Source organism: Bubalus kerabau, chromosome 9 (assembly GCF_029407905.1).
Source record: "Bubalus kerabau isolate K-KA32 ecotype Philippines breed swamp buffalo chromosome 9, PCC_UOA_SB_1v2, whole genome shotgun sequence".
Lineage (NCBI taxonomy): Eukaryota > Metazoa > Chordata > Mammalia > Artiodactyla > Bovidae > Bubalus > Bubalus kerabau.
The window spans coordinates 13,891,312-13,963,400 of NC_073632.1; positions in this window are offsets into that span (position 1 = coordinate 13,891,312).

A 72,089-nucleotide genomic window follows, 5' to 3' on the forward strand; every position below is an offset into this window, starting at 1 on the left:
CATCCACAGTTAACCTTTAAAATATGTTGCCCCTTTCTTAGCTTACTAACATTCAATCTTTTATTAATTTCCACCTAGTTAGGTTACCAGGTGTAGCCCAAATTAACCAAGCAAAGGGAAAAAAACAGACTGCTCAATTAAATTTTAATTCCAGAAAAGGAAAACACACACACACACACTCCATGCAGTCTTCAAAACATACTTATACTAAAAAATGACTTGTTAATATGAATTCCAAATTTAACTAGATGCATATTTTACCTGTCATATATTTATCTAACATAAATTGGGGATATGGGATATAATCAAGGAAAAGTTGCTCTGACTCTAAATGTGGAAATGTCTCTGGTTTAATGTGGAAATTCTAATTTACTTATCCAGCACCCTTGGATCATGGTACCTGTTTGAACCTTTGTCTTGGTAAAAATGGAATCATGAGATGCTCCCCCAATCATGGAAATTGAAGGGAATAAAATATAGGAATATTTTAAGTAATATTAAAAATTCAAGTACTAGGCATATGACTGTTCTCATAATTTCATTTCATTTCATAAACCAAATTTTACTCTAACTGATACAAGGAAAACGTCATATTGTAGACAGTGATCTTTCGCCATATGACACTTACTTTATCCATGAGCATATGAATGGTTAATAATCTTTAAATAATGAGAGTTAAAGCAATGGCAGTTCTTATACTGCTTTACTCATGTGACCATCAGTAAATATCCTATAGTAATTGTTATTATTATATTTTTCGAGAAGCCTGATATAAATTATTTTTCCCCCTTCAGATTCATTCATGGAATAGGAAAGAATATCATAGTGCTTGCCTGAAAAATGTGGAGCTAGGTTCTGACACTTAAAAAGTATGACTGCACAATTAGTGAAGAAATCTATGTCAACAAAAGGTAATACTGATTGCTAAATTACTGTAAATTATAGTATACTTGATAAAGGGTGAATTTCTAAGTGTGAAACACCCATTTTTGCCATTGAAATGATTTCTGACTTTTACCCTGTTATTATAAATTCATGAAAATTACTTGTTCTGCCAGATATCCACATGGTGGCAAATGACAACCTCATGAGAAGGGATCTTTAAATGAAAAAAACAGTCAATATTTTCCAAGGTCATCTAAAAGTCTGGGGATTTCTTTCTACTGTAATAAAAAGAATTGCAAATCTTTAGGAATATTTGAATTGGTTAAAAGCAATTAATGAGAGAAATATAAACTAAATCTATACCATGATACTTAAAGTCACCACATTTTTATTAATTCTTATCTCAGTCATCTTTTGAAACATTCTATGCTCAGTTCAGTTAAGTCACTCAGTCATGTCCTACTCTTTGCGACCCCATGAATTGCAGCATGCCAGGCCTCCCTGTCTATCACCAACTCCTGGAGTTCACCCAAACCCATGTCCATTGAGTCGGTGATGCCATCCAACCATCTCATCCTCTGTTGTCCCCTTTTCCTCCTGCCTCCAATCCCTCCCAGTATCAGAGTCTTTTCCAATGAGTCAACTCTTCCCATGAGGTTGCCAAAGTACTGGAGTTTCAGCTTTAGCATCGTTCCTTCCAAAGAAATCCCAGGGCTGATCACCTTCCGAATGGACTGGTTGGATCTCCTTGCAGTCCAAAGGACTCTCAAGAGTCTTCTCCAACACCACAGTTCAAAGGCATCAATTCTTCGGTGCTCAGCTTTCTTCACAGTCCAACTCTCACATCCATACATGACTACTGGAAAAACCATAGCCTTGACTAGGTGGACCTTTGTTGCCAAAGTAATATCTCTGCTTTTGAATATGCTATCTAGGTTGGTCATAACTTTCCTTCAAAGGAGTAAGCGTCTTTTAATTTCTTGGCTATAGTCACCATCTGCAGTGAATTTGGAGCCCCCCAAAATAAAGTCTGGCACTGCTTCCACTGTTTCCCCTTTTATTTCCCATGAAGTGATGGGACCAGATGCCATGATCTTCTAACTTTGGCAATGCAACTTTTCTTTTACATTTTCCTCCATTCTTTCTGAATACTACATGACAAAAAAGAAGTCTTTTACTTTTTAAAAAAGTTGAAATTTAATATATTTCCTCAAAAGCACCTGCAAAGTTTAAAACTAAACTAACTTTCCATAATAACTTAATGGTTAGTATATATTAAGCAGTCTCCAATGTAGTGAACCCAGTTGTTAAAATTCTTAGAAATGTTCCATTATGTAAACATCAGTAAATCCTGCTGAGCTTTTGATTAACAATAAATAAATAAAGATATAAAAAGAACAGGTTGACCACATCTCATTCTTGTGGGTATGGCCTTGGAATATAATAAATATCCACTTACACACATGTAACCACAATCATCTGTAATATGTAGGATAGGAAAAAAGTAATTGAAGGGTAATTATGTTCTAAGAACAAAAAGCATAAGAGACAGACCTAGTTTATGATGGATAAGTATAAAAAACACAGTGTCTTCTAAAGGCAGAGGATAAAAATATCTAAATTTTTGTCCTTAATGTTACATACCGCTTTACTTATTTTTGCTGCTGCTGCTAAGTCGCTTCAGTCGTGTCCAACTCTGTGCGACCCCATAAGAGAAGGAAAAGTAAATTGCTTTTCTGGCCACACAATGAGACGAAAAGAAACCTATACGTCACTGAGTCACTGCATGAAAAGTAAGCAGTCCTGAAGAACTTTCCTATTTTCATCTGAAAAGAAACAACTCTGTGTTACCGTTTCATAAGAGTTTAAGGGTAAGTTACTTCAATACAGCCCTTTATTTAAAATAGAAGTCATTTTTTTTTTCCCTACAAATTTACCCGTAGTTCCAAAAAAGTAGAGGAAAAATATAATCAAGCACATTTTATTCTGGAATCATATGTTTTACTTTATTTTATTGAAATATATTTGATTTATAATTTGTTTAAATTTCTAGCATATAGCAAAATGATTCATATAAATATATACATATGGGAGTTTCCCTGGTGGCTCAGACAGTAAAGAATCTGCCAGGAATGCAGGAGACCCGTGTTCAATCCCTGGCTTGGAAAGATCCACTGGAGAAGGAAAAGGCAACCCACTCCAGTATTCTTGCCTAGAGAATTCCATGGACAGAGGAGCTGGGTGGGCAACAGTCCATGGGGTTTCAAAGAGTTGGACACGACTGAGCAACAAAACACGCACCAACACACACACACATACATATGAATTCATTTTCATATTCTTTTCAATTATGATTTATCACAAGATACTGAGTATAGTTCTCTGTGCTATCCAGAAGGAGCTTATTATTTATCCATTTGATATAAAATAATTAGCATCTGCTAATGCCAAACTTCCAATCCATCCCCACGACCTCTTGTCAACCACAAGTCTGTTTTCTATGACTGTGAGTCTGTTTCTGTTTTGTTAGGTTCAGTTCAGTTCAGTCACTCAGTTGTGTCTGACTCTTTGTGATCCCATGGACTGAAGCATACCAGGCTTTCCTGTCTATGAATAACTTCAGAAGCCTGCTAAACTTCATGTGCATTGAGTTGGTGAGGCCATCCAACTAATCTCGTCCTCTGTTGTCCCTGTCTCCTTCTGCCTTCAATCTTTCCCATCATCAGGGTATTTTTCAATGAATCAGTTCTTTGCATCAGATGGCCAGAGTGTTGGAGTTTCACTCCAGCATCAGTCCTTCCAATAGAATATTCAGGACTGATTTCCTTTAGGATGGACTGGTTTAATCTCTTTACAGTCCAAGGGACTCTCAAGAGTCTTTTACAATGCCACAGTTCTAAAGCATTAGTTCTTCAACTCTCAACTTTCTTTATGATCCACCTCTCACATCCATACTTAACTACTGGAAAAATTGTAGCTTTTATTAGATGGACTTTGTAAGCAAAGTAATGTCTCTTCTTAATTCTATTTAGGTTTGTCATAGTTTTTCTGCCAAGGAGCAAGTGTCTTTTAATTTCATGGTTGTAGTCACCATCTGCAGTGATTTTGGAGTCCAAGGAAATAAAGTCTGTCATGGTTTCCATTGTTTCACAATCCATTTGCCATGAAGTGAGGGGACAGAAAGCCATAATCTTCATTTTTTGAATGTTGAGTTTTAAGCCTGTTTTTTTTACTCACCTCTTTCACTTTCATGAAGAGGCTCTTCAGTTTCTCTTCATTTTCTGATATAAGGGTGGTGTCATCTACATATGTGAGTTTACTGATATTTCTCCCAGCAAGCTTAATTCCAGTTTGTGCTTCATCCAGCCTGGCATTTCACATGATGTATTCTGCATAGAAGTTAAACAAGCAGAGTGACAATATACAGCTTTGACATACTCCTTTCCCAATTTGGAATCAGTCTGTTGTTCCATGTCTGGTTCCAACTGTTGCTTCTTGATCCGCAGACAGATTTCTCAGGAGGCGGGAAAAGTGGTTTGATATTCCCATCTCTTGAAGAATTTATCACAGTTTGTTGTGATCTGCACAGTCAAAAGCTTTGGCATAGTCAATAAAGCAAAAGTAGATGTTTATCTGGAACTCTCTTGCTATTTCTATGATTCAACAGATGTTGCCAATTTGATCTCTGGTTCCTCTGCCTTTTTTAAATCCAGCTTGAACATCTTGAAATTCTTGGTTCACATACTGATGAAGCCTGACTTGGAGAATTTTGAGCATTACTTTGCTAGCCTGTGATTTGAGTGCAATTGTGTGGTGGTTTGAGCATTCTTTGGCATTGCCTTTCTTTGGGATTGGGATGAAAACTGACCTTTTCCAGTCCTGTGGCCACTGCTGAATTTCCAAATTTGCTGGCATATTCAGTGCAGAAATTTAACAGCATCATCTTTTAACTTGAAATGACTCAGCCAGAATTCATCACTTCCACTAGCTTTGTTTGAAGTGATGTTTTCTAAGGCTCACTTGACTTAGCTTTCCAGGATGTCTGGCTCTAGGTGAGTAATCACACCATCATGGTTATCTCATTTGTGAAGATCGTTTTTGTATAGCTCTTTTGTATATTCTTGCCACCTCTTGTTAATATCTTCTGCTTCTGTTAGGTTCATAACATTTCTGTCATTTATTGTGCCCATCTTTGCATGAAATGTTCCCTTGATATCTCTAATTTTCGTGAAGAGATCTCTAGTCTTTCCCATTCTATTGTTTCCCTCTATTTCTTTGCACTGATCTCTGAGGAAGGCTTTCTTAGCTCTCCTTGCTATTCCTTGGAACTCTGAATTCAGATGGATATATCTTTCCTTCTCTTCTTTGCCTTTAGGTTCTCTTCTTTTCTCAGCTATTTGTAAGGCCTCCTCAGAAAACCATTTTGCCCTTCTCTTTTGTAGATAAGTTCATTTCAGGCTTACCTGGTGGCTCAGTTGATAAAGAACCTGCCTGCAGTGTAGGAGACCCTGGTTCAATCCCTGGTTTGAGAAGATTCCCTGAAGAAGGAAATGGCAACCCACTCCAGGATTTTTACCTGCAGAATTCCATGGACAGAAGAGCCAGAGGGCTATGGTTTGGAGGGCTGTAACTGTCTGTCAGCACCCCATTCCAGTACACTTGCCTGGAAAATCCCATGGAGGGAGGAGCCTGGTAGGCTGCAGTCCATGAGGTCGCTAAGAGTCGGGCACGACTGAGGGACTTCACTTTCACTTTTCACTTTCATGAATTGGAAAAGGAAATGGCAACCCACTCCAGTATTCTTGCCTGGAGAAACCCAGGGACGGGGCAGCCTGGTGGGCTGCTGTCTATGGGGTCACACAGAGTCGGACACGACTGAAGCAACTTAGCAGCAGCAGCAGCAACTCTCTGTAATCCCTGGAGGGCTACAAATAATCAGATATAACTGAACACCTAACACACTCATTTGTTTCATATTTTAGATTCTACATTTTAGTTATATCATATATTATGTTTTTCTCTTACTGACTCACAGCACTTTTAAGAAAATCTCTAGGTCAATCCATGTAGTTGCAAATGCCATTGTTTCATTAGAATCATATTTTCAATTCTTTCCTCCCTACACTTGGGTTGTTTTTGCCCTTTCTTATACTTTCACATTTTATAAACCCCATATGGTTTATTTCAACCATTTTTGTTTTAGAGAGCTAATTATAATTGAGTGAATTAAAAAAAAAAAAGAAGATAAAGTCTGTTTTTCTTTTATTCCCAGTGTTCCCCGTGTCTTTGTGTAGATACAAATTATTTTCTTTATCACAGCACTTCTCTCTGAAGAAGCTGGTTTACAATTTGTGTGACACAAGAATCCTGGATATATATTCTCTTAAATTTATTGTTTGAAACTGCATTCATTTGGTCATTGTGTTTAAAATATACATTTTTCTGGATTGACACTTTTCCCCTGCTTTTGATACTTTAAATATATTGCACTATTATCTTGTCACATACTTTCTAAAGAGAAATCTGTTATGATTCTTGTCTTTATTTTTGTGTGTGTAGAATGTCTCTTCTCTTTATTTTTCTCTTGCCTTTAAAGTTTTTTTTTTTTTTTAACTTTGATTTTTAGCAGTTTGTAACATGTCATGTTATAATTTAAGGGAATATTCATCTTGCCTGTGTTAACAACACAGGCAAGATGAACCTTCAGTTTTTTGAATCTGTAGTTTGGTATCTTTTATTATTTTTGCAAAAGTTCCACCATTTTCTGTCCTAATATTAGGTCTACCATTCTCTTTCTCTTTTGTACACTGTTTCAAATTTTCCCTGCTGTTAGGTTATAGGATTTTGGTGTGCTCTGGCCAGGTATCACTATTTCAATAATTTGTTTGTTGCACTTTCACTCTTCTACCATGTATGTTTCAGTTTCCAGCAATTTCTATTGACCTATCTCCTAGCTTACCATTTTGTTAATTCCTTTACTGTTGGACTTACTGAGCAAATTTTAATTACTTCATATTTTATTTTTGCTTCTAGAATTTTCATGTGCTTCTTTATAGTTTCATCATTTCTAGTAAAATCCTCCAACTCTTCAGGCATATTTTTTACATTTAGCATTAAATTTCTAAATATATAATATTTTAAACAATAATTTTTAAATGTCCTTTCCACTTATAGTTATTACAAATAATTGAGTATATTCCTTGTAGTGTTTTACATTTTCTCTTTGTTAGCTCCAAATCTAAATATCTCGGAGTCTGATTTAAGGTAGTCTTTTGCATGGGCTTTTAAAAATTAAAAGTAGCATTGTAGGATGAACAGTAGACACTGAAATCAAGAAATTTATGTCTGGAAAAAACTAGGTTTCTTTTATCATTCAGGTTTGTGTCAGTAAGTAGTTGAGCTGGTTTTATTTACTTATTTATTGCTGATCTTTTTACCTTTAGGACACTACAGTCTTCAATTTCTTCTAGTAGTGGAAAACTGCTGCATTTTAATTAGGATGGTTTTGAGGCATCAGAGGATTTTTCTTAGCCTTTCTTAGACCTATATCCTTAGCTTTCAGTGATTCCTGCTTGCTGAATCATGGGGTGAGGGGAGTCTGCACAATCTTCTCATCCTCCAGTAGCAGGCTTGTGTTGCTTGAGTAGACCTGTGGTAGGAGGAGGAAATTTTTCCTCTATCCTCATCTAATGTTGATTGAGACATTTCAAGACCACCTTATTTAAAATTGCAAACCTACTCTAATTTTATTCCACCTGTGTATTTCTAGGTGTATTTTTCTCCCATGTTTTACAATGAACATAGCATATAGTTTGTTATATTGCTTTTCATTTTTCACTCCCACATTTGTGTCTCTTTATTTTTGTTGCCAAATCTCCAAGGGCTAAAACAACATCAGGTATGTATGAGGTATTCTGAAACCCTTGTTCAGTGAATTAGTGGAGGCTGGAGTCATTTGAAAACAATGGCTTTCTAGCTAGAAAGACTAAAATTGTTTGTATTCATGGTAGTAATAATATACACTGAAAGAATTAAGATTTAACTGTTAGGTTTCTGTTGTAATTTTAAGGAATCCTTGATATTTCTGTTAGCAATATGAGCATACTCTAGGCAAAAAGTCTAGTTATGGTGGTTTAACTTGCTAACAGCAACAAGAAAATGAAATCATCTTAATATCTAGCACCAAGTGTCCTCAGGAAGAATTATATTTCATGAAACTACATTTTGAAAGGAAGTTGTTTCAGAAGATACAATTTACTATCTCCTTTCTTTTCAGAATATGTATTAAAATGTACCAAATCTACAGAAGAATGTCAGGGGTTTGGGTAGCAGTTACAGGAGAGACAAGAGAAAGGAGACAGATACCAGTGGATGTAGACATGCATCAAATGTAAGAAAGTCCCAGGGTTCTCAGTCCTCTCTGCATACGGAGCTGAATTCATGCACATTCTGTGTGTGTCATACTGGATGAGGTTGAATTGGCCTGATGGAGTGGAAGGTGAGGGAAAGTTAAGGACACCAGGATGACCACTGAGAGCCAAGGACCTGGGTAACGAAAGCCTCAGAGACCATAAGACCTCTGAATATTAGCAAGCAACTTTGAAGGCTGTCAGAATTCTGCTGACTCTTGGATGTCTGTTTCACCAAGATCTCAGGTGGCTGTAGTTCCTTGACCAACATTTGGCTTATGATCATGCAGGAAATGGAAGCTGCATTAGCTGCAGCTAAACTGCAGCAGCAACTCTCGAAGAAAAGAAGTAGACTTATTGAGGGCAACCTAATCCTCCATAATCTAACAGTGCTTTTAAACATATAAACCCCTGGGATACATTCCCTGATTCCCTAACACAAAACACCTGAACTAGAACCTAGACATACAGCTTCGTAGTTGTTGTTGAGAAAAATCATTATATAATTGTGCTATAGAAATTAATCCTAACCTTTCATGGAGTATGTTAGGGTGATATTTAACTTACTTTAGGAAAAAAAAAAAATAAAGAGTAATGGCTTGTCTACCTTTTTGGATTTCCTTCTCAAGCTGTGATAGCTTCAGTGGTGATGAACTGGTAGAATGGTCTCAACACTAAAATTAAATTGCTCCTTTTGGTAAAAGCTAATGTAGATTAAAGCCCTGTAATGATAATCATACTGGGGCAATTCATATTGAAATAGTGTATTTCAGGTTTCTTATTTTCAAAATTAAGGTTCATAAACCATGTATATGGGGGCTTTCTAGGTGGCTCGGTAAAGAATTCACCTGCAATTCAAGAGACCCAGGTTTGATTCCTGGGTCAGGAAGATCCTCTGGAGAAGGAAATAGCAACCCACTCCAGTATTCTTACCTCAGAACCCCATGGACAGAGAATCCTCGTGAACTACAGTTTGTGGGGTAGCAAAGAGTTGGACATGACTGAAGTGACTGACCACTCATGCAAGCACCATGTAAGTGAATAGTGATAGAGCAGAAACTATTCTTAAATGGATGTGCTTCTTTTTTTACCCCTCAATTTGAATTACATTGCAAATATACACATAGTTTCATAATCAGACTCATTCCTTTTCTATGATTTTTTATAATGAATTTATAGGTGTAATTTCTCACCACTGTGGGTTTCAGAAGAGCATTAACTTCTCGCAGAGTGTTATTCAGTAATATCAGAGAGCCAAATCATTCTCAGTTAAATTTCCAGTAGAGGTAATCCTCTCTCATTTATCTGACTAGTAAATTGGAAAGAAAGAAAAAAAAAATCCTATAACTGAACAGCATGAAGATTAAGTATAATGAAAATTTCCCAGACATTTGTATAAAATGACAAATGTTAGTTTTCAGATGCTTGGTTCCCATTAACTTTAATATAAATTACTCAAGACAAATGGCAACATTTGGCATGTTTATCATTGCAAATCAAGGAGCTTGGTGTGTTCTTACTCTGGAATAGTTCATATACTTTGGTTGGATAAAAAGATTCTTTTTTGCTTGATAAATTTTCCACTTCTAAAAGCTGAATATCAGTTTTCCTTTTAATATTTGACTGTGTGGGATATTTATAAAACATTTTATTCTCAAGGCTGAGTTTAGGGAGTTAAAACTCTATTGTTTTAATTTTCATTTATCAAAAGGGTTAAATAAAACTTAGGTATAAGTTAACAACTAATTATGCTCAATTGTTCTGTCATATAAAATTTGAATTCTAATATTGCCATGTATGCTACAACAATTACATTTTCATATGCTGGAAAGTGTTCTTATGTTCAAGTATCAATTATCAGAACACGTCAGTAGAACCAGTCATATATTTTGGCCGACATATATTTGAAACCATAACTTATATTTATAATAAGAGTAATACAGATGGCCTTTTATGTAAATTTCTTAAATTAATTTTTATATTATAGTAACCAGATGCTTTTGTAAAGTAAATTACAGAACCAAACAAAGTCTTGTTTAAATAGTTATGTTTTAAAATTGTAATGATTTATATTTTCTGTTCTTTGGACAATTCAGTTTAAACATTTATGAAAAAAAGTTGTAATTAGCACTTTTGAATGATCAAAGAGGCTTTTAAAATGTATTATGTAGTAATGCTTTTTCAAGTATATAATGGAATATGGAGCATATGTTAACATCCAAGTGGATGCATTCTTTATGCTGATACAATCACTGTTCATTAATAAATTCAGTGATTCAAAATAATCTCTAAGCTGGACTTTTCTAAACCATCCAATTCCATCAGTCTGGTTATGCCATCTTCTCTGACTCTTGCCTGCATGCTGCTATGCTCCATACCCACAAACTGTCTATATTGGAATGATCATGTTCTTTGGTTAGGACTATTTTACCACTCAGAGAAACTTTGATTTCCTAACACACTTATTCATTATTTTACTTCAGAGAGTCCGTCCTTTATTTCTAAAACTGTGAGATATCTACTTTCCTAGAATTTTCTGCACAAATCTGTATATTTAGTCAATTACTGATAAAGTCCCATGGCTGAGCCTTTCCTTGCACATGGCTGTTTTGAGTAGTTTCAAGGTAAGTGTGAAAAGAGGTATAGCTTTGGGATTTCAGAAAATGAAGTTGAGATACTCATTAAAATAGTGTTCTTGATATCATGGGTCATTAATGGATGGTATTGCTTTCTCAACTTTTCAAAACATGCTATCTCTCAAGCAACTTGGAAGTTTTCATCCTAAGTAAAAAACAAAAAAGGCAAACAAACAAAAAACATGTACATGTGGATACATCTTAATGTGGGCTTGTATACTATTTATCTTATCACATTAGAAACTCATGAGAAATAACTGGTAAATATAATCCATAAGGACTCATTATAGACACAGCTATGTCATCAAAATTTATTTTAAATATGGTGAAATATGAAAAACAAGAAATCTTGAGTTCAATCAACTCTGGATATGGTAAAAGATATATCAACTCAAATATAACAGAATTGTGCACTCCAAAAATTGTGAGAAGAAAATTTAATTTTGTGTTTAAAATAAGCCATATTAAAGTTTAAAAAAAAATTAAAAAAAGCTTATACTTCACAGGCTATAGAAATCCCTGTTGCAGAAAGCCAATTTCAAAATAAAATTTCAGAGTTAAGAAAGTTCTAACAAAAATAATAAAAATGGAAAAAAAAGACAAAATATCTATATTTTAAACTCCAATTCATATAATGCTGCCTGCAGATTGTAATGCCCAGGTCAAGAGTTACAGGCATGGTCTTAATTGCCTCTTTCTAAAAGATGCCATTTCATTGTATTTGTTACAAATACGCCTCTGATTATATAATAGGATCCAGTGAGAACATATGATGTCCCTTATATCTAGCTTTTCTGGAAAGCCTGTACTTATTAAAGAAAGAGATTAAAAATTCAGACAGGATAAAAAGTGTACAGGTGTGCTGGCAGATAGTAGCAATAATCCTTAAAAATGTAAGTATCTACAAAAACAAAACAAAACTGCAGTTTGAAAGGCAGAGCTGGTGACACACCAACCATTTACCTGCTACTCACTCTCACATGTGAAGTAAGCGACATAGCAGTAGCACCAACAGATCCTCAAACATAAAAGATGCTCACAACAAATGTGAGAACAGAGTTGGTGATGTGGCGCCTTCTCAGGTCAGAAACCAGCGCCTTTTAGCTTTGCCCTATTTGAAGGGATTTTGGCATCTGTTCAGATTAAAGGTGCTGAGAGTTATCTTCATTTCTCCTCTCATTCATGGTTCTCCCACCAAACAAGCATAGCTGAAACCCAAAGGAGTCTGAGTCCTTCCATGAAGATGAACGTGTGCTCATCCAGAAAGTACAACTCAGGTGCAGATTTTGAAAGAGTCACCTGGGAGTTTTTAGATGTTGACACGGCAGCCCTGGAAGCATGTGCCTGAGACGAAGCATAGCTGGTGTTCAACTGTCTCACAAGTGACACTGAGCTCTGATTTGAATGAGGCCACTGTAGGCACGTCAAGCTTGCATCCATGAATCCACCACAATGACCCTCAGCAAAACAGCGAAGTTGGCCTTTTGATCGCTCAGTAGGGCTTTGCTAGGACACACTGTATTACATAAGATTATCCAAATGTCACTAGGAATGATGAACTCACTGGGAAGCCCCCACCCTCACTTCCATTTAAAAGGTATTGCTGAACCGTTTTGCTGTGTGTTCTCACAACCAAAACCCTTCGACAGTTGAGGATGTTTTCCCGAACAGAGCTCAGAAGGATGAGGGATATGACACCATTAAAGTATACTGAAAACATCTTTTTTTTGTAGTCTACAAGATTTTCAGATAAAAGACTAAGTGAAAGCTCTGTTGAGGCAGAGCCTGGGAACAACGGTTAGCTGAGAGAATCACTTAGATGTTGTGATTTGCAATAGTACAGCCGAGTTCAATCTGAGCAAAAGAAATGGGCTCTCTGCAGGGTGAACTAGCCACAAGCTGGGCTGAATTCTTCTAGCAGAGGCAATGGCTTCACTGAGGCACCGGCTTAATGTACAAAGTGGGTGTGTTGATCAGAGATGGAACAGTTTAGCCAGCTTGTTCCTCAGCAGACTAATACAGTCTGGAAGAAGCATCTCTTCAATTTGGAATGGGAGTGAAAGGATGAGTGTTTTCTACTCTCTCACACAGATGTCAAGTCTCTCTTTTTTTCCTTCCTCAATCCTGCTTCTTATGGCCTTCATTGGGAACAAATGAAACTTTAAAATTACACTTATGATATATTATGACTGTGGATTTTTTTTAGCATTTGTGATATGGTCAGTTTATTCTGGAGGTTTGCAAGCAAATAAATGAATAAATGAATGAATGAGTGAGGGAAAGAAAGGTTCCTAAACACTCTGATGCTGCTGGTCAGCTGCACTACACCTCAAAGACTTACCTGGAAGATGTGAGGTATACAGCCTCCCAGCACACTGTTGTTCTGCCCCAGTGGCATCCAGAGAAGGACATGCTCCTGTGACAAGTACTAAATCAATAAGTTGCAACTTATATTTACAATCCTCATTGTCCCATTTTATGCATGGCATTATCAGTCATGTCCTTAAATGAGACAAAACTATAGTTGATTTTTCCTCTGTGCTTCCACAAGAACAAACCACATGTCACTTCATACTCAATTAACCCTTTCCTCAATGAGCGACAACAACTATGTGTTTCTTCATTTTTCTTCTCACTACAAGTCATTCAGAGGTCAAACATTATTTACCTGTGTATTCCTAACAACTGGCATTCTGCCTGTGGCATAGAAGGCACCCAATAATGATGACTGAATGAAAGTGGAGAGACAAATCGAAGCACAAATGGATGGATGTTAGTTTTCTGTCTGGGGAACGGTGAGTTTCAGAGTATTTTATTTTACCTTTTTGCTCCTGGAGGAGAGGAGCAATGGGCAGCCTAATTAATTAATCAGTATAGATTTATCACTGTAAAAACTCCATGGAGACTTGTGACAGGCTGAGCCCCAGGTGCAGGGCGATGACTTGCAGATTTCCTCCTGCTCCTGTATTAGCTCACCATCCTTCTTATCCAAAAAGGGAGGCTAATAAATTATCATAGCAGTGACAGCCACGTCTGCTCACTGCTAACCATGTCATGAGTTGTTACATCTTTGGAGCATTAGAAGAGAACCCCACAGTTTTCAAATCCTATAAAATATGAATCAGCATACACTGTTTCTCCTTGATGTGCTATTTTCCACAAGCAGAGCTGTTTTTATTGCAGAAGGGAATGTGATGAGTAACACCGAAACAAAATCTAGTATCAAAATAATTCCCTCATTGACTCTGTCTAAAACTGCCACCTGATTATTCAACTTGGATTAGGGAAATGAAATTTAAGTACCAGTGATGTAGGAGAGAGCTAATTGTTTGAGACATTATCAGTGCCTACTATCTAAGCTTGAATTAGAAACAGAGACATGTGGGGTGAAGGGAAAAATAGATATGACAAAACTGCAGTACAGAGAAGATAGGGTTTTTTTGTTTGTTTGTTTGTTTGTTTTTTGTGTGTTTTTTTTTTCTTTTCAGTAATAAGATATTGAGGGAGAGACAAGGCTAAAACCCAAATGTATTGGTACCTACCACAAAAACTTTACCAATTCATACTAAACATGGGGTGGGCTAAGAAAATGTGCCTGGGATGATAATAATGATGTCCTAGCTTCCTGTTCTCTGTAGCTCATGACCTTTATGATTTTTCTAAGCCATTGTTTCCTAATCAATATCATGAAGGTGTTATCAGCTTCAAAATATTTTTAAAATATTCAGTTCAGTTCAGTTCAGTTGCTCAGTCATGTACAACTCTTTGTGACCCCATGAAGCACAGCACGCCAGGCCTCCCTGTCCATCACTCTCTCCCGGATTTCACTCAAACTCACGTCCATCGAGTTAGTGATGCCATCCAGCCATCTCGTCCTCTCTCGTCCCCTTTTCCTCCTGCCCCTAATCCCTCCCAGCATCAGAGTCTTTTCCAATGAGTCAACTCTTCGCATGAGGTGGCCAAAGTACTGGAGTTTCAGCTTTAGGATCATTCCTTCCAAAGAAATCCCAGGGCTGATCTCCTTCAGAATGGACTGGTTGGATCTCCTTGCAGTCCAAGGGATTCTCAAGAGTCTTCTCCGACATCACAGTTCAAAAACATCGATACTTCAGCGCTGAGCCTTCTTCACAGTCCAACTCTCACATACATACATGACTACTGGAAAAACCATAGCCTTGACTAGATGGAACTTTGTTGGCAAAGTAATGTCTCTGCTTTTGAATATGCTATCTAGGTTGATCATAACTTTCCTTCCAAGCAGTAAGCGTCTTTTAATTTCATGGCTGCAGTCACCATCTGCAGTGATTTTGGAGCCCAGAAAAATAAAGTCCGACACTGTTTCCACTGATTCCCCATCTATTTCCCATGAAGTAGTGGGACCGGATGCCATGATCTTCGTTTTCTGAATGTTGAGCTTTAAGCCAACTTTTTCACTCACCACTTTTACTTTCATCAAGAGGCCTTTGAGTTCCTCTTCACTTTCTGCCATAAAGGTGGTGTCATCTGCATATCTCAGGTTATTGATATTTCTCCCAGAAATCTTGATTCCAGCTTGTGTTTCTTCCAGTCCAGAGTTTCTCATGATGTATTCTGCATATAAGTTAAATAAACAGGGTGACAATATACAGCCTTGACGAACAACTTTTCCTATTTGGAACCAGTCTGTTGTTCCATGTCCAGTTCTAACTGTTGCTTCCTGACCTGCATACACATTTCTCAAGAGGCAGATCAGGTGGTCTGGTATTCCCATCTCTTCCAGATTTTTCCACAGTTTATTGTGATCCACACAGTCAAAGGTTTTGGCATAGTCAATAAAGCAGAAATCGATGTTTTTCTGGAACTCTCTTGCTTTTTCTATGATCTAGAGGATGTTGGCAATTTGATCTCTGGTTCCTCTGCCTTTTCTAAAACGAGCTTGAACATCAGGAAGTTCACAGTTCACATATTGCTGAAGCCTGGTTTGGAGAATTTTGAGCATTACTTTACTAGCGTATGAGATGAGTGCAATTCAGGTATGACCTAAATCAAATCCCTTATGATTATACAGTGGAAGTGAGAAATAGATTTAAGGGCCTAGATCTGATAGAGTGCCTGATGAACTATGGAATGAGGTTCATGACATAGTAGAGGAGACAGGAATCAAGACCATTCCCATAGAAAAGAAATGCAAAAAAGCAAAATGGCTGTCTGGGGAGGTCTTACAAATAGCTGTGAAAAGAAAAGAAGTGAAAAGCAAAGGAGAAAAGGAAAGATATAAACATCTGAATGCAGAGTTCCGAAGAACAGCAAGAAGAGATACGAAAGCCTTCTTCAGTGATCAATGCAAAGAAATAGAGGAAAACAACAGAATGGGAAAGACTAGGGATCTCTTCAAGAAAATCAGAGATACCAAAGGAACATTTCATGCAAAGATGAGCTCGATAAAGGACAGAAATGGTATGGACCTAACAGAAGCAGATATTAAGAAGAGATGGCAAGAATACACAGAAGAACTGTACAAAAAAGATCTTCACGACCCAGATAATCACAATGGTGTGATCACTGACCTAGCGCCAGACATCCTGAAATGTGAAGTCAAGTGGGCCTTAGAAATAATCACTAAGAACAAAGCTAGTGGAGGTGATGGAATTTCAGTTGAGCTATTCCAAATCCTGAAAGATGATACTGTGAAAGTGCTGCACTCAATATGCCAGCAAATTTGGAAAAGTCAGCAGTGGCCACAGGACTGGAAAAGGTCAGTTTTCATTCCAATCCCAAAGAAAGTCAATGTCAAGAATGCTCAAACTACTGCACAATTGCACTCATCTCACACGCTAGTAAAGTAATGCTCAAAATTCTCCAGGCCAGGCTTCAGCAATGTGTGAACCGTGAACTTCCTGATGTTCAAGCTGGTTTTAGAAAAGGCAGAGGAACCAGAGATCAAATTGCCAACATCCGCTGGGTCATAGAAAAAGCAAAAGAGTTCCAGAAAAACATCGATTTCTGCTTTATTGACTATGCCAAATCCTTTGACTGTGTGGATCACAATAAACTGTGGAAAATTTTGAAAGTGATGGGAATACCAGACTACCTGATCTGCCTCTTGAGAATTTTGTATGCAGATCAGGAAGCAACAGCTAGAACTGAACATGGAACAGCAGACTGGCTCCAAATAGGAAAAGGAGTTCATCAAGACTGTATATTGTCACCCTGTTTATTTAACTTATATGAAGAGTACATCATGAGAAACTCTGGACTGGAACAAACATTAACTGGAATCAAGATTGCCGGGAGAAATATCAATAACCTGAGATATGCAGATGACACCACCCTTATGGAAGAAAGTGAAGAGGAAATAAAAAGCCTCTTGATGAAAGTGAAAATGGAGAGTGAAAATGTTGCCTTAAAGCTCACCATTAAGAAAACGAAGATCATGGCATCTGGTCCCACCACTTCATGGGAAATAGATGGGGAAACAGTGGAAGGAGTGTCAGACTTTATTTTTCTGGGCTCCAAAATCACGACAGATAGTTACTATAGCCATGAAATTAAAACACGCTTACTCCTTGGAAGGAAAGTTATGACCAACCTAGATATCATATTCAAAAGCAGAGACATACTTTGCCAACAAAAGTTCGTCTATAGTGGCTGTACTAGTTTGCATTCCCACCAACAGTGTAAGAGGGTTCCCTTTTCTCCACACCCTCTCCAGCATTTATTACTTGTAGACTTTTGGATCGCAGCCATTCTGACTGGTGTGAAATGGTACCTCATAGTGGTTTTGATTTGCATTTCTCTGATAATGAGTGATGTTGAGCATCTTTTCATGTGTTTGTTAGCCATCTGTATGTCTTCTTTGGAGAAATGTCTATTTAGTTCTTTGGCCCATTTTTTGATTGGGTCATTTATTTTTCTGGAGTTGAGCTGTAGGCATTGAAACATGTAAAATATCATGTATGAAATGAGTTGCCAGTCCAGGTTCGATGCATGATACTGGATGCTTGGGGCTGGTGCACTGGGACGACCCAGAGGGATGGAATGGGGAGGGAGGAGGGAGGAGGGTTCAGGATGGGGAACACATGTATACCTGTGGCGGATTCATTTTGATATTTGGCAAAACTAATACAGTTATGTAAAGTTTAAAAATAAAATAAAATTTAAATTAAAAAAAAAAAAGTTCGTCTAGTCAAGGCTATGGTTTTTCCAGTGGTCATGTATGATGTGAGAGTTGGACTGTGAAGAAGGCTGAGCACCAAAGAATTGATGCTTTTGAACTGTGGTGTTGGAGAAGACTCTTGAGAGTCCCTTGGACTGCAAGGAGTTCCAACCAGTCCATTCTGAAGATCAGCCCTTGGATTTCTTTAGAAGGACTGATGCTAAAGCTGAAACTCCAGTACTTTGGCCACCTCATGCGAAGAGTTGACTCATTGGAAAAGACTATGATGGTGGGAGGGATTGGGGGCAGGAGAAGAAGGGGACGACAGAGGATGAAATGGCTGGATGGCATCGCTGACTCGATGGACATGAGTCTCAGTGAACTCCGGGAGTTAGTGATGGACAGGGAGGCCTGGCGTACTGTGATTCATGGGGTCGCAAAGAGTCGGACACGACTGAGTGACTGATCTGATCTGATCTGTGCAGTAGTTTGAGCATTATTTGTCATTGCCTTTCTTTTGGATTGGAATAAAAACTGACCTTTTCCAGTCCTGTGGCCACTGCTGACTTTTCCAAATTTGCTGGCATATTGAGTGCAGCACTTCCACAGCATCATCTTTCAGGATTTGGAATAGCTCAACTGAAATTCCATCACCTCCACTAGCTTTGTTCGTAGTGATGCTTTCTAAAGCCCCCTTGACTTCACATTCCAGGATGTCTGGCTCTAGGTCAGTGATCACACCATTGTGATTATCTTGGTCATGAAGATCTTTTTTGCACAGTTCTTCTGTGTATTCTTGCCATCTCTTCTTAATATCTTGTGCTTCTATTAGATCCATACCATTTCTGTCCTTTATCGAGCTCATCTTTGCATGAAATGTTCCTTTGGTATCTCTGATTTTCTTGAAGAGATCCCTGCTGCTGCTGCTGTTAAGTCGATTCAGTCGTGTCTGACTCTGTGCAACCCCATAGACGGCAGTCCACTAGGCTCCCCCATCCCTGGGATTCTCCAGGCAAGAACACTGGAGTAGGTTGCCATTTTCTTCTCCAAAGCATGAAAGTGAAAAGCAAAAATGAAGTCGCTCAGTCGTGTCCGACTCTTAGCGACCCCATGGACTGCAGCCTACCAGGCTCCTCCATCCATGGAATTTTCCAAGCAAGAGTACTGGAGTGGAGTGCCATTGCCTTCTCCAGAAGAGATCACTAGTCTTTCCCATTCTGTTGTTTTCCTCTATTTCTTTGCATTGATCGCTGAGGAAGGCTTTCTTATCTCTTCTTTCTATTCTTTGGAACTCTGCATTCAGATGTTTATATCTTTCATTTTCTCCTTTGCTTTTCACTTCTCTTCTTTTCACAGCTATTTGTAAGACCTCCCCAGACAGTCATTTTGCTTTTTTTGCATTTCTTTTCTATGGGAATGGTCTTGATCCCTGTCTCCTGTACAATGTCATGAACCTCAGTCTATAGTTCATCAGGCACTCTATCTATCAGATCTAGGCCCTTAAATCTATTTCTCACTTCCACTGTATAATCAAAAGGGATTTGATTTAGGTCATACCTGAATGGTATAGTGGTTTTCCCTACTTTCTTCAATTTAAGTCTGAATTTGGCAGTAAGGAGTTCATGGTCTGAGCAACATTCTCCATCTTTGGCTGCAAATACTATAATCAATCTGATTTCAGTGTTGACCATCTGGTAATGTCCATGTATAGAGTCTTCTCTTGTGTTGTTGGAAGAGGGTGTTTGTTATGACCAGTGCATTTTCTTGGCAAAACTCTATTAGTCTTTGCCCTGCCTCATTCTGTATTCCAAGGCCAAATTTGCCTGTTACTCCAGGTGTTTCTTGACTTCCTACTTTTGCATTCAGTCCCCTATAATGAAAAGGACATATTTTTGGGGTGTTAGTTCTAAAAGGTTTTGTAGGTCTTCATAGAACCGTTCAACTTCAGCTTCTTCAGCATTACTGATTGGGGCATAGACTTGGATTACTGTGATATTGAATGGTTTGCCTTGGAAATGAACAGAGATCATTCTGTCCTTTTAGAGATTGCATCCAAGTACTGCATTTTGGACTCTTTTGTTGACCATGATGGCCACTCCATTTCTTCTGAGGGATTCCTGCCGGCAGTAGTAGATATAATGATCATCTCAGTTAAATTCACCCATTCCAGTCCATTTCAATTCACTGATTTCTAGAATGTTGACCTTCACTCTCGCCATCTCTTGTTTGACCACTTCCAATTTGCCTTGATTCATGGACCTGACATTCCAGGTTCCTATGCAATATTGCTCTTTACAGCATCGGACCTTGCTTCTATCACCAGTCACATCCACAGCTGGGTATTGTTTTTGCTTTGGCTCCATCCCTTCATTCTTTCTGGAGTTATTTCTCCACTGATCTCCAGTAACATATTGGGTACCTACTGACCTGGGGAGTTTATCTTTCAGTATCCTATCATTTTGCCTTTTCATACTGTTCATGGGGTTCTCAAGGCAAGAATACTGAAGTGGTTTGTCATTCCCTTCTCCTGTGGACCACATTCTGTCAGATCTGTCCACCATGACCCACCCGTCTTGGGTTGCCCCACAGGCATGGCTTAGTTTCATTGAGTTAGACAAGACTGTGGTCCTAGTGTGATTAGATTGATTTGTTTCCTGTGAGTATGGTTTCAGTATGTCTGCCCTCTGATGCCCTCTTGCAACACCTATCGTCTTACTTGGGTTTCTCTTACCTTGGGCATAGGGTATCTCTTCACGGCTGCTGCAGCAAAGCGCAGCCATTGCTCCTTACCTTGGATGAGGGGTATCTCCTCACCGGCGCCCTTCCTGACCTTCAATGTGGGATAGCTCCTCTAGGCCCTCCTGTTCCCTCGCAGCCATGCCTCCGGGTAACTCTTCTCATCGCTGCCCCTGGCCTCGGGCGTGGGTTGCTCCTCCCGGCCGTCGCCCCTGGCCTCAGGCTTAGGGGCATGGGGTAGCTCCTCCCATCCTCTGCCCCTGGTCTCGGGCTTAGGGGCGTGGGGTAGCTCCTCCCGGTCGCCGCCCCTGACATCGGAAGCTGGGTATCTCCTCCCGGCAGCACCCCCGACCTCGGACGTGGGGTAGCTCCTCCCAGCTGTTCCTGCGCCGTCGCAGTCTGGTACTCTCGGCTGCTGCCCCTGACCTCGGACTTGGGGTAACTCCTCTTGGCCGAGCTATGGCGCGCCCGTCGCAGCCTCCTGCGCCATGGTGCGCCCGTCGCAGGCACCCGCGCTATGGCCAGAAACTGTAAAACTTGTAGAGGAAAATATAGGCAGAACACTCAATGACATAAAGCAAAGCAAGATCCTCTATGACCCACCTCCTAGAGTAATGGAAATAAAAACAAATGTAAACAAGTAGGACCTGGTTAAACTTAAAAGCTTTTGCATAGTGAAGGAAACTATAAGGAAGGTGAAAAGACAACCCTCAGAATAGGAGAAAAGAATAGCAAATGAAACAACTGACAAAGGATTAATTTCCAAAAGATACAAGCATCTCTTACAACTCAATAGCAGAAAAACAAGCAACCCAATCAAAAAGGGGGGGAACTGTGTTGTCAGATTATGATTGCAAAAATTTTGTTAAGGATTTTTCCATCTATGTTCATCAGTGATATTGGCCTGTAGTTTTCTTTTTTTGTGGCATCTTTGTCAGGTTTTGGTATTAGGGTGATGGTGGCCTCATAGAAAGAGTTTGGAAGTTTACCTTTCTCTGCAATTTTCTGGAAGAGTTTGAGTAGGATAGGTGTTAGCTCTTCTCTAAATTTTTGAAAAACACCAATACAGTATACTAACGCATATATATGGAATTTAGAAAGATGGTAACAATAACCCTGTATACAAGGCAGCAAAAGAGACACAGATGTATAGAACAGTCTTTTGGACTCTGTGGGAGAGGGAGAGGGTGGGATGATTTGGGAGAATGACATTGAAACATGTATAATATCATATATGAAACGAGCCGCCAGTCCAGGTTCGATGCATAATACTGGATGCTTGGGGCTGGTGCACTGGGACGACCCGGAAGGATGGTATGGGGAGGGAGGAGGGAGGAGGGTTCAAGATGGGGAACACATGTATACCTGTGGTGGATTCATTTTGATATATGGCAAAACCAATACAATATTGTAAAGTTAAAAAATAAAAAAAAATAAAAAAAGAAACATTAAAAAAAAAAAAAAAAAGGAGGGGGGGTGGAGACCTAAACAGACATTTCTCCAAAGAAGACATATAGATGGCTAACAAACACATGAAAAGATTTTCAACATTGCTCATTATTAGAAAAATGCAAATCAAAACTACAATGAGATATCACCTCACACCAGTCAGAATGGCCCTCAGCAAAACGTTTACAAGCAATAAATTCTGGTGAGAGTGTGGAGAAAAGGGAACACTTTTGCACTGTTGGTGGAAATGTAAATTGGTACAGTCACTATGGGAGATGATATGAAGATTCCTTTAAAAAAACTAGGAATAAACCCACCGTATGACCCAGCAATCCCACTCCTAGGCATATAGGAAACCAAAATTGAAAAAGACACATTTATCCCATTATTCATTGCAGCACTATTTATACTAGCTAAAACATGGAAACAACCTAGATGTCAATTGACAGATGAATGGATAAGCAAGTGGTGGTACATATACACAATGGAATATTACTAAGCCATAAAAATGTATGCATTTGAGTCAGTTCTAATGAGGTGGATGAACCTAGAGCCTATTATACAGAGTGAAGTAAGTCAGAAATAGAAAAATAAATATCATATACTAACACATATATATGGAATCTAGAAAGAAGATACTGAAGAATTTATTTAGAGTGCAGCAGTGGAGAAACAAACAGAGAGAACAGAGTTATGAACATGGAGAGAGGGGAGGAGAGGGTGAGATGTATAGAAAGAGTAACATGGAAGCTTACATTACCATATGTAAAATATATAGCCAATGGGAATTTGCTCTATGGCTCAGGAAACTCAAACACGGGCTCTGTATCAATCTAGAGGGGTGGGATGGGGAGGGAGCTGGGAGGGAGCTTTAAGAGGGAAGGGATACGTGTATCCCTATGACTGATCCATGCTGAGGTTTTTCAGAAAACAACAAAATTCTGTAAATCAATTTTCATTCAATCAAAAATAAACAAATTAAAATAAGATAATAGGAGATGATTAAGGAGCAGAAATAATTTTCTCATTTTCATTATATTGCTACACAGGAATTGGGCAAATTAAATCAATAGAAGTTGGGAGGAAAGTTTTCAAAGAAGTTGAAATAGGTGGGTTTAAAAAAATCTGTTTATATTTACAATGTATATTGATCTACATAAGATATTTGTGAGAGAATTTTGATTTAAAAAATAAAATTATATGTTGACACAAAAATGATTTATTTTATTGAAATATGAATTTTTCACTCTATTGAAATTTCCACCAAATTCCCTACCCTTTAATTTTTGGTGCCTGATGTTTCCATGACTTAATAGAAAAAGGCAAGAACCTCAAGCATGAATTCCCTTTTATTCTGTCCTTCTATTTCCTGTTGTATTTCCTTATGTCTGACTTCAGGGAGAAGCTACCCTTTCTCATGAAGAAGCCCAATCTTTTGCATTATTGGGACTTTACTTGATATTTCTCTGCAAATTACATCCTTTATTATATTTGTGCCCCCAACAGTTAACAACGTGCACAACTTGAAGGGAGCTATCAATGAGTTACTATTGAACCAAGCTTATTTGGTTTCTAAAAATAGAAAGTTACACCAGCAAAGATGATGGCAGATTACAAGCTAGAGTTTAAAAATTGAAAAGGATAAATCAGCAAAATACTAGCTTTAGAAGAAAGAATATTAAAGGATATCTCTCCTAGAAACTGATAAACTATTGTAGAATAAAGTCATTAAATATCCTGAAGCTGCATGAAATACAATTGTTGTGTCCAAGGAAGTCTGTTGCACAAAATATCATTCTATCATTTGGAACTCATCACAGACTCACATAATATGATTCTCGTAAATAGAAGAAACAAATCACAGATAAAATAATAGCAAATATATTAACATAACATTTATATACAGGGCCGAAGAGAATATTTTTTGGTTTAATGGTGGGAATTGAACAATAGTTGTTAACACAGGTCAACATTGTCTCATTTAAAGTTGCATCCAATGTGTCCATATTGCAGGTAGATATGTGTACACTCCCATCATTGACTTATTTGCTGGTGTTTTTTTAACAAATATTTGCATTTGGGCACATGAATCCTGGGCCCCAGACTCTTGTTACTCCTGGCTGTCAGTGTTTAGGGATATGGGTGGGCAGAGTGGCTCCTGGGACAAACAAATCACACCAAGAAATGTGGATGCAGACTTCATTCACACCCAACTGGGGGACTTCAGCCATCACTTCCTCTGAAATGCTGTTCTACTACACATTATCCACAACATGACATGTATTGTTTATTTGTGCAGGTCTTCAAAGCCTTTCATGTCATTGAGGATAATGTATTTTTTGAAAACTAGTGGTGGCACAGTTTCTGACATACCAATGCAGTTATCAATAATCATCTAACCGTGGTGAGAGGCAGCACCAGAATTCCTGCAGTGTTATTTTGTAGGCTTTGGTGGTGATGGTCATCTCACTATTGAAAATGGCAATTTTCTTTTAGGTTTTAAGACAAGAGAACAAGGAATTATAATTATTTTAAATTACTTTGCTGCCAGTTATGTGACTATGACAACTCCTGAAATAGCAGTTTTAAATAAACCTTTCTCATTACTTATTCTAAACACTCAGTGGAAAGTGCTTTGGTTCAGTGCAGAAAAATGGCTGTGGAATACTTTCAAATGTGTAATTTCACATCAGTTTTGGAGAAATATTTACCTTGACCTGCTGTATTTACTGTATAAAACTTATGCCAATTTATTTGAATGTTATGCTGCATCCTATGTAGGAAGACGATGCTTGTGTGCTCAGTCATGTCCGACTCTTTATAACCCCAAGGACTGTGGTCCACCAGGCTACTCAGTCCATGGAATTTTCTTAGCATGAATACTGGAGTAGGTTGCCATTTCCTACTCCAGAGGATCTTCCTGACCTAGGGATTAGTCTGTGTCTCCTACATCTCCAGGATTGGCAGGCAGATTGTTTACCATTGTGCCACCTGGGAAGCCCCAGGAAGATGATACTGTAAGAGAATTAATGCGTACTAGACACCTACAGTGTAATAAAATTGTTTACAATGTCATTATATCTGTTCAATTAATCATAATTTTTGTATTTCTAAATTATTTATCAAAGTATTAATAGTTCCTTTTACTTAAAAAAAAATACTGTTTTATACACTTTCCACCAATATAACAGTAGTAATTTATTTACTTATCTATTTTTATAACAGAACAGATATGAGAGTCTAATTGGCATTTATGTATATATATTACTGAAATATAGTCTATTCACAATACCACATTAGTTTCAGGTGTACAGCATGGTGATTCAGATATATATATGTATGTGTATATACACATATATATATATGTGTGTGTGTGTGTATATATATATACATATACACACAAATATATATTCAGATTCTTTTCTCTTATAGGTTATTAGAAAACATTGAATATTCTCCCTGTAATATGCAGTATGTCTTTCTTGATTATCTATTTTATATATAGTAAAGTGTATATGTAGTCTTTAAGATACCACATTTATTTCTAGCTATATGATATTTGTTTTAGGTTTGGTAGGTAATCCCTGCATATGAAGAGTTCATTACTCATTACTATAGTCTAGAAATTTGTATTAATCTAAATTAATACAAATATAATTATTGTATATGATAATATAGTCTATTAATGTAATATATTATAATTTATATTAAATTACTAATATAAATTCCCCCAATTAAATGAAAATATTTGAATATATTTTGACAATTCAATAACATTTTCCATGAGTGTTTTTTAAAATGTAAAATGCATCTCAAATAAATGTCTATCGCATTATTTTATGCTGGCAAATTTTTCATTATATAAGTATCTGTTGTATTAATCCCTTCTTGGACTTCCTTACTAATTTTTGATATATGTATATATAAAACTTAATTTTTCATATAAATTATATATAGTGTTTTGCCAAAAATGTAAATTATTTATAAGTAATGTATTTTATTAGAAAAGGCAAAAAAATGACTTTTTTCTATTCACAAAGTTCAATTTAAATATAAGAGTAAATTCTGAGTAGAGGGAACAGTAGGCAGATTCTGGGTCATTTTTCAGATTTAATGATACTGACTTGATTTATCAATTTCTATTTACAGGAGTGCTTATTTTTTATTTAAATTACATATTTGTCTGCTTTCTCATTTTTATCATACATTTTAAAAGCTATCATTTTCCACCCTACGTATTGCATCCTCCTCTTGTAGATTAAAAACATCTACAAATGCATTAAAAACTGAGAAATCCTAAAGGTGTTTCGGTTAAATGATAATTTTTCAACATTATTTTTCTCATACAGAATATTCTTCAAAATTTTGCAAAATATTCTATTAAAATATTACAATATTAGCAAATATGCTGTGAATAATTGAGTTTGCACTTGCTGTTTCTCTATAGCAACTTTTAAGATCATAGGACTCAAAACCGTGGGTCTGGTGAATAAAACCCAAAAACTCAAGTCTATTCAGTCTTCAAAAAGAAATAGAATTAGGGTGTAATTAGAACAAAACATGTTGGAATACACACTTTAATCCATCCCTAAATGATACATTCATCAGATAAGCATCAAATCAGAACATAAAATTTATTGAATTCATTTGATTAATTATATGACAGGAAATATGCTAGACCCTAGTTTTGTGATTCAAAACACAATCACTCTAGGTTGTGTGATTTTCTGTAGTCATTCCTAACAATGGCAAATGTCCTGCCAATGGTTCCAAAACACACTTAATTAGTTTAAGTAACTTAAATTTAATCTAATTTAAATAAATATTAGTGGACATCTCAGATACTTGCCTTCAGTTCAGTTCAGTTGCTCAGTCGTGTCCGACTCTTCGCGACCCCATGAATCGCAGCACGCCAGGCCTCCCTGTCCATCACCAACTCCCAGAGTTCACTCAGACTCATGCCCATCGAGTCAGTGATGGCATCCAGCTATCTCATGCTCTGTTGTCCCCTTCTCCTCCTGCCCCCAATCCCTCCCAGCATCAGAGTCTTTTCCAATGAGTCAACTCTTCACATGAGGTGGCCAAAGTACTGGACTTTCAGCTTTAGCATCATTCCTTCCAAAGAAATCCCAGGGCTGATCACCTTCAGACTGGACTGGTTGGATCTCTTTGCAGTCCAAGGAACTCTCAAGAGTCTTATCCAATACCACAGCTCAAAAGCATCAATTTTTTTAGCACTCAGCTTTCTTCACAGTCCAACTCTCACATCCATACATGACCACTGAAAAAACCATAGCCTTGACTAGACGGACCTTGTTGGCAAAGTAATGCAGAGTACATCATGAGAAATGCTGGGCTGGAAGAAGCAGAAGCTAGAATCAAGATCGCTGGGAAAAATATCAATAACCTCAGATATGCAGATGACACCACCCTTATGGTAGAAAGTGAAGAGGAACTAAAAAGCCTCTTGATGAAAGTGAAAGTGGAGAGTGAAAAAGTTGGCTTTAAAGCTCAACATTCAGAAAATGGAGATCATGGCATCTGTCCCATCACTTCATGGGAAATAGATGGGGAAACAGTGGAAACAGCGTCAGACTTTATTTTGGGGGGCTCCAAAATTATTGCAGATGGTGACTGCAGCCATGAAATTAAAAGACGCTTACTCCTTGGAAGGAAAGTTATGACTAACGTAGACAGCATATTGAAAATACTTGCCTTACATAGTCTCAATTTTGTATTTTCCTAAAAATGCCTAACCCCTTTTGGTGTTGGCATAGTTCATGTTTTTACTTTGGGTGTATAATATGTTCAGTCAAACTCTGTTCTGTCATCTTATCTCTGTAAACTTAATCTTAGATTGTTCTTTTGACCTGTCAAATATTAAGCCCATGGGCACAATGTTACAGACTATTTGATTTCCTTATCCTAAGATAAGTGAAATATCACACTGTGACCTCTTTGCCAACATTTTCATTGTTGCCAAAATGTAAAAAACTGAAGGCTTTCAAAAGGAAAAAAAAAAATAATGACGCATCATTTTTGCCTAAAAAAGCTTATATTTTAAAAAGAATAGATAATATATAGATGGATTAGAAATTATTTTGGCTAAGCTAGGAATGCAGATGCATGAATAACAAGATGATTATCTTAGAATGCACAAAATTTATGTAAATTCAGCTTCTGCTGCTGCTGCTGCTAAGTCACTTCAGTCGTGTCCAACTCTGCATGACCCCATAGATGGCAGCCCACCAGGATCCCCCATTCCTGGGATTCTCCAGGCAATAATACGGGAGTGAGTTGTCATTTCCTTCTCCAGTGCATGAAAGTGAAAAGTGAAAGTGAAGTCCCTCAGTCGTGTCTGACTCCTAGAGACCCCTACATGTATGCTATAAATGTATTTCAGATAGAGGAAAGCTAAAGTGTGTTTAGTATGTATATACATAAATAGGGTATTAAAATTTTCCTATTTAATTTCCATTTATTACTTCTAAGATGTTTTTCCTAATATGGATCATTTTTTTAAGTCTTTATTTGTTACAATATTTCTTCTGTTTTATATTTTGGTTTTTTGGCCACAAGACACGTGAGGTCTTATTTCCCTAACCAGGGATCAAACCAACACCACCTGCATTGGAAGGTGAAGTCTTAACCACTGGACTGCTAGGGAAGTCTCTCCATTTATTGTGGAAAAACTTCTTGTAAGATATGAAATTCCAAAGGCCTACTATGTTGGCATTCCAAATTTTGTAGTCTTATTTGAAATACAAATTATGTAATTCTTGTCTAATATGATAACAGAAAGTATATCCTTTCCCTTTTAGAGAACAATTCCATTTCACTCTTCCTATGTAAAATATACTCACCTCAGCAAGAGTTTGATATAAAAGTTGAGCACAGCTGATCACCCATCTCCCTCAACGTCAATTATTTCTAAATTTTCAATTTAGGCTTAAACCTAGTCATCGCACCAATGGGATTTTCAGTAGGATATGTAATGACTTGTTCTTGTGTTGAGACTTCTCAGGTAACTTTGATTCTGTGTGATCTATTGTTGTGTTTGATTTTTATAGACCACCGAGGACTGCAAAACCACTTCTCCCACCATGTGCGACTTTTGAATTCTAATCTAACTTTCCTTTGCCCAGCAATGATGCTGGACACACAATTTAGATGAATATTTTTTTCCTCTTAGGGTTATGAATATCAATCCTCTTTCACATGGAGAATGTAAGCTACCTTATATAAATAAATATATTTAGAATGAGTTGGGTTAGTATTCTTTAGAGGATAGAATTTCTGTTCCTTTCCTTTAGCCTCCTTGCCAGGTGTTGGATTGCTGCCTATATGTGCTTGGTTGGTAAATAAATTGCTGGGTTTTTTCATAATAAAATTCTAAAGGTTATATTAGATCACACCTGTATGATACCCTTTAATGCAAAGCATCTGTTGTATAATTTTCTCTCAAACATCAAAGGTATAAAGAATCTTGTTAAGTTTCTGTTTCTTTCTGACTCATTAACTTATTGAGGAGAGTGATTTTGTATCATTGTAAGGAATGCCTTACAGTGAGAAATATAGTTCTGAAGGCAGTTCAAGTAATAAAAAGAACTAGCAAAGAAACATCTTTGTGTATTGTTCAGTATCTTCTCTCTTGGCTCACTGTTAAATACCTGCAGCTCTGAATTGGCTTTATCTACTCTTCTGTGTTCTCCATGGAATAATAGAGCCATTTATCACTCCTTGAAAGATAATGTCTTTGGTAGGATAAACAAACTATAGAGATCTTAGGAAAAGATATTTTTTCCACATTTTCACACTTTAATCCATCCTTATTGGCACTTCCTAGGATTTTTCCATGGCTTTCTACACCTAGAAATTCTCCTGGGTCACTGTAAAGTCATATCTCCAAACATGGCTTATGGAGTCCACTGTGACCTGGTTCCTGCCTACCTCTTTAAATACACCTTTTGTTACCTCATTGTTCACTATATGTTCCAGCAAAACCAAACTAATTATAGTTCTAAGAATATACTGTGTCATTACCCAGTATATTCATGCTCTTTCTTGAACTTTACCATTAACACTTAGATTAAATTACAGAACTTTCAAATGAGTTCTGTATTTTCAGTGCATATGGTACTTACCCATTGCAATCAAAAGCATGTTGGGCTCTCATCCTCTACACTGAGAGCTCTTAAAAGCAATGCTGTCCTTTTGGTATCTACAGTTCTAATTCCTGGTTTCTAACAGTACGCTAAATAAACAGTTATGTTCTCTTTTGTGGTTAAAACTTGCAATTGGGATTTCTTTCAAGCAAAATAAAATGATTGAAAATAAATGTCAAATAAATTACATTTAAATTTTTTAAAAATATATGTAAATGTGTGACATTCATCCACTCATTTATTCATTAACTGATTTTAAATGACATTTAAGGTGTGAATGGAAAAAAAAAAAAAAAAGACAAGATTTTTTGGAGCTTGAGATCATACTCAGAAGTGTATTACCTCACTTGCCCACACAGAACCCTGATCACCTCTACTTTTATTTTGCATTTCTTTGTTTCTTGTCTTTTCAAGGACATGACTTCTAAAATAATACCTTCTTTCTTCAGAAACATTTATTTCATCTCAATTGAATATTACCATAAGTAAGTATCTTCTAATAATTCACATTATTTTTTTTTAATCCCTTGATTTCACATATCCACTTATTGACTCATTTCTCTGTTCCTCATCACTGGAAACTTATGCATATTTTCCCCATTTCCACTAATATCAATCACTCAAGCCAACACTATCACTTGGCAAGAATCCTGCAATTACTTCATAATTTATATCTATGCATATTCTTACTGATCCCATTTTCCACTTATGATTCACTGTGAACTTTTAAAAATGTAAACCAGATCATTTTCTCTCCCTTAACACTTTTCCAAGGGTTTCTATTGCTCTTATAATAAGACCTAAATTATTTACTCTGAATTAAATCTGTCCATGTTGTTGGCCTTTCCAATTTCCTCCTGAATCTACCCTACCAAAATCAAAGCTCCATGTCCCACCCAGATCCGTTTTCCCCAGCTTATGTAAATGTTGACTGCTATGGATTTACATGTCTACCTTCCTTCCTACAACTGCCTTCAGGTGACAGGAGCCACCCGGGCAGGAAAGTGAGGCCCTTCTGATGGATGGGTCCCCCAACCAGTGACTAATTGAAACTAGACATAATTGACCAGCCCACTGCTTCGAGGAAATGTGAACGTGCACCTCCTCTTCATGCTCCAGAGTGCACAACCTTGTTCAGGTTTTTCCCTTCCCTGTCCTACTTCACCCTCCCCTTGACAGGTTATTTTTAACTTGTACTTCTTCAAAAAAGCATGCCAAAAATTGCATTCAGGAACCCAAACTAAGACTTCACTTTCACTGTACTTAATCACATGCCTTCTTTTTCCTGGATACAAGTGGATCATCCTCCTGCCTAATAATATCTGGACTAGCTGCTCTTTCGCTCACCACATTCCATATCACAGTATGTAAGTCACAGTTTTGATTGCTACCTTTCATTTTGAGGTGTTCTTCATGGAAGTATTCTTTAAAATGTTCTTACAGTGCTCCTTCCTTGGAGAAGGAAATGGCAACCCACTCCAGTGTTCTTGCCTGGAGAATCCCAGGGACCAGGGAGCCTGGTGGGCTGCCGTCTATGGGGTCGTACAGAGACGGACACGACTAAAGTGACTTAGCAGTTCCTTCCTGAAACATAAGCTGAATAAGACAAGAAATTTTATTTTTTCCTTTTGAAAGTTTATCCACGAGACTGACAGGAGTGCCTGTGTCACACACAATACATGTGTAGTCAATGTCTTGTATGAATGGATGTATGTGAAACAGCAGGGGACCATAGACTCAGCACAGACTTGGTTGCCCTAATACTTGAAACCTTCTCTTTTGGCCTGGTGCTCTCAGCTTCTCATGGTTTCACTCTAACTCTTTGACTACTGTTTTTAGACAAATTTACATAGCCAAATAAATCTAGGGTCAGGTGAAGGATTATTCCCTATACTGCCTTTACTATTTTTCTCACAAGTAACTTTCCTACTTTCTCACCATATTTCAGTTTGAAAATCTTTTGAGAGAGAGAGAGTCAATATGGGCCATAACTAATGTATATGATGGATGAGGCCTGTCGGTCACTTTTTCTCTTTAAAGATTTTAATAGAGGTAAACATTCTCTCCCAGAAGACAATGACACCCCACTCCAGTACTCTTGCCTGGAAAATCCCATGGACGGAGGAGCCTGGTAGGCTGCAGTCAATGGGGTCGCTAAGAGATGGACACGACTGAGCAATTTCACTTTCACTTTTCACTTTCATGCATTGGAGAAGGAAATGGAAACCCACTCCAGTGTTCTTGCCGGGAGAATCCCAGGGACAGGGGAACCTGGTGGGCTGTCATCTATGGGGTCGCACAGAGTTGGAAACGACTGAAGTGACTTAGCAGCAGCAGCAGCAAACATTCTCTAATACTTCATTTTGGCAAAAGGGAATCTGTTTATATATTGCCATTGCATAGTGCATTAGTTGTATAAACAGAAGCAACAATTCTTATCTATCTATCTGTAGAGATTTATTATAAGGAATTGACTTCTAAGATTATGGAGGTTGAGAATTCCCAAAATCAGAAGTTGACAGACTGGAGATCAGGAGAGATAATGGTATAGTTCCAGGCTGAAAGCCAGCAGGCTTGACAACTAAAAAGGACAAATGATTCAATTCTGATCAAAAAAGAACAGGAAGAAGCTGATGTCCTAGCTCAAATAATCGGGAAGAAGGAATTCCCTTATTCATAGGAGTGCTGGTCTTTTCATTCTAGTCAGACTTCCAATTTATCATACATGTCATTATAATAAGCCATGATAATCTGCCTTATATCTCTGAATAAGACATATGAGTTCTAATGAAAATTAAAAGGAAGCCTCATGTAGTGTTAAAATTAATAAGTCAACATGATATTTTGTTTTGGGGGCCACCATATCTCTAGGGAGAGCAATCTACTTTACTTAGTCTACTTATTCAAATGTCAATCTTATCCAAAACTATCCTGAGAAACACACCCTGAATAAAATTACCCATTGCACATACAAATAAATTTTTGTTCACAGAAGGATTCATGTTGATATATGGCAAAACCAATACAATATTGTAAAGTTAAAAAGTAAAATTAAATAAAATAAATAAATAAAAAGAATTTTGTTTGCATTTTCTGAATGTTGTTGATTTAAAGATTGTCATGAATCTGCCACAGGTTCATTTTGATATTTGGCAAAACTAATACAATTATGTAAAGTTTAAAAATAAAATAAAATTTAAAAAAATAAAGATTGTCATGGAGTGTTTATAATTATCATGTCAGCAAAATTATATACGTATGTACTTTTATTTATTTATATACACACACACACATACACAGATACACACACACACACCCTACTTCCTATATCCTGTCTTTTGAATAGAGCAAGAAGAAAATTAGCATTTTATAGATTAGCACAAAACTATGTATATATGTGTTCAGTCGCTTCAGTTGTATCTGATTCTTTGTGACCTCATGGACTTTACCCTGCCAGGATTCACAGTCCATGGAATTCTCAAGGCAAGAATATTGGAGTGAGTTGCCATACCCGCCTCCAGGGGATCTTGACCCAGGGATCAAAGCCACATCTCCTGGGTCTCCTGCAATGTGGGCAGATTCTTTCCAGCTGAACCAAAGCTAAACAACCAAAATATAACTACAAAGTTCATCTCTATGCAAGAAACATAGGTATATTAAGCTACAAATTGTATGTTTATAGTATGGCAATTTCTCCATCATTATTAAACTTTTTTTTTTTTTTGAAGGACTCTAAAATTTGAGCCTTCTGTGCTTTATTCTTTCTCAGTAGCAAAATGGAGACATAAAATCTGATGAGAATTTGGGAAACCAAATATCATGTTGACTTATTAATTTTAAGAATAGATCGTGGTTTCTTTTAATTTTCATTAGAACTCATATTTCCTGTTCAGAGATATAAGGCAGATTATCTATGGCATATTATATTTTTTATGCATTTAATATATCTTTAATATGAAGAGAAGTATATCAAGGCTGTATATTGTCACCCTGCTATTTAATTTATTTGCAGAGTACATCATGAGAAATGCTGGGCTGAAAGAAGCACAAGCTGGAATCAAGATTGCTGGGAGAAATATCAATAGCCTCAGATATGCAGATGACACCACCCTTATGGCAGAAACTGAAGAGGAACTAAAAAGTCTTTTGATGAAAGTGAAAGAGGAGAGTGAAAAAATGGGCTTAAAGCTCAACATTCAGAAAACATATCATGGCATCTGGCCCCATCACTTCATAGGAAATAGATCAGGAAACAGTGGAAACAGTGTCAGACTTTATTTTGGGGTGCTCCAAAATCACTGCAGATGGTGATTGCAGCCATGAAATTAAAAGACACTCCTTGGAAGGAAAGTTATGACCAACCTAGATAGCATATTCAAAAGCAGAGATATTACTTTGCCAACAAAGGTCCGTCTAGTTAAGGCTATGGTTTTTCCAGTGGTCATGTATGGATGTGAGAATTGGACTGTGAAGAAAGCTGAGTGCTAAGAAAATTGATGCTTTTGAACTGTGATGTTGGAGAAGACTCTTGAGAGTCCCTTGGACTGCAAGGCGATCCAACCAGTCCATCCTAAAGGAGACCAGTCCTGGGTGTTCATTGGAAGGAATGATACTGAGGCTGAAACTCCAATACTTTGGCCACCTCATGCGAAGAGATGACTCATTGGAAAATACCCTGATGCTGGGAGGGATGGGGGCAGGAGGAGAAGGGGACAACAGAGGATGAGATAGCTGGATGGCATCACTGACTCGATGCACATGAGTTTGGGTGAACTCTGGAAGTTGGTGATGGACAGGGAGGCCTGGTGTTCTGCGATTCATGGGGTCACAAAGGGTTGGACACGATTGAGCGACTGAACTGAACTGAAATAATATCATTTTATTGCATGCTTTACCAAAGAGAAGGAATTTATATTACAGCTAATTAATACCTCCATTGAAGGAAAGATCTTTTTATTTCCGTGTTATGCTATATATTTGTTGTTCAGTTGCCAAGTTTTGTCTGACTCTTAATGACCCCGCGGACTCCAGCATACAAGGCCTCCCTGTCCCTAACCATCTCCCAGAGTTTGCCCAAGTTCATGTCCATTTAATTGGTGAAGCCATCCAACCAGCTCATCCTCTGTCATCCTCTTCTCTTTCTGCATTCAACTTTTCCCAGCATCAGGGTCTTTTCCAGTGAGTAGGCTCTTCGCATCAGGTAGCCAAAATATTGGAACTTCAGCTTCAGAATCAGTCTTTACAATGAGTATACAGGGTTGATTCCCTTTAAGACTGACTGGTTGTACACGTGTTCCCCCATCAATATTGTAAAATAATTAGCCTACAATTAAAATAAATAAATTTGTATTAAGAAAAAAAAAAAAGACTGACTGGTTGGATCTCCTTGAAGTCCAAGGGACTCTCGAGTCTTCTCAAGCACCACAGTTCAGAAGCGTCAGTTCTTTGGTTCTCTGCCTTCTTTATGGCCCAGTTCTCACACCTGCACATCACTGCTGGAAAGACCATAGCCTGACTATATGGACCTTTGTCAGCAGAGTGATTTCATTGCTTTTTAACACATTGTCCATACATTGTATCAACACAGACTTCAATATTCATAACATATTTACATTCCATCATCAAAAATAATTTTACATGGGAGAGTCACGCTGCTGTTCTGACCACACTTATAAGCATTATAGTACAACATGCTGTTTTTATACATCTAAAATTAATGTGCTGTGAAGCATTTACATGAGGTATAAAAAACAGAGCACAGATAACCCCCCAAGTTATACATATTCTAGAGGATTGTATCACCGAATAAGCATACTGCTTTACTTTTCTTGCCTTGCTGCTGCTGCTGCTGCTGCTAAGTTGCTTCAGTCATGTCCAACTCTGTGCGACCCTTAGATGGCAGCCCATCAGGCTCCACCATCCCTGGGATTCTCCAGGCAAGAGCACTGGATTGGGTTGCCATTTCCTTCTCCAATGCATGAAAGTGAAAAGTGAAAGTGAAGTTGCTCAGTCAAGTCTGACTCTTCGCGACCCCATTGACTGCAGCCTACCATGCTCCTCTGTCCATGGGATTTTCCAGGCAAGAGTAGTGGAGTGGGGTGCCATCGCTTTCTCTGTGGCATTCTCTTATGCAGTTCTAATTTTCTGTCAAACTCTTACCTACACAAGCTAATATATTCTCTTACATTTTCTGTGGAAATATTACCATTTCTACCTAATCATCACTGAAACAATAAATCTTCCAAAGTTACAGAACTAAGAACAGGATGGAAATAGGCTTACTGAAATCATGTCACACACCAATATGACAAATTCTTCTTTGTATGAAATACAGCAACTTTTTTCTCCAAAGCAGATACATTTTAAATTACAACTACCTATGTTGATGAATACTCTGTGAAGATTTAGGTGATTATATCAATTTAATGTTTCATGTATTAATGAATTAATACCAATATATTAAATAACATGATTGAAATAATTTGAATCTTAAGTACTACTACTCAAAGAGCATTTTCCTAATAAGAAATCATCAGTTTTATCTCAATCGTATGACAAGTGTGAATGATTTCCAGTTCAGAATGACTAAAATGACTTTAATCTATTTTAAAGTTAATGACTTCTATTCTATTATATTGGTACAAGAGATTTATATTCAGTGAAGAACTAGTGTAAAATTAAAAGATTTTGTTAACATAAACCTGCTGCTGCTGCTGCTGCTAAGTCACTTCAGTCATGTCCGACTCTGTGCAACCCCATAGACGGCAGCCCACAAGGCTCTCCTGTCCCTGGGATTCTCCAGGCAAGAACACTGGAGTGGGTTTCCATTTCCTTCTCCAATGCATGAAAGTGAAAAGTGAAAGTGAAGTCACTCATTTGTGTCGGACTCTTAGCGACCCCATGGACTGCAGCCTACCAGGCTCCTCCATCCATGGGATTTTCCAAGCAAGAGTACTGGAGTGGGTTGCCATTGCCTTCTCCATTTGAATAGAAGACACAGTGAAAACTTATAAGTCCTATTTTCAATAAACACATGAAAATACAACAGGAAACAAGGTCTCTACATTATATCGCTAACTAGCTTTAGGATTTTGTGCCAGTCATACAACCTTTCTGGATCACATTAGTTTACACAGTCTTTTATTTTTAAACTAGGCCAAAAGGAATAACAAAATATGGTTTACAGGAGGAAGATTTCAAGAAACAATAGTTAATAGTGATCAATTTCACTCTCTTCTTTTTAGTAAGGCTCTGATAGTGCTTACCAATGCTTAGCATCAGATAAATTATATAATTTCCTTTTGTGGTGTCAAAGATTGAAAATGGATAAAACACTGATGCTTTAAAAGGTAACAGTTTACCAATGGCTAGGATCACAAAACTTATTTATGTAACTTTAAGCCAACATCACTTTACAGTTTAGAAAATTATGCAATAAAAGTTCTGCAAAACACAGTGAATGTAAATGCTGTTTATTTAATCATTCTACAAAAAGGAAAAACAAAACCAAAAAATGTATATTCTAACACATTTCATAAGCAGTCAATAATATTTTAAAGAGGCATAAATTTTTTCAATTGTCTTAAGAAAAGGGAAATTGTTAGCAGACTCATACAGGAATTTTCTTTGGAAAACACAAACACAAAGTATAGCAAGGCTGCCAAGACACTAAAAACAAGAGCAAGGAATCAAAGCGAATGTCAAAGCCATTCTAGAAGATAGTTTTGTTTTGTTTTGTTTTGTTTTTTAATTGTTTTCTTTATAAAGATGCTCTTAACATAAAATCCAACCATGGCACTTTTCGGTAGTTACCCAAAGAGTTAAAAGCTTACATTCAAACAAAAATCTGCACAGTGTTTATAACAGGTTTGCTCATAATTGCCAAAACTTAGAAGCAACTAAGATGTTCCTTAATGGGGGAATAGACTCTGCTACATCCAGAAAAGGAATATCATGCAAGCTTTTTTTTTTTAAGAGCTATCAAATCATGACATGGAGGAGACTTAAGTATGTATGACTAAGTGAGTTAAGAATCTGCTCTGCAATGCAGGAGTCATGGATTCAATCCCTGGTTGAGGAATTAAGAGCCTACATGCCAAGGGGCAACTCAGTCCTCATGCCTCAACGAGAGAGAAGCCTGCATGCTGTAACAAAGATCTGATGCAGCCAAATAAATAAATGACTATTTTATGGAGGCTTCGCCAAGTGGCCCAATGGTAAAGAATCCACCTACCAATGCAGGAGTTCAAGAGACTAGGGTTCAATCCCTGGGTCAGGAAGATCCCCTGGAGTAGGAAATAGCAAGTCATTTCAGTATTCCTGCCTGAAAAATTCAATTGACAGAGGTGACCATGGACTACAGTCCAGAGAAGGGCAAAGAGTTGGACACTACTGAACAAGTGAGCACAAGCACGAGTGATGAAAAGCCAGTCTTGAACTACATGACATTCTGGAAAAAGCAAAATTATGAAGGCAGTAAAAAGATCAGTGATTTCCAAGGGATTGGGGGAGGAGATAAACAGGCAGAGTATATAGTATTTTTTAGGGCAGTGAAAATACTGTGTACATGTACTTACTATAAAATGATGCAGACTTTATATGGTTTGTTTTTCTAAGTTTTAAGAACATCTGCTATTTATTTTGGCTAGAAATGAACTAAAATTCTAAATTTTTTATTTCAAAATTGCTTTAATAACATTCATTGAGTAATTTTTCTTCCATTAATTGGTTACTGATTTCCAAGGGCAATTTTGTTTTATATACATATAACTCATTGGTGTTATTTTTATTGTCAATAGTGAAACGTTGTTGCTTAGTCGCATAGTGATATCTGACTCTCTTACAACCCCATGGACTATAGCCTGCCAGGCTCCTCTGTCCATGGGATTTTGCAGGCAAGAATATTAGAATGTATTGCTATTTCCTTCTCCAGGGGCTCTTCCAGACCCAAGGATCAAACCTGCGTGTCTCTTGGCAGGTGGATTCTTTACCACTGAGCCAACTCGAAGCAATTGTGATAAGTAGATCTATTCAGATAAAGATCCAAAGATGAAAACATTGTATTTGTATATGTTTCCACTGTGGATCTTTGAAAGTGAAAGTGAAGGTCCCTCAGTCATGTCTGACTCTTTATGACCCCATGGATTATACAGTCCATGGAATTCTCCAGGCCAGAATACTGGAATGGGTAGCTGTTCTCTTCTCCAGGGGATGTTCCCGACCCAGGCATCAAACTGGGGTCTCCTGCATTACAGGCAGATTTTTTTGCCACCTAAGCTATCAGTGAAGCATCTTTAGTGAATCTTTACTTGAACTTTAATTACAATTAAAATTCATGTATGTTGTTGTTCAGTTGCTCAATCCTGTCTCTTTGTGAACCCAAAGACTGCAACATGCCAGAGTTCCTTGTCCTTCACCATCTCTTGGAGCTTGCTCAAACTCATGCCCATTGAGTTGGTGATGCCAAACAACATCTTGTCTTCTGTCGTACCCTTCTCCTGCCTTCAATATTTCCCAGCTTTAGGGTCTTTTCTAATGCATCAGCTGTTCACATCAGGTGGCCAAAGTATTGGAGCTTTAGCTTCAGCATCAGTCTTTCCAATGAATATTCAGGGTTGATTTCATTTAGGATTGACTTGTTTGGTCTCCTTGCCAGTGTAAGGGGTTCTCAAGAGTCTTCACCGACCCCACAGTTCAAAAGAACCAATACTTTGGCACTCAGCCTTCTTTATGTTCCAAATCTCACAACCATACATGGCTACTGAAAAAACCATAGCTTTGACTACACAGATGTTTGTTGGCAAAGTAATGTCTCTGTTGTTTAATACTTTCTGTAGATTTCTTATACTGTTTCATCCAAGGAGCAAGTGTCTTTTAATTATGTGGCTATGTTACCATCTGCAGTGATTTCGGAGCCCTAGAAAATAAAGTCTGTCACTGTTTCCATTGTTTCCCCATCTATTTGCCATGAAGTGATGGGACCAGAGGACTTGATCTTAGTTTTTTGAATGCTGAGTTTTAAGCCAGCTTTTTCACTCTTCTTTTTCACCTTCATCAAGAGGTTCTGTAGTTCCTCTTTGCTTTCTGCCATAAGGGTGGTGCCATGTACATATCTGAGGTGTACTGATATTTCTGCCAGCAATCTTGATTCCAGCTTGTGCTTCATCCAGCATAGAATATTTCATGATGTACTGAATGCATATAAGTTAGAAATACACAGGATGACAATATACAATCTTGAAGTACTCCTTTCCCAATTTTGAACCAGTCCATTGTTCCAAGTCCAATTCTAATTGTTACTTCTTGACCTGCATACAAGTTTTTTAGGAGACAGATAAGGTGATATGGTATTCCCATACCTTGAAGAATTTTCCACAGTTTGTTGTTATCCACACAGCTAAACTCTTTCACATAGTCAATAAAGTGGAAGTAGACATTATTCTGGAATTCTCTTGCTTTTTCTGTGCTTGATCCAACAGACGTTGTCAATCTGATCTCTAAACTGGAATCAAGATTGCCGGGAGAAATATCAATAACCTCAGATATGCAGATGACACTACCCTTATAGTAGAAAGTGAAGAGGAACTCAAAAGACTCTTGATGAAAGTAAAAGTGGAGAGTGAAAAAGTTGGCTTAAAGCTCACCATTCAGAAAACAAAGATCATGGCATCCGGTCCCACCACTTCATGGGAAATAGATGGGGAAACAGTGGAAACAGTGTCAGACTTTATTTTTCTGGGCTCCAAAATCACTGCAGATGGTGACTGCAGCCATGAAATTAAAAGACACTTACTCCTCGGAAGGAAAGTTATGACCAACCTAGATAGCATATTCAAAAGCAGAGACATTACTTTGCTAACAAAGTTTTGTCTAGTCGAGGCTATGGTTTTTCCTGTGGTCATGTATGGATGTGTGAGTTGGACTGTGAAGAAGGCTGAGCACCGAAGAATTGATGCTTTTGAACTGTGGTGTTGGAGAAGACTCTTGAGAGTCCCTTGGACTGCAAGGAGATCCAACCAGTCCATTCTGAAAGAGATCAGCCCTGGGATTTCTTTGGAAGGAATGATGCTAAAACTGAAATTCCAGTACTTTGGCCACCTCCTGCGAAGAGTTGACTCATTGGAAAAGAGTCTGATGCTGGGATGGATTGGGGACAGGAGGGGAAGGGAACAACAGAGGATGAGATGGCTGGATGGCATCACTGACTCAATGGACGTGAGTCTCAGTGAACTCCGGGAGTTGGTGATGGACAGGGAGGCCTGGCGTGCTACGATTCATGGGGTCGCAAAGAGTCGGACACGACTGAACAACTGATCTGATCATCTGGTTCTCTGTTCAGTACTGTTGAAGCCTAGCTTGGAGGGTTTTGGGCATTACTTTGCTAGCATGTGAAATGAGTTTAAACATGTGGCAATTTGAACATTCTTTGACACTGTCTTTCTTTGGGATTAGAATAAAAGCTGACCATTTCAAGTCCTGTGGTCACTTCTGAGTGTTCCAAATTTGCTGGAATATTGAGTGCAGTACTTAACAGCATCATCTTTTAGGATTTGAAATAGCTCTGCTGGAATCCCATCAACTTCACTATCATTATTCATAGTGATGCTCCCTAAGGCCCTCTTGACTTCACACTCCATGATGTCTGGATCTAAGTGAGTTATCACCCCATTGTGGTTATCTGGGTCATTAAGATCTTTTTTGGTATAGTTCTTTTGTGTATTCTTGCCACCTCTTCTTAATATCTTCTGCTTCCATTAGGTCTATACTCTCTATCTTCTTTATTATGCCTGTATTTGAAGGAAATGTTCCCTTGGTATCTCTGATTTTCTTGAAGAGAACTCTAGTCTTTCCCATTCTATTGTTTTTCTCTATTTCTTTGCACTGATCGCTGAGGAAGCCTTTCTTATTTCTCCTTGATATTCTTTTGAACTCTGCATTCAGATGGATACATCTTTCCTTTTCTCCTTTTCCTTTCACTTCTCTTCTTCTCTCAGCTATTTGTAAGGCCTCCTCAGACAACGATTTGCCTTTTTTCATTTTTTTCCCCTTGGGGATGATTTTGATCAACACCTCCTGTACAATGTCATGAACCTTTGTCCACAGTTCTTCAGGCACTCTGTCTATCAGATCTAATCTCTTGAAACTCTTTGTCACTTCCACTGTATAATCATAAGGAATTTGATTTAGGTCATACCTGAATGGTGTAGTGGTTCTCCATACTTTTTTAAGTCTGAAATTTGCCATAAGGAGTTCATGATCTGAGCTCTTGTTTTTGCTGACTGTATACAACTTTTCCATCTTTGACTGCAAAGAATATAATCAATCTGATTTCAGTATTGACCATCTGGTGTTGTCCATATGTAGAGTCATCTCCTGTGTTGTTGGAAGAGGGTGTTTGCTGTGACTAGTACATTCTCTTGGCAAAACTCTGTTAGCCTTTGCCCTGCTTCATTCTGTACTCCAAGGCCAAACTTGCCTCTTACTCCAGTTATCTCTTGACTTCCTACTTTTGCATTCCAGTCCCCTATGATGAATAGGACATCTTTTTTTTTGGTGTTAGTCCTAGAAGCTCTTGTAGGTCTTCATAGAACCATCCAATTTCAGCTTATTTGGCATTAGTGCTTGGGGCACAGAGTTGGATCACTGTGACACATATGTACATTACTTTATTCCAAATAAAATCAGTTTCCTGACTGATACTCTTTCCAGATGGTCTGTGCTTCTGCTACCAGATTTGATGCACCATGTCACATAAATAGCTCATGAAACTGAAGTGGCATTTCCCCATATAATCCTTTTATTATCACAATACACACAGCACCTTCCACCCAGCCTCTCAGACAACAAAATTAGCACCCGATAGTCTCCTCTCCTGTTCAATTCAACAGTTCATCTTTGTAATCTTTCATAATTTATGCTGCTGCTTGACTCCATGCAGTTCATTTGAATGTATCTTTCAAAAAAGGCATAGACACACACATCAAAGGCAAACAAATAAAGGGCAAACATAAAAAAAATACACAATTGTTGTGCAAATAAAGATCTAAATGGTATACATGTGAAATAGTATCTTAAAAAAAATAAAAACTATCTATTTCTTTTAACATATGCTTATTAGGAAAATATATGTGGGATTTTAAAGGATGTGAAATGCAACTTACAATATTTGGCTGTAAAAGCTTTGGAGACATTTGTAAGATAGCCACATTTTAGTAACCCATATCTTTTGTGAGATTAAATCTGTCCACTGAGAATATTCCTGCATGGATAGAATAAAGAGTACTGCAAAGTTTGATGAGGAACAAGCTATCTTTATTAAAGTATTTATCATTTTTACAGCTGAAAGTGGTATTAATATTTCAACAAAAAATACTGGGAAGCCTTATCTTCTCTTTGTTGACTTCAGTTAAGCACTGTCAGCAGTAGGTTGTTTAGAATGGCTTGTCATGTTCAAGCAGAATAATTTATTTTAGGATTAAAAAAATAGGCTAACTCTTAATATACAATTAGGAATACTCCAAAACAGAAAAATAATCTTAGCCTAAAGAATTTAAAATTCAAGAACTTTGACAGTATTCTTTCCCAGCTATGTAAAAGCATTAAAGATCAAGGAACATAAATTAAGTTATTGACACACTTTAAACAAATATATAGATCGAATTTATAGATTTACTCTAACTTATCACCCAGGCAACTACAGATAAATTCACTAGAATTTATATGTTAATATTCTTGAACATAAGGTAAGAGGAAAGAGACCAAAATCCAGAGAGATCAATCTTTTGAATTTACTAAATTCTTAAAGAGGTGGGAATAGTAGACCACCTGATCTGCTTCCTGAGAAATCTGTATGCAGGTCAAGAAGCAACACTTAGAACTGGACATGGAACAACAGACTGGTTGCAAAACAGGAAAGGAGTATGTCAAGGCTGTATATCATCACCCTGCTTATTTAATTTATATTCAGAGTACATCATGAAAAATGCTGGGCTTCAAGATGCACAAGCTGGAATCAAGATTGCTGGGAGAAATATCAATAACCTCCAATATGCAGATGACACCACCCTTATGGCAGAAAATGAAGAACTAAAAAGCCTCTTGATGAATGTGCAAGAGGAGAGTGAAAAAATTGCCTTAAAGCTCAACATTCAGAAAACTAAGATCATGGCATCTGGTCCCATCAGTTAATGAGAAATAGATGGGGAAACAGTGGAAATTGTAACAGACTTTAATTTGGCGGGGGCTCTAAAATTACTGCAGATGGTGATTGCAACCATGAAATTAGTCTTTTATTTTTTTATTTTTTAACTTTATAATATTGTATTGCTTTTGCCATATATCAACATGAATCCACCACAGGTATACATGTGTTCCCCATCCTGAACCCTCTTCCCTCCTCCCTCCCTGTGCCATCCCTCTGGGTCGTCCCAGTGCACCAGCCTCAAGCATCCAGCATGGTGCATCAAACCTGGACTGGCGACTCGTTTCATATATGATATTATACATGTTTCAATGACATTCTCCCAAATCATCCCACCCTCTCCCTCTCCCACAGAGTCCAAAAGACTGTTCTATACATCAATGTCTCTTTTGCTGACTTATATACAGGGTTATTGTTATCATTTTTCTAAATAAATATATATGTGTTAGTATACTGTATTGGTGTTTTTCTTTCTGGCTTACTTCACTCTGTATAATAGGCTCCAGTTTCATCCACCTCACTTGAACTGCTTCAAATGTATTGTTATTAATGGCTGAGTAATACTTCATTGTGTATATGTACAACAGCTTTCTTATCCATTCATCTGCTGATGGACATCTAGGTTGCTTCCATGTCCTGGCTATTATAAACAGTGGTGATTGCAATGATGAAATTAAAAGACACTTGTTCCTTGGAAGAAAAGTTATGACCAACCTAGACAGCATATTAAAAAGCAGAGACATTACTTTGCCAACAAACATCAGTCTAATCAAAGCTTTGGTTTCTTCCAGTAGTCACGTATGGATGTGAGAGTTGAACTATAAAGAAAGCTGAGCACCAAAGAATTGATACTTTTGAACTGTGGTGTTGGAGAACACTCTTGAGAGTCCTTTGGACTGCAAGGAGATCCAACCAGTTCATCCTAAAGGAGAACAGTCCTGGGTGTTCATTGGAGGGACTGATGTTGAAGCTGAAACTCCAATACTTTGGCCACCTAATGAGTGGCCAAAGTATTGAGTCAACAAAGAACTGACTCATTTGAAAAGACCTTGATTGAAGGTGGGAGGAGAAGAGGACGACAGAGGATGAGATTTTAGATGGCTTCACCATTTATGAATATGAGTTTGAGTAAACCCCAGGAGTTGGTGATGGACAGGGAAGCCTGGCATGCTACAGTCCATGGGGTCGCAGAGTCAGACACGACTGAGTAACTGAACTGAGCTGAATCTACCTGATGTTTAACCTAAGTATCATTTGAAGCTGTGAAGAAACCTAGGGATCAAAGTTCATAGTTAAAAATTAGTCATTCTGCAATAAAATGGGCTTAAATGGATTGTTCATTCTGAATTTGCAAATGATAAGACCTATTATAGAGGTAATTGAACCATAATTTAAAGTGTTTTGTTGAATGACAGATCATAGTATATAGAGTTGAGTGGATAATTGAGGTCAAAAATCTTATTAAGGTAACACTATTTAAATATTAATAGGTGCGTGTGTGTATGTTAGTTGCTTAGTCATTTCTGACTCTTTGAGACTCCATGGATTGTAGCTGGCCAGGCTCCTCTGTCCATAGAATCTTTCAGACAAGAATACTGTAGTGGGTTTCCATTCCCTTCTCCAGACGCAGAGATCAAACCCAGGTCTCCTGCATTGCAGGCAAATTCTTTACCATCTGAGACAATAGGGAAGCCTAAAGAGTCAAGATGAAAGAAAATCAGAACATTCATATATTTATATAAATCAAAAAGCATTCTTATTTTGCAAAAGTAAAACTATATTATTAGATCTAATGGGGCATTACCATGCTGTAAAATTGTAAGCTATTAGGATAGAGAGCTTCTTATAATTTTTATAATTCTCCTTATGCTGATTGAGAGATTTGAGGATAATTTTTTTAGCAGCATGAACAGTAACTAACCCTATAAGATGTTCATAGAAGTAGCCCTAGTGTGCTATATGGGCTTGTATACTTCACTTACATGATTTTGACTGGATCACAATTCCTCAGCCACAATCGGGGGTGAAAGAAGAAGATATTTCATTTTGTCTGAATAGACGGCTATGTTGTTTCAATTATTTCAGAACTTTAAGTTTTTAAATTGTTGTATGACATGCTTACAGAACAATTTACAACTAATAAATACACAGTTCTAGGAAATAACAAAAAGGGAATACACCCATGAAAGCCACCAAAGTCCAGAAATAGAATCCTGCCAACATCCCCTACCTGCCTTTTAGTAGTTACACCTTCTGCCAATTATAATCGCTATCTTGTTTTTTAATAATATAGCGGTTTTTAACTTTATGAAAGAAAGCATGCAATATGTATTACTTTTTCATAATGTAAGAGCTCTTCATTTTTTCATGAGCAGGAATATTTCTATTTAATAATTGTACAGCATTTGAGCTAATAAGCAAGTGGATGATTTTCCAGTGTTTCTAGTTATATATATATATATATGTGTGTGTGTGTGTGTGTGTGTGTGTGTGTTTTCTTTTAACAATTTATTTGTCCCACTCTCTTGATTGCATGGTTTCTGATAAGGAAAATGAATATAGTTCTTATCCTTGTTTCTCTATGAGTAAATAATTTTTCGTTTTCTGTGGCAGATTTCAAGATATTCCCTTCATCCTTGGAATTCCATAGTTCAAATATGATATGATTACACACTGTTGCTTGTTGAATATTTGTTGTCATTCTTTGCTGTTTATATATATATAACCTGCTTGGTGTTCTTTGATTTTCATGGATCTGAGGTTTAGTGTCTGTCATTAATTCTGAAAATTTCATGACTATTGTTATTTCAGATATGTCTTATATTCCCTATCTCTTCTGATATGTCAACGATGCATGTGTTACATCTTTTGAAATCATCCCACAATTTTTGTATATTCTGTTATGTTGTTAAACTCTTTCTTTTTGTGTTTCGATTTGTGAAATCTCTATTGATAAATTTTCAAGCTCACTTGAAAATATCAAGTTATCCTTTGTCATGCCCAATATACTGATGAATAAATAAGGGATGTATTCATGTCTACTATAAAGTATTTATAAAATGTTATTTCAATTCTTTCTTAGAGTTTCTCTTTACTTGCATTATCCATCTATTAATGCATGTTTGTGATTTTCCCAGTAAAGTTTTTAATATATCATTTGAAGTTTCTTTTGTTAAATCCTGATCTATTATTCCAAAAGCTCTTCCATTCATGAATCTAGTTTTGAGATTGTATTATTTCTTCAGGTTGTGTCCTCACTTGCCTTCCAATACATCTTGTAATTTTTTGAAAGCTGGATGTTATGTGTCAACTAATAAGAACTCAGTTTTATAGGCCTTTACAGTGAACTTTTATTTTAATCTTGCTAAGAATTAGCCTGTGTTCAGTGTTTGCTGTACTGCAGATGTTAGAAGCTTCAACTTTTTAAATTTTCCCTTCTTTTTTTGTCTAAATTTCTCTGAAAATATCTTCTTAAATAGAATCTGAGACTTAAAAAAAGTTCAGTTATATTGTTATTCTACTGGTGCTCTGGTGATGTAAGAAGCATTCTATAATCATATGATTGAGTCTCAATCCTTCACTGACTGTGTCTTTTAGCTGTGACCGTCATGAGTGTTTCTCAGAATTTTCGTCCCCCTTGAGTGAAACAGGAAAGCTAGGAGTGTATGAAGTTAGATTATTTCCCTTCCTTCTTGTGGGATAAGGATCTGGAAAACACTTCACTTGCTTAGGAGACCCTTGTCATGGAGAACACTCTGGATATATATGAAATTAATCATCTACCTCCACTCCCTAATATGAAGGTGAGGGTTTTTCTGACTCGTCTCAGTGATTAACTTCAGGGGTTCCTGGGGTGAAAATTCAGAGAAGTAAGGGAGCTCTCCAAGACTGTGGCCACCAAGAATTTCATACTCACACTAAGCTATGTTTCAGCTTTAGCATTGACCAATAAGATCCTTCATAATTTATGCCACCATCTTACGGCTACAGTGGTTTCTCCTATAGGGAAGATCATTTCAGCTATGCCTCTCTACATGCACCTGTTTCTCCAGATTTGGGTGTGGCAGCTATCCCTGTGACTAACTCTCTGAAAGATCCTTAAAAAATTGTTTATTTTCAGTTCCTTTGAATTATTTTATTGTAAGAACAGGAATGGTGACTTCCAATACTTTACATGTCAGCAGCAAAGCAAGAAGTGATTGAAATTTCTTTTTAAAACTGAATTACTTTTTTTTAATATAAAAGAGTCATTAATGTTTCAAAAATGTTCAGTAAATGAGTCCTTGTTAAGTGTTTGTTTTTGCAAATAATTTGTCTCATTCTGTGGCATTCTATCCTTTCTACATTTTACATTTTTAGGTGTTTTTAGAAGAGTTTTTAATTTTGATAAATTTCAGGTTATCGATTTCTTTTACTTTTTAGTTACTGATTTTGCATTTGATCTAGGAAATGTTTTCTCAACTAACATAACAAATGTAGTATCTTATGTTTTATTCTAGGAGCTATAAATTTTAGTTTTTACATTGAGATCTGTCATCCATCTTGTTAATATCAATATATGATTTGGTATATTAAGGCATTTTATTTGTTCAAATGATTATCCAGTTTGCAATGCCATTTGTTTAAAATGTATTTCTTTTCAGGAGGAGACCAAGTGGCAGTTCAAATGATAATGTACTAACAGTCAAGGCAGAGAGAGTCTTGCACTGCTGGCTGCTGCCTAGTCTCACTTCCCAACACGAATGGATGAATGCCCTAAACCCACTCAATCCACACATAAATCTTGGCAAAGATCTGGCCTACCTACACATATACAGACAGAAGTGCCTGATGTATCAATCTGACCCCCAGGCCCAGCCTATTTCACACCACAGCCTTGCACTAGATCTGGGATGAACACAATAGAGAAAGGACTAAGATCCCGGGCTACTTCTAAGTGGAAATTTAGATGCCTACTCAGGTGGTACATAATTCCTCTGTGACTGCAGGTCTCACTTGCTTTGATCATCACCTCCATTAGGGCAGAGTACACACTCACGGGCAATGGAGCCTGGTCAAGCCCCAACCTTAGGGCTTCTACTCCAATAATGGAAGAGACCCTGTGCCTACAGGTTGGAGGCAGCCATAGAGCAAAAAAGAGCCCCCATTTCACATCCAGCAAATGCTTTCGATACTACAACAGAAGCCAGAACCCCTTATCAGGGAGATAACAACCAGCACATCCTGAGGAAAGATGTGGTTGACTTGCATACCAAAATTAGCCCTCACACAAAAAATATTGGACACACAGTCTACATAGGAACACTCCTACATAAAAGCATTTCTTTAAGACCAATAAGACCCCTGTTTCTCTTAAATTCAGAAACAAAGTTAAGTAAAATAAAAAGGCAGAGAAATTAGTCACATTTAAATGAACAAGATAAATTCCCTGAAAGAACACATAGTGAAAAACACCTCGCTGATCTTCTAGACCCTTTTCAAAAGTAGTCCAAAAGGGAGACAACAAAAATGCTACCTAAATTAAGAAATATTCTCAGTAGAAATGTAGATCACTATAACAAGGAACTAGAAAATATAAAGATGAACCAAACAAAATACATAATTCAAAAGCTGAGATAAAAACCAATCTGTAAACAATGACTATCAGACTGAATGACACATGAAAATAAATAAGTGATCTGGAGGATGATCAATCAGAACAGCATACAGAAGTATAAATTAAAAAGAAAGGAAGACAATAGAAAGAAAGATACAATATCTATGGGATAATATGCTGTGCACACAATTCCAGAAGAAGTTCCAGAAGGAGAAAAGACAAAGAAGGAGATCAAAAATGTATTTGAAGAAATTATGGCTGAAAACATCCCAAAACTAAAGAAGACAACTGATATCTAGGTACAGGAAACAGACAAGATAAATACAAACAGACCCACAAGAAGACATAGCATAACCGAAATGGTAAAATTAAAAACACAGGGTCCTAAAAGCAGCAAGAGAGAAAAAGGGTCAATCACAAGGAAACCTTCAGGTGATTTCTCTGCAGAAATTTTGCAAGCTAGAAAGGAGTGTCTTTATATATTCAAAGTCCTAAAAGGGAAAAACCTGAAATCTAGGATAGTCTACCAGAAAAATGAGGAATTTCTCAGACAAGCAAGAACTATAAGAGCACAGCAATTCTGAACCTACATTACTGAAGGATTTTCTCTAAATAGAAAAGAAATAAGAACCTATAGGAAAGAGAATGTCATAATAGAAATGACAAATTTATAAAAAGATGGGAGATCACTTGGTTGTTGCTGTTATGTCTCTCAATCATCTCCAACTATTTGCAACCCCAGGGACTGCAGCACACCAGGCCTCCCTGTCCATCACAATCTCCCAAGCCTTGCTTAAACTCATGTCCATTGAGTCAGTGATGTCATCCAACCATCTCATCCCCTGTTTTTCCCTTCTCCTCCTGCCTTCTATCTTTCCCAGCATCAGCGTCTTTTCACATAAGTGGGCTCTTTGCATCAAGTCACCAAAGTATTGGAGCTCCAGCTTCAGTATAAGTCTTTCCAGTGAATATTCAGGCTTGATTTCCTTTCAGATTGAATGGGTTGATGTCCTTGAAGTCCAAGGGACTCTCAAGAGTCTTCTCAAACATACAGTTCAAAAACATCAATTCTTCAGTGCTCAGCTTTCTTTATTGGCCAACTCTCAATCCATACTTGACAAGATCACTTAAGCCAGTATATATGTTAAAGTAATTCAAAAATTATAAAAGGGAATATAACTAAAACAAACCGTAAAATGATCAAGATGAAGATATAAAATGGAACATCGAAATCACAAAGATGGGGGAGGGGAGTAAAATATGTAAACCTTTAGAATATGTTTTAATTTGAATGATTATCACTTTAAAACAAGTAGATTAACTGTAGGTCAATGTACTTGAACTCCATGATAACCACAATCACAAATCAAAAACATGCAATAGATTCACAGAGGGAAAAAAAGAAATAGAGGAACTTGGGCATACTATGAAAATAAAACTGGCAAACTGCACTAAGTAAAAATAAAAAGAATAAGAAACGAACAAAAAATCACTACAAAACAACTGGAAAACAGAGATTAAAATGGCAATAAGTACATAGTTTTTGATTATTTAAAAACAAAATGGGGGTAATAATACTTATATTAGGCAGAATAAACTTTAAAGCAAAGATCATGAAGAAAGATAAAGAAGGGCAAAACATAATGATAAAAGGGTCAATACAAAAAGAGATATTATGCTCATTAACTTGTATGCACCCACTAGAGGATCACCTAAATTTATAAAGGCTTCCAAGGTGGTGCTAGTGGCAAAGAATTTGCCTGCTAATGCAGGAGACATAAGAGATGTAGGTTTGGTTCTTGCGTCAGGAAGAATGCTCTGGAGGAGGAAATAGCAACCCATTTCAGTATTCTTGCCTGTAGAATCCCATGGAAAGAGGATTCTGGTGGGATACAGTCCAGTGTTGCAAAGAGTTGGACATGACTAAAGTGAGTTAGCACACACAGATTTATAAAACAAATAATAACAGACATAAAGATGAAGTTGAGAGAAATACAATAACAGTTGGAGACTTTTAACACCCCACTGACATTGCTGAATAGATCATATGGACAATAAAATAAAGCAATCGAAGTCCAAAATGACACAATGGACCAGTTGCACTTCATTGATATAAATAGGACAGTACATCCAAAAAGCACCAGGACACACATTATATTCAAGGGCTCGTGAAACATTCTTTAGAATAGACAACATATTAGGTCACAAAATAATACTCAGCAAATCTAATGGGATAGATATCATTTCATATATCTTTTCTGGCCCAATATTTTGAAATTAAAAATCAATTACAGGGGAAAATAACAAGGAAAAAGAGAATAAACAACATGCTACTGAAAAACACATGGGTCAATGATGAAATCAAAGAAGAAATCAGAAAATACCTGAAGACAAATGATGATGAAAACACAATCTTAGGATATGAATCAGTCAGTTCAGTTGCTCAGTCATGTCCGACCATTTGCGGCCCCATGAAACGCAGCACATCAGGCCTCCCTGTCCATCACCCTCTCCCGGAGTTCACTCAAACTCATGTCCATCGAGTCGGTGATGCCATCCAGCCATCTCATCCTCTGTCATTCCCTTTTCCTCCTGCCCCCCAATCCTTCCCAGCATCAGAGTCTTTTCCAATGAGTCAACTCTTCGCATGAGGTGGCCAAAGTACTGGAGTTTCAGCTGTAGCATCATTCCTTCCAAAGAACACCCAGGACTGATCTCCTTTAGAATGGACTGGTTGGATCTCCTCACAGTCCAAGGGACTCTCAAGAGTCTTCTCCAAAACCACAGTTCAAAAGCATCAGTTCTTCGGCACTCAGCTTTCTTCACAGTCCAACTCTCATATCCATAAATGACCACTGGAAAAACCATAGCCTTGACTAGACAGACCTTTGTTGGCAAAGTAATGACTCTGCTTTTCAATATCTATGGGATGCAGCAAAAGCAGTGCTAAGAGAGAAAGTAATAGTGATACAGGCCTTCCTTAAGAAATAAGAAAAATCTTAAACAACCTATCTGAACACCTAAAATAATTAGTAAAAACAAACAAACAAATAAAATTCAGTCAGCAAGCAGCAAATAGAAGGCTATATTAAAGATCAGAGAGGAACGTAATAAAATAAAGATCATAAAAACAATAGAAGATATACAAACAACTGGAACATAAAAACATGTTCAACATAATTATTCAGATCAGATCAGATCAGATCAGTCGCTCAGTTGTGTCCAACTCTTTGCGACCACATGAATCGCAGCATGCCAGGCCTCCATGTCCATAACCAACTCCCGGAGTTCACTGAGACTCACGTCCATCGAGTCAGTGATGCCATCCAGCTATCTCATCCTCTGTCGTCCCCTTCTCCTCCTGCCCCCAATCCCTCCCAGCATCAGAGTCTTTCCAATGAGTCAACTCTTCGCATGAGGTGCCCAAAGTACTGGAGTCTCAGCTTTAGCATCATTCCTTCCAAAGAAATCCCAGGGCTGATCTCCTTCAGAATAGACTGGTTGTATCTCTTTGCAATCCAAGGAACTCTCAAGAGTCTTCTCCAACACCACAGTTCAAAAGCATCAATTCTTCAGAGCTCAGCTTTCCTCACAGTCCAACTCTCACATCCATACATGACCACTGGAAAAACCATAGCCTTGACTAGACGAACCTTTGTTGGCAAAGTAATGTCTCTACTTTTGAATATGCTATCTGGGTTGATCATAACTTTCCTTCCAAGGAGTAAGCGTCTTTTAATTTCATGGCTGCAGTCACCATCTGCAGTGATTTTGGAGCTCAGAAAAATAAAGTCTGACACTGTTTCCACTGTTTCCCCATCTATTTCCCATGAAGTGATGGGACCAGATGCCATGATCTTCATTTTCTGAATGTTGAGCTTTAAGCCAACTTTTTCACTCTCCACTTTCACTTTCATCAAGAGGCTTTTTAGTTCCTCTTCACTTCTGCCATAAGGGTGGTGTCATCTGCATATCTGAGGTTATTGATATTTCTCCCGGCAATCTTGATTCCGGCTTCTGCTTCTTCCAGCCCAGCGTTTCTCATGATGTGCTCTGCATATAAGTTAAATAAACAGGGGGACTATATACAGCCTTGACGTACTCCTTTTCCTATTTGGAACCAGTCTGTTGTTCCATGTCCAGTTCTAACTGTTGCTTCCTGACCTGCATACAAATTTCTCAAGAGGCAGATCAGGTGGTCTGGTATTCCCATATCTTCCAGAATTTTCCACAGTTTATTGTGATCCACACAGTCAAAGGCGTTGGCATAGTCAATAAAGCAGAAATAGATCTTTTTCTGGAACTCTCTTGCTTTTTTGATGACCCACTGGATTTTGGCAATTTGATCTCTGGTTCCTCTGCCTTTTCTAAAACCAGCTTGAACATCAGGAAGTTCATGGTTCGCATATTGCTGAAGCCTTGCTTGGAGAATTTTGAGCATTACTTTACTAACGTGTGAGATGAGTGCAATTATGCAGTAGTTTGAGCATTCTTTGGCATTGCCTTTCTTTGGGATTGGAATGAAAGCTGACCTTTTCCAGTCCTGTAGGCACTGCTGAGTTTTCCAAATTTGCTGGCATAGGTGAATGCGAATTAAAATCACAGTGAGAGACTGTGAGAGATCATCATAGTGAAAGACCACCTACTATTCACAAGAAGTTATATGGCTTCTTTATATACTTTGGGTATTAATTCCTATTTGGATATACAATTTGAAAGTATATTTTCCCACTCATAAATTTCCTTTTCATTCCAATTATGATTTCCATTGCAGTGCAGAAGTCTTCATTTAATTTAGTTCCCTTTGTTGATTTTTGCTTTTGTTTCCCTTGCCCTTTATCTAATTCACAAAAATATCACTACTAACAGTGTCAATGAAGTTACAACACGTGGCTTCTTCTAAAATTTTTATAGTCTGAAGTCTCACATTCAAATCCATTTTGAATTAATTCTGTGTTTGGTGTAGGATAGTTTTCAATTTTCATTATTATGTATATAGCTGTCTAGATTTCTCAACAACATTTATGGAAAAGGCTGTTAGTTATGCATTCTATGTTCTTTGCTCCATTGTCATAGATTAATTATCTATGTATGTCCATGCTCTGTATTTGGTTCAACTGATTTAGGTGTCTTTTTTTTTTTTTTTTTTTTTTTTTTTTTTTTTTTGGCAAGTACTATACTGTTTTAGTTCACTGATTCCTAAAATGTTGATGTTCAGTCTTGCCAGGTCCTGTTTGACCACTCCAATTTGCCTTGATTCATGGACCTAACATTCTAGGTTCCTTTGAAATATTGCTCTTTACAGCATCAGAATTTACTCCCATCACCAGGTACATCCACAACCGGGTGTTGTTTTTGCTTTGGCTTCATCTCTTCATTCTTTCTGGACATATTTCTCCAATGATCTCCAGTAGCATATTGGGTACCTACCAACCTAGGGAGTTCACCTCTCAGTGTCCTATCTTTTGACCTTTTCATACTGTTCATGGGGTTCTCAAGGCAAGGATACTCTTTTGCCCCTCCCTTCTCCAAGGGAAGATGTTGTGTCAGAACTCTCCACCATGACCCATCCATCTTGGGTGGCCCTATGCAGCATGGCTCATAGTTTCATCAAGTTAGACAAGGCTGTGGTCCATGTGATCACATTGGTTAGTTTTCTGGCCATGCTCAGTAAATCTTATTATTTTCTCTCATGGGAAAGTCTGGGTCAGTCTCTTCTGGGGTCACTTCTCCTCTCTCCTGGGTCCTGGTGCACACAAGACTTTGTTAGTGCTCTCCAAGAAACTGTTTTCCCAGTCCTGTGTAAGTTCTGGTGACTCTATGGTGGGGTTAATGATGACCTCCTCCAAGAGGGCTTATGCCATATCCAGGTCTACTGCACACAGGTCTCCTGCCCCTGCAGCTGGACTTTTGTTGACTAGGATGGCCCTACTCATCCTGCATTTGAATGCAGAGTGACAAAGAATAGAAAGGAGATATAAGAAGGCCTTCCTCAGTGATCAATACAAATAAATAGAGGAAATCAATATAATGGGAAATATTAAAGATCTCCTCATGAAAATCTGATATACCAAGGGAATATTTCATGCAAAGATGGGCTCAATAAAGGCCAGAAACTGTATGGACCGAACAGAAGCATAAGATATTAAGAAGAGCTGGCAAGAATACACAGAAGGGCTATACAAAAAAGATCTTCACAATCCAGATAATCACGATGATGTGATCACTCACATAGAGCCAGACACCCTAGAATGTGAAGTCAAGTGGGCCTTCAGAAGCATCACTGTGAACAAAGCTAGTGGATGTGACTGAATACCTGTTGAGCTATTTCAAAACCTAAAAGATGATGCTGTGAAAGTGCTGCACTCAATATACTAGCAAATTTGGAAAACTCGGCAGTGGCCACAAGACTGGAAAAGGTCAGTTTTCATTCCAATCCCAAAAAAAGGCAAAGTTAAATAATGCTCAAACCACTGAATAATTGTACTTGTCTAGCATATGTGAACCATGAACTTCCTGATGTTCAAGCTGGTTTTAGAAAAGGCAGAGGAAACAGAGATCAAATTGCCAACATCCACTGGGTCATCAAAAAAGCAAGAGAGTTCCAGAAAAAGATCTATTTCTGCTTTATTGACTATGCCAACGCCTTTGACTGTGTGGATCACAATAAACTGTGGAAAATTCTGGAAGATATGGGAATACCAGACCACCTGATCTGCCTCTTGAGAAATTTGTATGCAGGTCAGGAAGCAACAGTTAGAACTGGACATGGAACAACAGACTGGTTCCAAATAGGAAAAGGAGTACGTCAAGGCTGTATATAGTCCCCCTGTTTATTTAACTTATATGCAGAGCACATCATGAGAAACGCTGGACTGGAAGAAGCACAAGCTGGAATCAAGATTGCCAGGAGAAATATCAATAACCTCAGATATGCAGACGACACCACCCTTATGGCAGAAAGTGAAGAGGAACTAAAAAGCCTCTTAATGAAAGTGAAAATGAAAACTGAAAAAGTTGGCTTAAAAATCAACATTCAGAAAGTGAAGATCATGGCATCCGGTCCCATCACTTCATGGGAAATAGATGGGGAAACAGTGGAAACAGTGTCAGACTTTATTTTTCTGAGCTCCAAAATCACTGCAGATGGTGACTGCAGCCATGAAATTAAAAGACGCTTACTCCTTGGAAGGAAAGTTATGATCAACCTAGATAGCATATTCAAAAGCAGAGACATTACTTTGCCAACAAATGTTCGTCTAGTCAAGGCTATGGTGTTGGAGAAGACTCTTGAGTGTGCCTTGGAGTGCAAGGAGATCCAACCAGCCCATTCTGAAAGAGATCAGCCCTGGGATTTCTTTGGAAGGAATGATGCTAAAGCTGAGACTCCAGTACTTTGGGCACCTCATGCGAAGAGTTGACTCATTGGAAATGACTCTGATGCTGGGAGGGATTGGGGGCAGGAGGAGAAGGGGACGACATAGGATCAGATGGCTGTATGGCATCATTGACTTGATAGACATGAGTCTGAGTGAACTCTGGGGTTTGGTGATGGACAGGGAGGCCTGGCGTGCTGTAATTCATGGGGTCACAAAGAGTTGGACACGACTGAGCAACTGAGCTGAACTGAACTGAACATACTATCATAACAGTGCTCAAAATTCTCCAAGCCAGGCTTCAACAGTACGTGAACCATGAACTTCCAGATGTTCCAGCTAGATTTAGAAAAGACAGAGAAACCAGAGGACAAATTGCAAACATCTTTTGGATCATCAAAAAAGCAAGACAGTTCCAGAAAAACATCTACTTCTGCTTTATTGACTATGCCAACTCCTTTGACTGTATGAATCACCACAAATTGGAAAATTCTACAAAAGTTAAGAATACCAGACCACCTGACACTCCTGAGAAATCTGTATGGAGGTCAAGAAGCAACAGTGAAAAATGGGCATGGATTAATATACTGGTACCAAATCAGGAAAGTTTGTCAGAGTATGTCAAGGCTGTATATTGTCACCCTGTTTATTTAACTTATATGCAGAGTACATCATGAAAAAGGCTGGTCTGGATGAAACACCAGCTGGAATCAAGATTGCTGGGATAAATATCAGCAACTTAAGATATGCAGATGACACCACCCTTATGGCAGAAAGTGAAGAAAAACCAAGCCTCTTGATGAATGTGCACGAAAAGAGTGAAAAAGTTGGCTAAAACTCAACATTCAGTAAGCTAAGATCATGGCATCTGGTCCCATCACTTCATGGCAAATAGATGGGGAAGCAATGGAAACAGTGACAGATTTTATTTTGGAGCGTTCAAAATCACTGCAGATGGTGACTGCAGCCATGAAATTAAAAGATGCTTACTCTTTGGAAGAAAAACTATGACCAAGCTAGACAGCATATTAAAAAGCAGAGACATTACTTTGCCAGCAAAACTCCATCTAGTCAAAGCTATGGTTCTTCCAGTAGTCATGTATGGATGTGAGATTTGGATTATAAAGAAATCTGAGCACCAAAGAATTGATGCTTTTGAACTGTGGTGTTGGAGAAGACTCTTGAGTGTGCCTTGGCCTGCAAGGAGATCCAAACAGTCCATCCTAAAGGAAATCAGTCTTGAATATGCTATGGAAGGGCTGATGCTGAAATTGAAGCTCCAATACTTTGGCCTCCTGATGCAAAGAACTGACTCATTGGAAAAAACCCTGATGCTGGGAAAGATTGAATATCGGAGGAGAAGGGCATGACAGAGGATGAGATGGTTGGATGGCATCACCGACTTAATGGACATGAGTTTGAGTAAACTCCAGAAGTGCTGATGGACAGGGAGGCCTGGTGTGCTGCAGTCCATGGTGTTGCAGAGTCAGACACAACTGAGTGACTGAACTGAACGCTGTTTTAATTACTATAAATTTGTAGTACGGTTTGAAATCAGGGAACTTGTTACCTCCAGCTTTACTCTTTTTAAATTCTGCTTTGAGTTTGTAGGATCTTCCTTGTTTTCATACAAATTTTAAATTCTGTTTCTGTGGAATATGCCATTGACATTTTGTTAGGGAATTTACTGTATCCATAGACTTCTTTCAGTAGTATGGACATTTTAACAATAAAAATTCTTCCAATTCATGGGCATGAAATATCATTCCTTTTTTGATATATTCTTCAATGTCTTTTATCATTGTTTTAAATATACAATATATATGTCTTTCACCTCCTTGGTTAATTCATGGATATTTTATTCTTTTTGATCAATTGTATATGGGACTGTTTACTTAAATTATCTGTCTGTTGGTTTGCTGTTAGTGTATAAATATATTGCGGATTTGTTTGTGTTGATTTTGTATTCTGTGATATTGAATTCTGCTATTAGTTTTAACAGATTTTTTGGTAGTTTCATTAAGGTTTTTTATATCCCACCAAGTCATTTGCAATTAGTGACTGTTTTACTTCTTTCTTTCCAATTTGGAAACCTTTTGTCTTAGTTTACTTGCCTAGACTTTAACTCAGTTCAGTTCACTCACTCAGGTGTGTCTCACTCTCTGCGACCCCATGGACTGCAGAACACCAAGCTTCCCAGTCCATCACTAACACCCGGAGCTTGCTGAAACTCATATATATCAACTCAGTGATGCCATCCAAACATCTCATCTTTTGTGTCTCCTCTTGCCTTCAATCTTTCCCAGCATTGGTGTCTTTTCCAATGTGTCAGTTCTCTGCATTAGCTGGCCAAAGTTCTGGAACTTCAGCTTCAGCATTAGTCCTTACAATGAGTATTCAGGACTGATTTCCTTTAGGATGGACTGGTTGGATCTCCTTGCAGCCCAGGGGACTCTCAAGAGTCTTCTCCAACACCACACTTCAAAAACATCAGTTCTTCAGTACTCAGCTTTCTTTATGGTGCAACTCTCACACCCATACATGACTACTAGAAAAACAATAGCTTTGACTACACGGACCTTTGTTGATAAAGTAAAGTCTCTGTTTTTTAATATGCTGTCTAGGTTGGAGAAGGCACTGGTGACCCACTCCTGTCCTCTTGCCTGGAAACTCCCATGGACGGAGGAACCTGGTAGGCGGCAGTCCATGGGGTCGCTAAGAGTTGGACATGACTGAAGTGACTTAGCAGGTTGGTCATATTTTTTTTTTCCAAGGAGCAAGTGTTGTTGTTGTTGTTTTTAATTTTATGGCTGCAGTCACCAACTACAGTAAATTTGCAGCCCAAGAAAATTAAGTCTGTCACTGTTTCCATTACATACCCATCTTTTTGCCATGAAGTGATGGGACCAGATGCCATAATCTTTGTTTTTTGAATGTTCAGTTCTAAGCCAGCTTTTCCATTTTCCTATTTCACTTTCATCAAAGGCTCTTTAATTCCTCTTCGGATTCTACCATAAGGGTGGGGTCATCTGCATAACTGAGTTTACTGATATTTCTCCCCACAATCTTGATTCCAGTCTGTGCTTCACCCAGCCAGCATTTCATATGATGTACTCTTCATATAGACTTCCCTGGTAGCTCAGACTGTAAAGCATCTGCCTACAATGTGGGAGACCTGGGTCCAATTCCTGGGTTGGGAAGATCTCCTGGAAAAGGGAATGGCAATCCACTCCGGAATTTGCAGAAGACCACCGGCTGCGACGGATGGCGCAGAAGCATGACCGAGAGGAACTACACCTCCCCCAAGGTCAGGGGCAGTGACAGAGCATGCCAGGCTGGGTCAGCACAGGAGTGGCTGAGAGGAGCTACCCCATGTCGGGGTGGGGGGAGGGCGGCCGAGAGGAGCTACACATTTCAGAGGTCAGACGAGGCAGGCAAGAGGAACAACCCCACGTTCAAGGAGTGCACAGGTGCAGGAAGGCAGAGAGGAGCTACTCCATGTTCAAGGTCAAGAGAGGCGGCTGTGAGGAGATACCCTCATCCAAGGTAAGGAGCAGCAACTGCGCTTTGCTGGAGCAGCTGTGAAGATATACCCCACGTCCAAGGTAAGAGAAGTCAAAGTAAAACGGTAGGTGTTGTGAGAGAGCATCAGAAGGCAGTCACACTGAAACCATAATCACAGAAAATTAGTCAATCTGATCACACAGACAACAGCCTTGTCTAACTCAGTGAAATTAAGCCATGCAGCCTGGGGCCCCCCAAGACAGGAGGGTGATGGTGGAGAGGTCTGACAGAATGTGGTCCACTGGAGAAGGGAATGGCAAACCATTTCAGTATTCTTTCCTTGAGAACCCCATGAACAGTATGAAAAGGCAAAATGATAGGATACTGAAAGGGGAACTCCCTGGGTCAGTAGGTGCCCAATATGCTACTGGAGATCAGTGGAGAAATAACTCCAGAAATAATGACGGGATGGAGCCAAAGCAAAACAATACCCAGTTGTGGATGTGACTGGTGATAGAAACAAGGTCCGATACTGTAAAGAGCAATATTGCATAGGAACTTGGAATGTCAGGTCCATGAATCAAGGCAAATTGGAAGTGGTCAAACAGGAGATGGCAAGAATGAAAGTTGGCAGTCTAGGAATAAGCAAACTAAAATGGACTGGAATGGGTGAATTTAACTGAGATGACCATTATATCTACTACTGTGGGCAGGAATCCCTTAGAAGAAATGGAGTAGCCATCATGGTCAACAAAAGAGTCCAAAATGCAGTGTTTGGATGCAATCTCAAAAATGACAGAATGATCTCTGTTCATTTCCAAGGCAAACCATTCAATATCACGGTAATTCAAGCCTATGCCCCAATCAGTAATACTGAAGCAGCTGAAGTTGAACTGTTCTATGAAGCCCAACAAGACCTTTTAGAACTAACACCCAAAAAATATACCCTTTTCATTATAGGGGACTGGAATGAAAAAGTAGGAAGTCAGGAAACACTAGAGTAACCGGCAAATTTGGCCTTGGAATATGGAATGAAGCAGGATAAAGGCCAATATAGTTTTGCCAAGAGAGTACACCGGTCATAGCAAACACTGTCTTCCAAAAAATACAAGAGAAAAATCTGCACATGGACATCACCAGATGATCAACACCGAAATCAGATTGATTATACTCTTTGCAGCCAAAGATGGAGAAGCTCTATACAGTCAGCAAAAACAAGACCAGGAGCTGACTGTGGCTCAGATCATGAACTCCTTACTGCCAAATTCAGACTTAAATTGAAGAAAGTGGGGGAAACCATTAGACCATTCAGGTATGACCTAAATCAAATCCCTTATGATTATACAGTGGAAGTGAGAAATAGATTTAAGGGACTAGATCAGATAGACAGAGTGCCTGATGAACTATGGATGGAGATTCATGACACTGTACAGGAGACAGGAATCAAGACCATCCCCATGGAAAAGACATGCAAAAAAGCAAAATGGTTGTCTCAGGAGGCCTTACAAATAGCTGTAAAAAGAAGAGAAACAAAAAACAAAGGAGAAAAGGAAAGATATAAACATCTGAATGCAGAGTTCCAAAGAATAGCAAGGAGAGATAAGAAAGGCTTCCTCAGTAATCAATACAAAAAATAGAGGAAAACAACAGAATGGGAAAGACTAGAGATCTCTTCAAGAAAATTAGAGATACCAAGGGAATATTTCGTGCAAAGATGGGCTCGATAAAGGACAGAAATGGTATGGATCTAACAGAAGCAGAAGATATTAAGAAGAGGTGGAAAGAATACACAGAAGAACTGTACAAAAAAGAGCTTCACGACCCAGATAAGCATGATGGTGTGATCACTCACCTAGAGCCAGACATCCTGGAATGTGAAGTCAAGTGGGTCCTAGAAAGCATCACTAAGAACAAAGCTAGTGGAGGTGATGGAATACCACTTGAGCTATTTCAAATCCTGAAAGATGATGTTGTGAAGGTGCTGCACTCAATAGGCCAGCAAATTTGGAAAACTCAGCAGTGGCCACAGGACCAGAAAAGGTAAGTTTTCATTCCAATCCCCAAGAAAAGCAATGCCAAAGAATGCTCAAACTCCTTCACAACTGCACTCATCTCACATGCTAGTAAAATAATGCCCAAAATTCTCCAAGTCAGGCTTCAGCAATACGTGAACTGTGAGCTTTCAGATGTTCAAGCTGGTTTTAGAAAAGACCGAGGAACCAGAGATCAAATTGCCAACATCCACTGGATCATCGAAAAAGCAAGAGAATTCCATAAAAGCATCTATTTCTGCTTTATTGAATATGCCAAAGCCTTTGACTGTGTGGCTCACAATAAACTGTGGAAGATTCTGAAAAGGATGGAAATACCAGACCACCTGACCTGCCTCTTGAGAAACCTATATGCAAGTAGGGAAGCAACAGTTAGAACTGAACATGGAACAACAGACTGCTTCCAAATGGGAAAAGGAGTACGTCAAGGCTGTATATTGTCAGCCTGCTTATTCAACTTCTATGCAGAGTACATCATGAGAAACGCTGGGCTGGAAGAAGCAGAAGCTGGAAGCAAGATTGCTGGGAGAAATATCAATCACCTCAGATATGCAGATAGCACTACCCTTGTAGCAGAAAATGAACAGGAACTAAAAAGCCTCTTAATGAAAGTGAAAGTGGAGAATGAAAAAGTTGGCTTAAAGCTCAACATTCAGAAAACGAAGATCATGGCATCTGGTCCCATCACTTCATGGCAGATAGATGGGGAAACAGTGGAAACAGTGTCAGACTTTATTTTGAGGGGCTCCAAAATCACTGCAGATGGTGACTGCAGCTATGAAATTAAAAGACGCTTACTCCTTGGAAGGAAAGTTATGACCAACCTAGATAGCATATTGAAAAGCAGAGACATTACTTTTCCAACAAAGGTCCATCTAGCAAAGGCTATGGTTTTTCCAGTGATCATGTATGGATGTGAGAGTTGGACTGTGAAGAAAGCTGAGCTCTGTAGAAGTGATGCTTTTGAACTGTGGTGTTTCAGAAGTGGTGTCTTGAGAATCCCTTGGACTTCAAGGAGATCCAGGCAATCCATCCTAAAGGAGACCAGTCTTGGGTATTCATTGGAGGGAATGATGCTGAGGCTGAAACTCCAATACTTTGGCTACCTCATGCAAAGAGCTGACTCATTGGAAAATACCGTAATGCTGGGAGGGATTGGGGGCAGGAGGAGAAGGGGACGACAGAGGATGAGATGGCTGGATGGCATCACTGACTCGATGGACGTGAGTCTGAGTGAACTCCGGGGGTTGGTGATGGACAGGGAGGCCTGGCGTGCTGCAATTCATGGGGTCGCAAAGAGTCAGACACGACTGAGCGACTGAACTGAACGGAACTCTTCATATAATTTAAATGAGGATGGTGACAAGATACAAGCTTGATATACTCTTTTTGCAATTTGGAACCAATCCATTTCTCCATATCCAATTCTGCTACTTCTTGACCTGCCTATAGGTTTCCCAGGTGGCAGGTAAGGTGATCTGGTATTCTTAATTATTCAAGAATTTTCCAGAGTTTGATGTGATCCACACAGTCAAAGAATTTAGAATAGTCAATCACAGGAAAGGGCTTCTCTGATAGCTCAGTTGGTAAATAATCTGGCTGCAACGCAGGAGATGCCAGTTTGATTGCTCATTGGGAAGATCCACTGGAGAAGGTATAGGCTACCCACTCCAGTATTCTGGCCTGGAGAATTCCATGGACTGCGTAGTCCATAGAAATCGCAAAAAGTCAGACACAACTGAGCGATTTCCATTTTCACTTTATTTCTCTCAGTGAAGGGAAAGTAGATTTTTTTTCCTGGAATTCTCTTGTTTTTTTCTATGATCCACTGGATGTTGAAAACTTGATATGGGGTTCCTCTGCCTTTCCTAAATCCAGCTTGAACATCTGGAATTTCTCGGTTCATGTACTGTTGAAGCCTAGCTTGGGGAATTTTGAGCATTACTTTGGCAGCATGTGAGATGCGTGCAATTGTGTGGTAGCTTGAACATTCTTTGGGATTGGAATGAAAACTGACATTTGTGAGTCCTGCTGCCACTGCTGAGTTTTCCAAATTTGCTGGCATATTGCATACAGCACATTAACATCATCATCTTTTAGGATTTGAAATAGCTCAGTTGGATATCCATCACTTCCACTCTCTTTGATCATAAGTTTTGCTGCTTAAGGCCTAGTTGATTTCGTGTTCCAGGATGCCAGGCTCTAGGCAAGTGATCACACCATTGTGGTTATCTGGGTCATTAATATCTTTTTTGTATAGTCCTGTGTACTCTTGCCACCACTTGTTAATATCTTCTGCTTCTGTTAGGTCCATAAAATTTCTGTTCTTTATTGTGCCCATCTTTGCATGAAATGTTCCCTTGGTATCTGTAATTTTCTTGAGGAGATCTTTAATATTTCCCATTCTATTGCTTTCCTCTGTTTCTTTGCATTATTCATTTAGGAAGGCTTTCTTATCTCTCCTTGCTATTCTTCAGAACTCTGCGTTCAGATGGGTCAATCTTTCTTTTTCTCCTTTTACTTTCACTTCTCTTCTTTTCTCAGCTGTTTCTACGGCCCCTCAGAATACCATTTTGCCTTTCTTTTTTTTTTTTTTTTGGGGGGGGTGGTTTTGATCAAGCCTACTGTAAAATGTTACAAATGTCTGTCCATATTTCTTCTGGCAGTCTATCAGATCTGAGTCCTTGAATCTGTCATTTCCACTGTAAAATCATAAGGAATTTGATTTAGTTCACACCTGAATGGGCTAATGACTTTCCCTACTTTTTCCACTTACACTGAACTTTGCAATAAGGAGTTTATGATCTGAGCCACAGACAGCTTCTGGTCTTGTTTTTGTGAACTGTATAGAGCTTCTTAGCTGGAAAGTATATACTCAACCTGATTTTGATATTGATTATCTGAAGATGTCCAAGTGTAGAGTAGAGTAGTCTCTTGTGTTATTGGAAAAGGCTGTTTGCTATGACCAATCTGTTCTCTTGGCAAAACTCTGTCCTGCCTCATTTTGTATTCCAAAGTCACATTTGCCTGTTACTTCAGGTTTATCTTGACTTCCTACTTTTGCATTCCAGTCCCCTATGATCAAAGGAACATCTATTTTGGTGTTCATTCTGCAAGTTTTTCTAGGTCTTCACTGAACCATTCAATTTCAGCTTCTTCACCATTAGTGGTTGAGGCATAGACTTGAATTACTGTGATTTTGAATAGTTTGCTTTGCAAACAGAGAGAGATCAATCTTTCATTTTTGAGATTGCACCCAAGTGCTGAGTCACTGCAGATGGTGGTGACTATAGCCATGAAATTAAAAGATGTTTGCTCCTTGAAAGAAAAGTTATGACCAATCTAGACAGCATATTAAAAAGCAGAGAAATTACTTTGCCAACAGAGGTCTGTCTAGTCAAGGCTATGATTTTTCCAGTAGTCATGTATGGATGTGAGATTTGGACTGTGAAGAAAGCTGAGTGCCAAAGAATTGATGCTTTTGAACTGTGGTGTAGGAGAAGACTCTTGAGAGTTCCTTGGACTGCAAGAAGATCCAACCAATCCATCTGAAAGGAAATCAGTCCTGAATTAATTTGGACTGGAATTAATTAATTGGAAGGGCTGATGTTGAAGCTGAAACTCCAAACTTTGGCCACCTGATCGAAGAGCTGACTCATTTGAAAAGACCCTGATACTGGGAATGAATGAAGGTGGGAAGAGAAGGGGAGGACATAGGATGAGATGCTTGCATGGCATCACCGATTTGATGGGCATGAGTTTGAGTAAACTACAGGAGTTGGTGATGGACAGGGAGGCCTGGCGTGCTGCAGTCCATGGGGTCACAGAGTCTGAAACGACTGAGTGACTGAACTGAACTGCATTTCAGTCTCTTTTGCTGACTATGGGGTGTACTTATTTCTTCTAAGGGAATCTTGTCCACAGTAGTAGATGTAATGATCATCTGAATTAATTTCGCCCATTCTCATCCACTCTAGTCCACTGATTCCTAAAATGTCCAAGTTCACTCTTGCTGTCTCCTGCTTGACCACTTCCAATTTACTTTGATTCAAGGACCTAACACTCTAAGTTCCTATGCAATTTTGTTCTTTACAGCACTGGACTTCCATCATCAGTTGCATCCAAAACTGGGCATTTTTTTCATTTGGGCTCAGCCTCTTCATTCTCTCTGGAACTTTTTGTCCACTCTTCTCCAATAGCATACTGGACACCTACTTACCTGGGGAGTTCATCATTTAGTGTCATATTTTTTCCTTTTCATACTGTCCTTGGGGTTCTTAAGGCCAGAATACTGAAATGTTTTGCCATTCCCTTCTCCAGTGGACCACGTTTGTCAGAACTGTTCACGGTGATCCCTCTGTCTTGGGTGGCCACACTCAGCATGACACATAGTTTCATTGAGCTAGAGAAGGCTGTGGTCCATGTGATCAATTTGGTTTGTTTTCTGTGATTTGATTTTCATTCCCTCTGCCCTCTGATGGATAAAGATAAGAGGCTTTTGAATGCTTCCTTACTGGAGTGTCTGGGTCTTGCTCTGATGGGTGGCACCTTGCTCAATAAATCTTTATTCCAATTCTGTTGATGGGCAGGGATATTTTCCCTCCTTGTAGTTTTGGCCCAGGCTAACTATGATAGGGACAACCTCCTTCAAAAGGACTTATGCCAACACACACTGTGGTTCCCAGGATTGTTGTATTATGTGCCCCTGATCCTCTCAGTGCCCCTGTAAATCCACTCCTCCTCTGGAGACTCCTGAACATTGACAGGAAAGTCTGCCTCAGTCTCTTGAGGGATCACTGCTCATTTCTCCTGGGTCATGGTGTGCACAAGGTTTGGTTTGTGCCCTACAAGAGTCTGTTTTCCCAATCTTGTGGAAGTTCTGTAATCAAATGCCTTCTGGCCTTCAAAGTCAAATTCCCCATGGCTTCTCAGTCCTTTTACAGGATCCCCTGCAACAAGGGAATCTGTTGTGTGCCCTAGAACTTTCACAACAGTGTGAGAACTTCTTTGACATAACTGTTCTCCAGTTTGTGGGTTGTCTGCTTAGTGGCTCTATGGTGAGACTAATGGTGATCTCCTCCAAGAGGACTTATGCCATACACCATGCCTCCAGGTCTGCTGCAGCAGAGCTCCTGTCCCCATGACAGACCACTCACAGCTCACCTGTGTCTCTGCAAGAGACACTCAAAAACACAAAGGCTGCTTTGGCTCAGTCTCTTGTGGGGTATCATGAGTCCTGGTGTGCACAAGTTTTTGTTTTAGCCCTCTGAGCATCTCTGGCAGGTATGGGGTTTGATTTAAATGCATTTTTGCCCCTTTTACAGTCTTGCTGGGGCTTCTCCTTTGCCAGTGGACATGGGGAATCTTTTTTTGGTGGGATGGAACATTCTCCTGTCAATGATTTTTAACAGTGAGTTGCAATTTTGGAGTTCTCACAAAATATGAGCATGCATCCTTCTATGCCACCACCTGTGAATCCTCATAGGACTTTAAGTACTACGTTGAATAAAAGTGGTTTCAGTGGGAACCCTTGTATTTTTCCTAGTCTTATATAAAAAGCTTTTACCTTTTCAGCATTAAATATGATACACCTGTGTGTTTGTCTTATATGACCTTTATTATATTGAGACATGCTATCACTTTGTTTGGAGATATTTTTATAATTAGGTGTTTAATTTTATCAAATAGTTTTTCTGCATCTATTGGAATGATTAAATAATGTTTATTCTTTATTTTATGTGATTTATCATGATTGATGTGCTTATATTGATTATTGTATCCTATATAAATCCCACTTGATTGTGGTGTATGAATATTTTTGTTGGATTTGGTTTGCTTATATTTTGTTGAGGGTTTTTGCATCTATGTACATCAAAAATAGTGGCCTTTGTTTCTTTTGTGTCTATATGTATTTTCTGGTTTTGGTATTTGGCAATACTGGCTTTGTAAAATGTTTTGGGAAGATTTTTCTCTACTCAATTTCCTTGAAAGACTATGAGAAAGGTAAATACTAAGCCTTCCTTGAAAGTGTTGTAGAATTCACCAGGGTAGCTCTCTGGTCTTGGGTTTTCTTTCTTTCTTTTTAAGAGATTTTTGATTAGTGTTTCACTATGTTTATTAGTAATTGGACTAAGCAGATTTTTGTATTAATTTATACATCAGTCTTGGAAAACTGTATGTTTCTAGAAATGTATTTATTACTTCTAGGTTGTTCAATTTTCAGATTAAAACTCTTCATAGTAGTCTTCTATTATTCTTTGCATTTCCATGGTATTGGATGTAATGTTTCTTTCATTCCTAATTTTATTCTCTTGAAACCTCTCTTTTTTTCTCATTAGTCTAGCTTGGCAGTTTTATCTATCCTTTAAAAGAATCAATTCTTAGTTTTGTTAGTTTTTTTTTGTTTGTTTGTTTGGTCTCTCACTTATTTATGCTGAGTGGCTTTATTTATTATTATTATTTTTCCATTCCTTCTACAAATATTGGACTTCATGTATTTTTCTCCATCTGGTTCCTTCAGGTAAAGTGTTAGATTGTTTATTGGGAATTTTTATTATTTATTGTGGTAGGACTGTACTGCTATGAAATGCCATCTCAGAGTCAATTTTGCATCAGCTCACAGATTTTGGTACATTATATTTTTTTTCATATTTCCTTCTGAGTATTTTTTACTTTTTCTTTGATTTAGTCAATGACTCATCATTTATTCAGTAGATGTTCTTTTATCTTCACATTTTTGTGTTTCTTACCAGCTTTATTTTACGTGTGACTGATTTCTAGTTTCAAATCATTGTTAACACAGAAGAAGGTTGATATTGTTTCATTTTTCTTGAAATTATTAACACTTGTTTTGTGACCTAATTTGCAATTTACCCGGATAGTATTCCATGTGCACTTGAAAAGACTAAGTATTCTACTGGTTTGAGGTGGAATGCTCTGAATTCATCTATTAAGTCGATATATTTTAAAGTGTACAAGTTTAAGTCCAATACATTTTATTGACTTAGCTTTGTCTATTGATTTACATTAATCTGAATGATCCATCAACTGAAGTAAGTGAGGAGCTAAAGTTCTCCATTATTATTGTACTGCTGTCACTTTCTCCCTTTAAGTCCATTGATGTTTGCTTTATATATGTTGATTCCTATGGTGGGTGCATATACATATATAAATATTATATCATCTTTCTGGATTGAATCCTTTAATGCTTTAAAGTCTGTTTTGTCTGACATCTCTAGCTTTATTTTTATTTCCATTTGCTTGGAATATCTTCTTCCATATCTTCACATTCATTCTCTGTGTGTTCTTACTTCTGAGGCTTTTGTAGACAGCCACTTTTTGGCCACTCTATGCCTGTTGATTGGCAAATATAGCTCATTGACATTTAAAGTGATTATAAATAGGAATGAGAGTATGGCCATTTTGTTAAGTTTTAATTGCTCTTTTTGTGGTTCCTATATGTTCCTTTCTTATTCTGTTTATCACTTCCTATTGTGCATTTACTATGGGTTTTTGCCTTATATTTACCCTGTTTCACATATTACATCATATGTAAATAGCAGTCTATTTTAAGTTGATAGCCACTTAAATCTGAACATATTCCAAACTCTAAATTTTGACTCTGCCTCACAATATCTTATCCTTTTGATGACACATTTTGCATCTTTTTATTTTGTGAATTCCTTAACTAATTTGTGATTTTAATTAATTTTACTCTATTTTTTTAATCTTAACACCTGTTTTATATGTGATTGATGTACACTCTTTACTATAAATTTACATTTTTCATTGAGATTTTTATTTTCATGCTTTCTTATATTAATTAGTGTTTATCTATTTCTAGTTTAAACAAGATCATTAACATTTTTGTAGAAGCAGATTAGTGATGGTGACCTCCTTTAGTTTTTGCTTACCTGGGAACCTTAATTTCTCCTTCGATAATGAACGACAACCTTTTTAGGTAGAGAATTATTGGTTTGAAGTTTGTGTTTTTAACAGGGTGAGATGTATGGAAAGAGTAACATAGAAAGTTACATTCAGTTCAGTTTAGTTACTCAGTCGTGTCCGACTCTTTGCAACCCCATGAATCACAGCATGCCAGGCCTTGCTATCCATCACCAACTCCCAGAGTTCACCCAAACTCATGTCCATCAAGTTGGTGATGCCATCCAGCCATCTCATCTTCCGTAGTCCCCCTCTCCTCCTGCCTCCAAACCCTCCCAGTATCAAAATCTTTTCCAATGAGTCAACTCTTCCATGAAGTGGCCAAAGTACTGGAGTTTCAGCTTTAGCGTCAGTCCTTCCAAAGAACACCCAGGACTGATCTCTTTTAGAATGGACTGGTTGGATCTCCTTGCAGTCCAAGGGACTCTCAAGAGTCCTCCCCAACACCAGTTCAAAAGCATCAATTCTTCAGTACTCAGCTTTCTTCACAGTCCAACTCTCACATCCATACATGACTATTGGAAAAACCATAGCCTTGACTAGACGGACCTTTGTTGGCAAAGTAATGTCTCTGCTTTTGAATATGCTATCTAGGTTGGTCATAACTTTCCTTCCAAGGAGTAAGTGTCTTTTAATTTCATGGCTGCAGTCACCATCTGCAGTGATTTTGGAGCCCCCCAAAATAAAGTCTGACACTGTTTCCACTGTTTCCCCATCTATTTCCCATGAAGTGATGGAACCAAATGCCATGATCTTAGTTTTCTGAATATTGAGCTTTAAGCCAACATTTTCACTCTCCTCTTTCACTTTCATTAAGAGGCTTTTTAGTTTCTCTTCACTTTCTGCCATAAGGGTGGTGTCATCTGCATATCTGAGGTTATTGATATTTCTCCTGGCAATCTTGATTAAAGCTTGTGCTTCTTCCAGCCTAGTGTTTCTCATGATGCACCCTGCATATAAATTACATTACCATATGTAAAGTGGATAGCCAATGCAATTTGCT